The sequence below is a fragment of the Camelus ferus genome, chromosome 30 (genome assembly GCF_009834535.1).
Source record: "Camelus ferus isolate YT-003-E chromosome 30, BCGSAC_Cfer_1.0, whole genome shotgun sequence".
NCBI lineage: Eukaryota > Metazoa > Chordata > Mammalia > Artiodactyla > Camelidae > Camelus > Camelus ferus.
Genome location: NC_045725.1, coordinates 8,271,999 through 8,344,087, shown reverse-complemented (window position 1 = coordinate 8,344,087; position 72,089 = coordinate 8,271,999). Strand labels below are relative to the sequence as shown.

At 40.1% G+C, this 72,089-nt stretch overlaps 1 protein-coding gene across 3 annotated transcripts; it reads right to left on the bottom strand.

Annotated features, from left to right (window-relative positions):
* Positions 1-49,680: 49,680 nt before the first annotated feature.
* On the bottom strand, positions 49,681-66,052 carry DSEL (dermatan sulfate epimerase like). Of its 3 annotated transcripts, none has more exons than XM_032470724.1 (3): positions 65,654-66,052; positions 60,293-64,851; positions 49,681-52,606 (listed from the first exon to the last, which is right to left on the bottom strand). In XM_032470724.1, exon 2 carries the CDS (start codon positions 63,938-63,940, stop codon positions 60,302-60,304), a length of 3,639 nt encoding a protein of 1,212 aa, XP_032326615.1. In that variant the 5' UTR covers positions 63,941-64,851; positions 65,654-66,052; the 3' UTR covers positions 49,681-52,606; positions 60,293-60,301. The 3 variants fall into 3 exon arrangements, with proteins under 3 accessions (XP_032326615.1, XP_032326616.1, XP_032326614.1); XM_032470725.1 differs by lacking the exon at positions 49,681-52,606 and adding an exon at positions 53,446-56,558; XM_032470723.1 differs by lacking the exon at positions 49,681-52,606 and having other exon boundaries at positions 55,106-64,851.
* Between the last annotated feature and the right edge of the window lie 6,037 nt (positions 66,053-72,089).

The following is a 72,089-nucleotide window of genomic DNA, read 5'->3' as shown; positions in this document are numbered from 1 at the left end:
ACCCTTAATAACTGACTGCAAACTCTCACTAGAGTGTATCTTACTTCATTGTAAATTGCAGTATGGAAACATGCCATTTTTAAGGAAATATAGTATGAGATTTGCTTGTAAAAGATTGCCTAGATATAAATCTATAGTTAAATTATTTTTAAAATTCCGTACTTAGGTCCACAATATCTGTATAGGTACCTATAAAGTCATTCATGAGAATTTCAGGGATGTTGACTTCAAAAGTCCTTGTATTTCCACTTGGTAAATAAATGAAATTTCTGTGCATTATCCTCTACAAAGTTTATTATGGAGAACTACTCTTCTAGACACTAGTTATTAAAATACATGACACCAGCGGTTCATGAGACTATTCAGAGAAGCCTTGTGTGGTTCTAAGAACGTCTCCAGGGAGGTGGGAGTGAGCATCAGAGCTGATAGGTTCCTGGAGTGGCAAACCTCTCCCCTGGTGTTCAAGACAGACTGACTTCTGCCCCAATGTGATCTTTCAAGTTTATCTCGGTCAGAGTATGGCGTGGTATTTGGAGGATACAGGTTGCTCAGGTCTAGTCTAGCAGTGTGCTGCTCCTGGAAGGTGATTCTAACTTTAGAACTAGATCAGACACAATCCTTCATATTGTTTTGCTAGGACATTTCCCAGATAACATTTTTTGGAGTTCTTACTCTTGTATCTGATACTAAATATTTTAACTGCACTATTTTGATTAATACCGTCAAAGATTGCATAAGGGAAGTACTGTGATACCCTCATTTGCAGAGGCAAAACCCAAGGTTCAGGGAGGCTTTGTGACTTGATCTAGGACATGTAACATGTGAAGGCCGTGACCGTGAAAGCAGACTGCATTCTCGGAGGGAGCTGACTTTTTTTCCAAGAGATTTTATGTGCCTTATTCACTGTTATCATTCACCTGAATTAAATTATATATTCCATGGTAAGAGTTGTAATTTCAACATTCAGTGATTTTAATTTGTTTTAAATATAAAATGCTCAGAACTAGTGAACTCAGTCATCTGTATTTGGTATCATAAAAGCTTTAAAGATACAGAGTGTTCATCTTACCATGGTAGCAATTAGAGTGGGTTGAAATGGAAGCACAAAAAATGTGTTAAGTCCCTCATTAAAGGTGAGGAATATTATCCTTGCCGTACCCGTTTGTCTAAAATGCAGCTGATAAGCTGTTTAAATATGAAATGTGTTTTAGCTGATAAAATGTCAGTAAAACCAAAATGAGTGGATGCCATGTAAGAGCCAGGTTAATTAGGAAGTGATCCCTGGGGTACCATCTGGCATACAGTGGAATTAGTGATTTCAACACTTTACATTGATGCAAAGCCAAGGAGCCATGAAGAGAGAGTTTTATTCTGATAATTAGAGAATGAAGAGTTCCAAGGCATTGGGACGTTATGAGGTCAGGCTCTCTTTTATGTTTGAATCGTCTCCAGAACACCATTTACTAGTTTTGTGCAGCTCATTTTTGAAGCTCTTGGAGGTTTGGAAGATTTCGCTATCATTCAATACCTCAAGAATCCTGAATTTTAGCATTTGATGGGTATTTTTCTTTTTGTGCTAGGAAGATTATCCTTACATCAAGCTGAATCTGTATCCATAAAAGAACAGTTGGGAGAGTTGAGTATTTTTAAGTATTTGAAGGTACTTTTTAAATATTAATGTGCTTTATCATACTCACTTTTACTTGGCAGTTAAAATAGGGATGTAGATGTATGTGCATGTGTGTGTGTGTGTATATATATATATATAACATATATTCCAAATATTCTTAATATGTGGTTAAATATTGTAAACTACCCAATTTAAAAAGAAATGAGATACATATGTTCTACATAAATGCATCCCTGTGTAAATGTTATTTGTAACTAACATAAAAAGAGAGTGTCTGTGAACCCTTCTTCCCCTCCTCTTTTCATTACAGTGTTACTTATTCTTTTCCCTGTATCCCCCCTTCCTTGTTAATTTTACTAGTCTATGGTCAACTTACTTACATATCACTGATGCTGTTCCAGACCTCATTATTTTTCTGAAGGTCCCATCTTAATTCTCAGCACCTCACTTCCAGCAGAAAGTCTTGCTCCTGTGTCATTGGAAAATATGAAAGATGAAAGTTACAGATGATATGCCCTGGGCTCTATTCATATCCAGTGACTCAGAGTATTTCCAATGGATCAGTACAGTTTTTAATTCCCTGTATAATGTGATCCTTATGGTCAGACTGTCTCAGAGCCTTTTTTTTTAAAGTGCATTCTTTAAAAACTCAGGAAAAGACAAATTAGTCATAATCATAATCTGGATTGTTACACAGTTTATTAGAGAGTGAATGGAAACTGGACATTGCCGGCGGTCACTAGGAAGACAGTTCTTCCTGGAAAAAAAAAAAAGAATGAGTGAGTCACCACCTGAGGTTATTACCCAAGTCTGATCAAAGCTTCACCATATTCCCTAAGATGTAAGACCTCGAATAGTATCAGGCATGAGTGATAAAATAATATCCAAATTGTCAAAACCATGATAATTAAGATTTTAAAAAAACTTAAAAGTGTAAAAGTGACTGATTGTCATCTGGATGACTTTAAGTGAGGGAAAAAAATACGAAAAAAAAACCCAGGAAGGGTGAGTTTATCACTATGGGAGAAACACTTAAGGGTTTAATCTCACACTAAAAAAAGCTCAAAATAAATTAAAGACTTAAATATAAGAATTGAAACTGTATAACTTCTAGAAGAAAACATAAGGAAAAAGCTGCTTGATGTTGGTCTGAGCAAGGAATTTTTGGATATGACTCTGGAAGCACAGACAACAAAGCAAAAGTCGGCAAGTGGGATTACATCAAATTAAGTTTTTGCACAGCAAAGGCAATAACAGAGCGGTAGCCTTTGGAATGAGAAAATGCTGACAAGTCATATATCCGATAAGGGGTCAATATCCAAAATATATGAGAAACCCACACAACTCTAAAGCAAAAACTAGTAACACAATTTAAAAGTGGGCAAAGGATCTGAATAGAAATTTCTCAAAAGAACACATACTAACAATGTAGAAATCCTCGGTTAAGATGCTGCCCCCTTTTAAGTGAGTCTAATATCTGTCACATGGGCTCATCACATGGCCTGAAAGTGTGTTTCACTCACATTGCTTCAAATTTTAATGGCAATTGCAGCACGCTCAAATTAATGGCTTTTTTTTAAAAATACAGCAACCATTCTCCAAAATCTGATTTTAGTCAGTGTGCATGGACATATGTTTCTGTGTCTTTATTGATAAAGCAAATCTTCATCTTAAAACCAAGAATAACACCATGGAAGTCAAATTCCTTCTCCTGTCAAAATTGGTAGAAAATGTTCTGACAAAATGATAATTTTCACTGAATGCTGCAGCAGCTCTGCTGAACTTATCATTATAGATTTGGTGACAGTGATTCTGTTTGACTTTATATAAATTTGGGCATAATGAGTTAAATTACTGTCCCAGCAGAAGATGTAAGTCTGAAAGAACAAAAGCTGAGAATCTTGAGTATCAGATAATCAGAAGAGGTAAATTATTGGAGGTCAGTTAGTAAATTTTGTATTTATTTCCCTTATCAATGACATATATAAAATAGATATTTTGCATTCTAATTCAAGGATTTTAAAATATAAAGGCTAAATAAAATTGCAGTGAACTGACTCACCACTAGACTGACTATGATTAACTCTGGTTTCTTAACATATTTAGCTGACAAGAAAAATTCAGAAAAGGGGAACTTTGGGGTCCCTGTTTCCTTTGTAAAAAGGAGAAATATTTTATTTGCATTGTTGCTGATATTAAAAGAGTGGATATATTTTCTGACATGACTTACATACTGTTATATTTATTGGCACTTTTAAAATAAGCAAGAAGAGCTTAAGAAATTATATTTCAGTAATTGGAGAACATGTTTCCCCTGGAATTCTTGGAACCAAGTTTCTCAACTTGTTTTGCAGTTTGTCTTCTGGCCAGATCAAAATATTTTGTATCTGTGAAGGCCCCACTGAGGTCATATGAATGTAGTTGGACTAATTAGGTGTGTTGGACTGAATTGAACTGAGTACTCAGAGAGTGCTTAAGTGACATAGGCCATTTTCTTTAGTTTTTGCAATAGAACCTTTTAATCTCTTCTCTTATGTAAGTACATGCTTCCTTTGTACATTATGGGGCTTTGGAAACCTACTCTCGTGGTTGGCCTGGGGATTTAAGAGTGAACTTCCTGGCAGTAGAACACTGTCAGGACTCAGGAGTCCAAAGTTAATGAAGGGCTAACATACACCCAAAGGCAGACACCATCAGAATCTAGAAGCATCGCGCTAGGTACTTCCGCTCTGTGTAGTGACATATGCACGGGGTGTGTTTAGCAAAATGTTGTTAGCCTACTGAATGTCGAGTTATCATTTGGCTTGGATGTAGTTTGTCTCTGGATCACAGAGAGAGGCAGAGAATGTCAGCTCTGACTCTTACGACACTTCTTTCCCTGGAGGACTGGCACCATTTCATATTTTCACAGTCAGGCACACTGACAGAGATCTTCCTGGGGCTTTCTGAAGCTAGAAGGCAAAATATTTCATGTGAACTCAGTTGATATTTCTTGAAACAGCTGTTTTGGAAAATGACATGGAATCTAATAAAAGTATGTCAGCTTTTTTTTTTAATGTCAGGAAAATCCCTTTGAGACACAGAAAGATCTGTTTTTTCCATGGCTTATTGTAAAACCTGACGTGAATTGGAAAAGGACTATTCTGACTAAAGAATATGTCTTTAATTTTGAATTTGTAAATATGTCTACAGTTTGAAAGGATAAGTTAAATGTCAGTAAAACAAAAGACTTTGTCTCAGTGATGAAATTGCTCTAAAAGTAATTTCTAAAATGAATTGTTTTATTTTCAGTGTAAATGCCTACAATTTACAGAGTGATACTAAATTAATTCCTAGCTTAACATGATAACTGCTTGTTTTTCAACCTTTAAGGGTTCATTTTTAATATAACTCTTAATGGCAGTATTTGCAAAGAAGCTGTTATTAAATATATAGCACAGTTGGGAGTTGTGTCGTGTTTTTTCAGTACAGCTGATTTAATCTATTCTTTGAACACATAAAAGTGATCACAAATGACCTTTACATGCAATAGAAAAATGTGCTCATTACTGTGATAGACGGTTGTCTGAAATCTACAGTGCTTACAGTGCTACAGTTTTTCTTCTACACTTTTTTTTTTTTTCTTTCTGCTCTCTTCTGGTTTCTCTGCCTCTGATACTGCTGTCTGCAAGGACTCTGCCCAGTCTTCCATAAAGGTTAACCCTAGTGGAAATCTTCCACATCTGGCTTGAACACTGTCCCAGTAGGTGCTCTTTGTATCTTCACAGTATTTCTTCCCAAGGTTAAATTCATAGGCTTACTTCAGATCTCATGACCCCATGTCCATATGCATTATTTTTGAATGAATATAACTATTCAATATTTTCAAATCTATTGAGTTTTTTAATTGAACTATAATTGATTTACAACATTGTATTAGTTCCAGGTGTACAGCAAAGTGATTATATATGTATTTATATATATATTCTTGTTCAGATTATTTTCCATTGTATCTATTGAGAATCATAACCAAGAGACAGAATCAAGGTAGAGATTTATTTTTAAAAAATAAACAGGAACAAGTAGAAAATATAAATAATCAAGGTCCATCTCTATCACCTTTGCAAGATAAAAACATGATTTAAAACTATATATCAAGAGAGGAGTACCTGGCAGTTCCTCATCTGTCATAGCTTTCATTTATTTTTGACCAAATCAAGTTTTCACATAAGTTGTGAAGCTACCGAATTTGCCATTCTGTTTCATTCATGGTGGACTTTGCTCTCAAAAGCCTTGGGACAACTTCAGGACACTACAGCGAAGTCACTGAGTATTATGCGGTAATTTAAAGATATACTTCTGTGCCCATTGGGTCAGTTAACATGTCTACAGGTGCTCACTCAGTACTTTTTGGTGGAATGAAGTGTTGTTTTATATCTGATCAGTGAGAGACATCTTGTCAAGTGAGATTCTGGAGACTGCTGAAAAAATGTGAGAGGAAGAACGAGATGTATTTTATCAGACAAATGCTTTTTTAATATGTAAATACTTCTTGATATAATGGAAATAGAGAACCTTTTTTGGTGTACAGATCATGTAAAGAGATCTCATCTGTTCTTTATTTTCTGAAACTTTAATAACTCAATAATTGGAAAATGTTATGCTAAATATTTTAACTTTCCCCTAGATAAATTGTGCATGGAGAGAAGATGAAAAGCGCATTATCACTCCTTTCAAATAACGCAGCCTCCAAGTAGTTTCAGAATTCCCCTCGTCTTAAGCAGTGATGGCATCACCACACAGTTCTGATGGGTAGACTAAACCCTTAACCCGTGTCTACATGTTTGATTAGATTAATTTCAAATAATTAGACATCAGTTGAAGTAGATTAAAGATTCATGTCAGCTTTAATAATAAAGCTAAGCATGCATTTGTTTCTTCTGGTCTTTCTCAGTGAGTTACTCTGCGAGGTTGGTTATTACGTGAGGTTGGTTGTGTTTCGCCTTTGTTATATTCCTGATTCGCTTTTTAGGAATACTCTTACATCATGTGAGAGAGGCTGAGTTTTGGTGAGATTTTCGCTCATTTTTTTCTGAACTATCGTAACCTAAATCTCATTAGACACACTGTTACTGTGTGACTAGGTGAATATTCAGAATTTGTCCATAGACGTTTGCATGTCTTCCTTGATACGCTTATCAATTTGCTGGAGTACCTGTGGGTGGGGGCTCAGGGAATCCGCTGTAGGCCTGACCACGCAGTGAAAATATAATGCAGATACATGCGGCTGAGATGCCACGCGTAGCCGGGGACACCTGCCTCCTCTCTCACCTAGTGCTTTAAAGACAGCACATTGTGTGCTACAGACTCTTCTGAATAAGTAGGTGCTTCTCTTCGCAATGTTTCTTAGCCACAGAAATTAAAGCAGTTTTCCTTAAGGAACTTGGAGAGACTCAGGGACCCATTCACTTGCAGCTCAAGCTCATGCACGAGTTACTGTGGATTCACTGGTTCAGTAACAAAATAAAGTCAGAGCAACTCAGACAAGCTAACCATCCTTCCTTCCCATCCAGGACCCGTGGTTCGTGTTCCAACCTGACTCAGTTTAAGACTCCAGACCATAGGCTATGCTCAGGTCTTGTAACCTCCTTCAGTCTGAGATAATGAATACATGTTTGATAGCAATAGATGGATTGCATTTTTTTCAGAATGGTCAAAATAGTGCAACTCTCAGTCCATGTGTTTTCCCTCTTCTTCTGTCTCTGTAGACTGTTTCTGTGTTCCTGTCACTTGCTAGTTTCACTAGATTCTTTGGCCACTTGGTGAACTGTTGACAAAGCAATAGTCAGATTGGTATGAGAGTTTGTGGTGGATTTTGGAACATACCTACCTTGTCAAAGGACTCATTTGTTAAATCATTAATTTGGTGAACCCTGTAATGATTTGGACATGTCTTCCAAGAATTTGCATTTTATTCCTAAAACTTTTATAAAGTCAAGCTTTAAAAATTTTACTACAGAAGGGTTTTGATAAATGATGAGAAGCACTGCAGTCAAAATTTTTTTGTTTTGCCCACCAGTCATTTATCAAACTTTAACTTAAAAGCGGATTTTTGTTTTCTGCGTTACAATAAATTATAGTCAGCTCATAATTTATTTTAAAAGGTGATCTTTTTTCATGCTAAAGATTTGCATTAATTTATATTTTTAAAAGTTGCATTTAAATATCATTAACCATGGCTACTGAGATTTTTAGTGCCCCCTCAATTTTTGTACCAAGCTGACTACCCTTCTCCCCTCACCCTCTTCCTAGCCCTACAGTTGGTAGCCATTTCCAGTGTGGAAACAATTGATTTCTATTTTAAAAGAAGCTTGATTGCTGCCAGAAGAGTGCTTGATTTAGGCTGCAGGTGGTGTAAATCAGAATTTGATGGAATCTAAGTTTAAATGGGAATAAGCAGCGTAATTGGCACTTAATTAACATCAGCGAGAAGACGAAGTAGCATGTCTAACTTTGAGTACATAAAATCCCTGAATTTGTACAAAACTCTGGTGCTGTTTGTTTCTAATCCAAGTATCCTTGAATAAAAGTTTTATGATATATTCAATTTCTATTGACCTACTGGTTTTTTAGCCGGATTCTAACATTGTATTCCCTCAAATCTATGATACTGCTTAGATACAAATTATTGTTTTATATTCGACTGTTACCCTGTTTATCTGAAACGATGTTCACTGTGCATGTTATATTACCTATAATTCTGTTGTAACTACTATACCTCAAATTCTGTTGACAAAATATGGTCATTAAGAGTAAAAGTGATGGTGGATTTTTTCTGTTGATATTAACACTTTGCCAAACTTTCATAATTCAGTTTTTTTCTGAAATTTTCTCAAATACCAAACAGCATCTCTGAATCATAGATACTCCTTTTTAGTTAGTATCAGTTCTTTTATGAGTACCTAAAACTTCACTTCATGTGACCTCACATAGCTCCTCAATATATAAGACAAATAAAACTACTTTTAATCGTAAACAGCACAATTTATAATACAAAAGCCATACATGTTTACTTTAAGGGAAAATATTGGCAGATCAAGAAACAGAAATGATAGAAAACCCTGCACATATAATGTGTACCCAGAGAGAATGGTGTTTTCTATGTGAGCACATCTTGACCTTACAAAAAAAAGAGTAATTTACATACTGCTGGTAGCCTGTTTCTTTTCCTAACACCTCATAAATATATTTCACAATAAACATCATGATGAATCATCTTCCCCTTACCCTTGTATCACAGCTGCTGACTTCCTTCACCTGTTAACACGTACTGAAGATTCCTCAGTGTCTTTTCGTGGCTTGAGAGCTCATTTCTTTTTGCACTGCATGATAGTTCATCCTCTGGAATATTACACCAGTATTTATTTACCCGCTCACCTACTGAAAGACATCTTGGCTGCTTCCAGTTTTTGGCAACTGTGCATAAAGCTGCTGTAAACAGCCATGTACAAGCTTTTGTGTGGACATGAGTTTTCAGCTCCTTTGTGTGAATACCAAGGAGTGTGACTGCCTGATCTAATGGTAAGAGTATACTTGGTTTTGTTTACAAAATAACCCACAAGCCATCTTCCAAAGTCACTGTACCATTTTACATTCCTACCAAGGATGAATGACAGTTACAGTTGCTTTACATTCCTCTCCAGCACTTGGTGTTATCAGAGTTTTGGCTTTTGGCCATTCTAATAAGTGTGTAGTGGTCTCATTTTTAATTTAAAAATATTTTTGAGTTGTTTTTAATTACATTATGTCAATTCATTTATTCAAGCCTCGTGTTAAGTTTGCTTTAGGTATTTTTATATGTTTCTAGCATGAATGAAGTATTTTGTTCTGTTTTTTTTTTTTACTGACTTTTGAAAAATACGGCAAAAATGCTTGCTTATTTATTTACTTATTTTTTATTAATAAGTGACTACTAAACTCTCTCTAGTTCTAATAGTTTTTACATTATTGCTCATAGATCTTTCCGTAAACAATTCTATAATCTGATGATAGCAGATTTCTGTTTTATAGTGGGAGTCAAGGAGTCTGATTGTATTTTTTTGTCAACAGCAATTTTAATGACTTTGGGTTCCTCACTAAATTCCACTCTTTCTCAATTTCCTCACCTCGGTAGTGATAATTGACCCACGTGACAGGTAAGATTGCTTCTTGTCTGAAACCGTGGTCCAGGCATCCTTATTCTCACCCAGACATAGCACATCGAGTTCTGAGCTCCCCCTTCTGTGGCCAGCCCACAGCTCCTTAGTTGCCTGAAACACCGTCCCTGTCTGGAGTGCTTGTCTCGTCCCTGCCCAGTGCCTGAAACGGACATTTCCGCTCTGATTGAGGAGTGCTTAAAATGTGTTTAGCAGATGAGAGCTCATAACTTAGAATATGAAATTTTACTGCAGTAAGTGGATAATTTACTAAGATGTTCTGTTTTATTTGCTAAATTAGAGAACAGTCTGTGAAGTAGACATGTGTAAGTTGCCCTCTGTTGAGTCAGATGCCTGAAAACAAATCCGTGTCTCCAGGAGATAAACAGTCTTCAGGCTACGGCCTTTCTAGCACTCACCCCGTGACCAGTGGGGAAATATGTCTAGAAAAAGATTACTTCAGAACAGCATGAAGACATTCAAATTTCTGCTAAATGTCCAAATATTGTTTAACTGTGGTGGCATCCAATCTTTTATTATCATAAGCAGAAAATAGTAGAATGCCCCAAGATGTACTTGTAATAGTCATTCTTAGTAAGTTTTTAAAAACAATTTCCCATTTTAAAATGGCGAATCTGTAGCAAATAATGAGGACACTGATGTCTACTAACTGTAGGAGCAAGTCCATATTTCTGATTTAAGCCACAATTTTAAGGTAATTATTAATTGTTTTGAATTTTCTTTTAAGCAAATGGTCATTTTGCTCACATAAGGAGTTAACGATGACACTGAAGGAAGAGAAGCTGCTGTCACAGTAACCAATAATTGTGAATAAGTCATCAGCGTTAATATAGAAATTGACAGCTGTGAGATAGCTACCACTTTAGAATGTCCTGTGGATTGTCTGAACATTCCCAGGTGTGACCTTTAATCATTTAAACATAGGCAGTCCTTCACTTTCAGCGGTAGTTTGGCTTATGATTTTTTTTTTTTTGACTTTAAGATGATGGGAAAGTGACGCACATTCAGTACTTCGAATTTTGAATTTCGCTCCTTTCCTGGGCTGAGGTCCTCTCGTGATGCAGGGCGGCGGCAGTGACCGAGCCCCCCGTCAGCCAGGCCATCACGAGGGTCCACAGCCGGACACTGACAACCACTCTGTGCCGACAGCCGTTCTGTTTCTCACTTTCAGTGCGGTGTTCAGTAAACTATGAGCTGTTCAACACTTTATTATAAAACAGGTTTTGTGTTGGATGATTTTCCTCAACTCTAGGCTTATGTAGCTGTACTGAGCACATGTCAGGTAGGCGAGGCTAGGCTATGATGCTTGGGAGGTAAGCTTTATTAAATGTAGTTTTGACTTAATGATATTTTCAACTTACTATGGGTTTATCAAGACATTGCCCCGTCATAAGTTGAGGAAGATCTGTATGTTATTAAAGAAAATGTTCTGAGATAGTCTGTCTTCCATATTTTATTATCTTTGAGATAGTGAGTACGGGGGGTACTCTTACTATGGGGTTCTTACGTTCCGGAGTGCGGAGGTCTCTTCCGCCATCAAGCGCTTCGCCCCCTCTCCCCTCCTAAAATAAGAATCTTTGGCTTAGGAGGCGGTGAGCAGCGGGGGAACACGCGACCGCCTCTTCCCCTCACCGCACAGTCTCGTCCTAACTCTGCGTGTTTTGACTTTGCAGGGGAAGAACATCACCGCCCTCAGTCTTTCAGGAAGAACAACGGGAAAAGGTGAGAAGCTTTACTATCTTTTTTCATGACTTTGTATCATAATTCACTTAGATTAAAAACCTATGGATTTCTAAGGCTCCATCCAGGAAAGAGATTCTCTGTATCAGAGAACAGCTGAAACATGAATACGCTACAGGTGCACCATGTCAGTTTCAAGGCGGTTGCCAAGCAACCGAGAACCATCAAGGACACTTAGATTTTACAAATCTCCAACTGCCGGAGTGGACCACTGCTTTCCTCCCGGACGCACTGACAGGACTGTTGAATTTTGTTCTTATTATTTTGTGTGTGTTTTTCGTTTGAGGCAGCAGCAGCAGCAGTAATTCCTCACTGGGGAGTAGGATGTATGCTGTTTGGAATAGAGGAACAGGTCTTATGGTTGGACATGAAAATTTAATTAGTAAGATAATCATTTCAAGGTTGAAATGAACAATAAAAAGTGCTCTTACCTCTGCTTTTATGTGCATCTCAGAGCTGAAACTGTCTCAACTCTGAATAAGAGTTTGAATTAGCCATACTGTTGAACAAAATTTAGAGTGAAAATGATGAGTGTGATTAAAATTCTCAACTTAGAAGTCTCTGGTTGAGAATGATAGCATATTATATTACCAGTTGGGACAGAGGTCCTCTTAGGGGAAATAAAAGTGTTTGCTGAGGAGCATAATTTAATAATAGCTTTAGGTTGAATTTGAGCACCTGTCAGTCCTTGTGTGGTTTGTAGCATTGAGAGGAGACATTTTTCTACATAATTGAGGTAGGAGAGTGTAGAACCCCGACCTGGAGGGAGGTGATTAAAAGTTGGGAGGGAGGGGAAAGTTAGGGCAGGCAGGGGGTGTCCTGGAGACATTGCTATGAAAAAGTGAACTTTCTTCAGGACCATTAAAAATGCTCTGTGTAAAGTCTATAAAATCCCAAAATGCCTTATGTGAGTAATTTTTGTAGCTGATGTGGAAGTTGACTCAGGACTAAGATTCATATTGTTTTACTCTTGATGGAAGCAAGATAAAGAATCTACAGAGCTAGCTTTTTTTTTTTTTAATGTAACCTGTATTCTTCCATAGAATTAGGCAAGTAATAAAAAATTATACCCGAAAACAGCCAGGCTCTGTCCAAGAGGATATGCCTGCATAGGTGGTAAACTTGCTGTAGTAGATTGTAGGGAGGGGGACGAGAGATAAGACCATAATGCTGTTCCTTTCTTTTCCTTACTGTTCACACACCCAGATCAGAGGGACATTTTTCCTGTCTTTTTCATGTCTGGTATTCCGTTTTTTTAAGACAATTGAAACACATAAGTAGCCTAGGCAACATTTAAATAAATCATTTTCTTATTATTCAATTTTTCCCATGAACTGTTTTGTAATAGTGGTAGCAAACATTTCTCCTAGGGGAGATGTGCCACCAGATTGCAGTTTTCTCTCATAGTTTAGATGTATCATTCTAAGATAGACTCAGCATCAGTATATTTCCCAAGGTCTGCTATTCACTCTTACTCATTTTCATCTTGTTAGAAAGGTGTGAAACAGATGGGGGGATATTTTTCTCATTCTACTCAGTACATTGAGTTTACCTCTTTTGAAATACTCCCTGCAAATGTTCCGATTTTGTTTTTGCATTAAAACATAAACTATATCATATGCTCTCATTAAAAGTTCAAAACTGAATGTATATTTATGAATAACAGAATAGAGTACACTTTATATTTCAAAATTCCTATTTGAGAGAAAACTATGGTTTTGGAAGAAATACTGTGACAAAATGCTGTGGTTGTCTGTAATGCCACGAGACTGATATGATACTAATGGCCTCTCAGCTATCTTCTGAGAAGACTCTAGAAACACGTCTGGCTGATTAGAATTTTGCTAAATAAATATTGAGATTAGGAATTGAACAAGTACTGAATGGTCCTAAATATCAAAGAGAAATGCATGAAAGATTTAAGTGAACAATCTATGGCAGAGCTAAGAATGTCCAAGTGAGGTTACAAGTTGGAAAGAAAACAGGAAGAGAAAGAAAAAAACCTTCATGGCTATGGAAACACAAGGGACTTAGGAAAAAATAATGTTTAACTGGGAATTTTTTACACGTATGCTGTATCAAGTATGTGATGTTAATAAACAGATTCACCCAACTCCTCTTCAGTGCCCCCAGTAAAATCTTTAGTAAAACAATTTCAGTTACAGTGTCAGGCAAAGCAAGTTAATTCCATGGTATCCATCAATGTTAGGGTCTTTTTTAAAAAAAATAAGAAATATCAGCCCCATTATGGAATCAAATCCAAGTCAGATTAACTTAAAGTGTCTTGTTAACTAGATGGCTGGCCATTTTTGTTCCATAGCTAAATATATCTTTTTCAAAACAAAATAAAAGCCAACCCCTCAAATCTGTTGTACAATAGAGGTCTTCAGATTTCCTGCTAGTTTATAATATAGCCAATTAGGTTATAAAATATAGTTGATCAGTCAATAAGCAATCAGTAATTATAAAATAATGGAGAGGAGACACAGGTTCCTAGGGGGTAACTTATTTAGGTAGCTGCTGTGCTGGCAAAGCTCACGATCACTGTAAATGTAACATCGCTTACTGTGGGAAGCTTTCCTTTCCTCACCATGGAAGTCAGTACCCTTCCTCGGTACTCATGTTTGCTCCTGTTTAAGAATTTATTCCTCTGTCTGGTGATGGCCTTTCTTTTTAAACAAACAGTTGGCTTCTTAAAGGCAGGAACTTCATCATAATACTTTATATTTTGCCAGACATTCAGACAAAGCGTAGCACATGGCAAGCCGTTCTTTATTTTTTTTCTGGAGAATACGAAAATAAACACATATGTTAGGAAGAATATATTCTAAACCACCTTGAAAAAAAATCATTTGCCAAAGTAGTAGCACTACTGTTCCCTTACAGTCTATTAAATCAATATTAGGTGGGTTCCTGTATCTAGGCAAATATCTCATATATATGCTAATACCAAAAAACAGCTATATTCCAAAAGCATATTAACAGCAAGCTTGACTTTTTGAAAATAAATGTAATAAAAATGCAGTAGGTTTGTTTGGACTTGCCTCTGTGGAAAAAAAAATCTGTTTTGCTGTCAGTAAAAATGATGTTCTGCACGTCTTTGTGGACCACGTGGCTGAGCCTTTTCTTGTTACATTTTGAAGTAGGAAGCTTGCTCCTTGTCACCTTCAATTTGACATTTTACAGGAACTAGAAACATAAGTCAGGTAGAGAAACATGTTACATATTGTTTTTCCCCTCTAGCTGACTACCAGTAATCTTAAAAGGCAACAATGTCAGATTTCAGTTTTGTTCACTGAATTACATGCCGTGCATTGAAAGTTAAACAATCACCCTGCTTTTATGGTTCTAAATCCTTCCTACGTGATGATTAAAAAGAAAGGAAAAAATAACCCTTGATTTGCTTGACAGATGGTTTTATTTTACCTCTGTTTAAACATAATAACTTTAAACTTCTTATTGAATTGGCCAGATGGAGCAGTCGCCTGCCTAATGCAATCGTGTAAACTAAGAAGGAAATCAGGTCTGTCCACTGGCCTTGAGAATTTATTCAGCAATGTTTGTTGTTGTTGTTAGGTGTCTGCTTCTATGAGAGGTACTATATGAGCTGTGGATTGGTTACAGAAAGGAACGTCACAAATACCGGTTCAAAAGGATTTTAATGGTCTCCATGTTTGGGGAAATAGTTATTGTATTATTTATTGTTCATGGTAAAAAAAAATTCTTTTTCCCCAAAACATGTTGATTTTTACTATGGGAACACATTTCTATTTATAAACTCATAAGGCAAAATACAGGTGTCTTTTTCTATGCATTTAATTTGCATGCTTTACCTTAATCATATGCTGGATTAAATTATGAGTATCAACAGTGACTTAGTAAATTTCTATAAATGTTCACACATTATATCCGATTAACTCAGATGCGTAGATTTAGATGTGATATAATGCCTTGTTGATTCGCTGAAGCAGAAATGGTGAATTCTCTTGAGAGATTACTATGGCCCAAACCCCCCACCCAGGATGTTTGCCTGTAATTCACTGTATCACCACCAGGTAGCAGTAGAGTCCTGATAGAGAGCCCTCAACAGAAATGCCAAGCAAACAAGAAATGTATTATCATTTAGAAAAACCAAAGTCTTGTATTGAGTGCGGTGATTAGTTATAGCTAGATTAACGAATTTGAGAACCAAACTACCAAACTGCTTTGCAAGGTAATCGGTGTTAAAATTGAAAAATATTCTGAAGATACTGCACTCATTTAGTTTTTCAGATAGATTTTCAGGTAACTCCCTTGGGTATGGGAGAACAAAGGACAGACAGACAGAGATGGTCCTTGTTCTCCTGGGGCTTACATTTCAAGTGTGCAGGGTCATTCATTTATGGTTATTAACATAAATAGTTAAGAGGAACTAAGCAGAGTACTCGGGTAGCGCGTAGAACGAGGCACTGAGGGGCTTGGATCTCCCCGGGCGGTGTTTAATCTGAGACCCCAAAAGAAGAGGAAAAGACAGCCAGGAAAGGGCGACGAAAGAGCATCTCACCGAGAATATTTCATGAACAAAGAGCAACGGGCCTTGTACTCAGAAAATAATTTGATATTTATTAAGGGAGTTGCCTGCTTTGCCAAGAATCTGATTATTTTCCATTATGAGTTCACCCCTAACTTATCTCAGCCTTTAGACAGTTTCTTCACCACGGCAACAAAATGTCATTTCCAGATTGATAGCAGAGGGTATAAAAATGATTTATTCAGTATTAGATGTGATGTTTCTGGCTGTCCTGGCCTCTTGGGAGTACATAACTAACACATGCCCTTAGCAAGGGGCCGTCCTGTCCCCTGTCGTTTCCAAGCCCATGGATGTCATTGTGGGATCCCATCAAGTGTGACAAGCCACCCCATCACTTAGGATAGTCATGTCACCGCTGCCCTATTGCTCATCTGGACCCAGTAGATGAAAATGGTAGCAGTCACCATGTGCAGGCTCCTCTCTGTGTTAGATGTTTCCTTTTCCCACTTGGGGATTTATTGACTGTCACTCACAGCTGTGAGAAGGCATCTTTCCACGACTGCGCTAAGGCCTCTCAGTGTCCAGACTCTCCTGTTTGCCCTGCACTGCGGCACTCAGGCATTGCTTGATAACTTGGAATATGGACTCTGTTGTGTTTTTTCACTAAAGTATTAAAAAGCAGCAAGTGCTAAATGCTCCACTTTAGGTTAAAAAAATTTACACTCTATTTATCCTCCTACTAGATGGCAGTACCAAAATAAGAAAATTTAATCAGGAATAAAACTAAAGGGAAAAAAATAAAGGAAAAAAGTGTTATGTTAATTCATGAGATAAAAGTTTTGCAGTCAACAGAGTATAGAGCACCAGAAAAACTCTGTGATTTGTATCACTTGTTCATTGTCTTGTCACCTGTGTACAGATATGTTTCCGTGGTATTAGCACCCACATGAGTTAAAATATCAGCATTTTTGTGCCACCACACAGTCCCTTGAGGCCTTGGAGAGATCAGGGTGGGGCTAAGTTAGGTTTAAGAGCTGTTGACCCCTCAGGGCATCTGAGGATGGAGGCGTGTGTGCGCTAGGTGTGCCGTCTGTCCCTGAGTCCACTGGGGACATCATCGTGGAGGGGAAACTGTATGTATGACATACTTACGTAAGTGTGTGTGTGTTTTTCTCTAACCAATCTATGTGCTGATTGAATTGAACATTTTTATTCCCAAGATCATCTGAGCAAGAAAAAGGAGCCTAGTTGGAGAGAGAAAAAAAAAAAAGAACAAACTAGTGACGTCATCTGCCCAGACTTTTGTCTCCCCTTGGTTCCAGTGTCAGGTGTATGCTCTAAGTACTTGATAAGATGTTAGTATAATATCTCTAGGACCAAAGCTTTAATGGTTATTCAAAATGGAAAAGAGAAACAGTTTAGTTAGTTCTCAGTCTCATGCAAACAATCAGGGTGGTCATGGCAGCAAACGTCACTGTGTCATCAGAGTTCCACCCCCACCGCAGTCTCCTGTTTTCAGTAGCACCTGCTAAAACACACAGTTACATCTCCAAGCAGTTTTACAACAGAAACAGGTGTACAAGTTCTCATTGACTTGTTTGCTCCTAAAATCCTCATTTTAGAAACATGACACTAATTAGGCTCAACAGTGTTGTCTATCCGAGGGAGATGAAGTTGCGTGACATTGAGAACAAAGCAATTTGTGATTAGATCCCAAATAATTTGTACTGGACTGTAATGTCTCCTTTTCTATCATAACTGAAATTCAGATTCAGATTCTAATTTATTCTTTTATTGTTTATCAGAGTAGAGTAACACAAACAGAACTTTAAGAAATTCTCAATCTGTCACTTATGAATTTTTGGTTAAAAGCAATTTAAAATCAATGTGGTCAACTTAATTAAAAAAAAGAAATGGGGAAGGGAGACAGCTCATATTTATTGGACTAATAATAGGATTCTCTTACTGAACAGATAAAGCTGACCCGGCGGGTCCCAGAAGGGCCAGGAATGGAAGGATTATTCTAGATTTGTATTTTGGCATAAGGAGCAATTTCTCAGGAGCAATAGGTAGTGAGTTCCCTCAGCAGGGCACCATCCAGATGAATTAGCTTGGTTCTTGAATCATTAAGCTGATAACATAAATTTCAGAAAGACAATCCAGTGAACATTTCTACCAAAATTTAAAGTAACGTGGGAAAATTGTCCTGAGGAGAAACCCAGGGATTCGGCGGCTGCTCAGCCAAGTCGGTGCCTTGCCTCCTTGCTGCAACTGCAAAAGCAGCTGTATCCTGACGCTTAAAGATTAAACCTTAATGTTTAACCAGGCCCCAGATTTAAAGTGGGGAAAAGAAAGCAATTTATGCACACTCTATTTTTCAGTGTATAATACAATACTAGTAGTAGTAGATAGGGTTCAATTGGCATTTTTGACGTCCAGATTGAAGAATGTCGGGATTTGAGAGTCTGTGCCCCATTATGAAGGGTCTGAGTGTTTGCTAGTTTCAAGCTCATCAGTTAGATGCCACCGGTCCCTGGATGCTGACGGAAGTCACGAAACCCCGGTGTCAGAGATGAAGGGCAGTGTCGGATTCACAAGCAATACACGTAGGCAGGATATCAGCATTTGTGCTCTTCCCCTGAGTTTCACTTCTGACAAAGTGAAACGAACGTGGTCAGATTATGCTTCACACACACAGTGAGTTGTGTTACAGGGCAAGAACCCAGGGCCTAGAGAACCGGATCTTTTATAGTCAGCAGTAAGCCTGCCTGATCGTCACCGTAGAGAGAAACTGTGTCTTTGTGATACTGGACAGCAGACAAGCCTTCTTCCCTTTACTCCAGAGGGAGACGCTGACTCTCACTTCCAAGGCTGTTTGCTGCACAAATAATCCCTGAAAAGTTAGTCCAGAACCAAGGCAGTCATTGCTTCTGTTTGCAAGATGTACAGACACTTGCAATCCACAGAGAACAGGTTCCCGATGTACTTTTCCCCCAAACTTCCCCTGGTCTTCAGAGTCTGACCCCCTGCCATTTCCCGGTCGGGTAGACCTTCTACACTGGGTTGCAATTTCCTGTGTATTTGGCTTTGCTCCCTACGTGTACCACTCATCTCTGCCCCCCTTATCGTCAGCACAAACCCTTACAAATTGGCCTTAGTCAATATCGTTTAACAACTTAATTTAAAGATGAGTGATGGGTTAATACTTGGCAAAAAAAAAAAAAAAAAAAACCAGTGAATAAACTTTGCATTCTTCACCAGGGTGGGGGGATCCCGATTTTTTAAAAAGAAATCCAGGTTACTAATGAGAATTTTAAACTGTAAGCTATGTATAGTCTCAATAAAATTGAATTTCCAGTAGAAAGTTTTCGATGATGAAAAACAACCAACACTTTCAATTCTCTTTTGATTACAAATATATTAGCAAGGGCTAAGTTCAAAGATGCAAAAGTCTTCAAAGGCAAAATCCAACTTCAAAGAAGCATCCAATGAATGCATAGAGGATGTCTTCTTTAAGAGTTTTTCAATTCTTGGATGAATTTTGTAAAATAAAATCAGTCTTTTAAAGTTAGTGAATTAAAAAAAAGACAAAGTCTTCGAAAAGAATATGTGCTTTGAAATGCCCCGCAGGGGTATCATAATGCAATGCCAGGAAGGTGCAAAATAGGACATATCTGCAATTTTTAAGTAAAAAATTTCAAGCGATTTGATGAAGTTTAGAAACATCATTTTTCCTTCTTTGTCTTTTTTTAAATACCCCAGCAGGAAATAATAAGGCAACTAACACCAGACAGTTTCTGTAAGACTTTGTAAGTAGTAGCTACCGATTTGCCAAATTAGGCCTTTCAGCACATGCCCTGTGTTTGCTAAGACAAGCTGAGCCACGTGTTTATAGGTAAAAGTTACCATCGGTATATTAGTCCAGTTTTGAAGATTTATTAATTGACTTTTAAATGGTCAGACACATCCATCACCTACCATACTTTATTTCCTTATCAGTGGCACTTGTCAGAATGCCTCCCCCATTGGGGTTAAAGGTAGATCGGTAGCTTTGACCTGGGTGGGCGGAATTCTGTTCCAGTGTCAGTTGCTATTGGAATGTATAAAAGCTGAGCATGGTAGTTTAAAGAACGATACTCCTAAAACTCCATCCTCTAATGAATAGGACAGAAAACAAAGGGGAGGTCATTTTTAAACACGTCCAGGCTTCCGTGCAGCAGCGTTTAGAGAGGACGCCCGCCCGCTTGCTCACTGTGCGCTCTTCCTCTTCACGGACCCCTGAGCGGATGCAGACGTCTCTGAGTGGGGAGAACTCGAGAGGAGGTTTCACTTTTCACTTTGCCCTTAAGGAGAAAATACAGGCAACTCAAAAGCAACCCTCCATGCCAAAAAAAAAAAAATACACACACACACACACACACACACACACACATTGTTCACTGTGTATTCTGGCGCCTGGTTTGGTCAATTCACAGGACAAGCTAAGGAGAGGGAGATCTGAGCTCTATTAAAGGAATAATCACACTGTCCAAAACGTTCTTAACCAAATTTAAGTCATACTTTGTGATAAAGTTTCCTGAGAAATCAGAAGGATGTAACTGTAGGAGAAACCTCAACCCCTACAGACGTGAGCGTCCTTGGATGACGCTGTGAACTCCAGGACTGGACGTAGCCAATGACTGATGTCATGACTCCTCCAGACACTCCCACAGCTCGTCCTCGGGATCCGTCCCACGTGTCCTTACCGCTAACCTAGTATCCTCGGTTTTAGTAACTCCTACCGCTCTCCTCTCTGCTCTCCACAGGCTGTTCCTCCAAGCGTGCTCGGCTCACGTGCCCCACTGTTCTCCTGGGCTGCTCCCTCCTAGTGTTCGGAGAGGACCAGTAGTCAGGTGTTCCCTCTGCGTTAGGGTGTAAGGGGTCTTAACAATGTCAGCCAGATCTTTCGTGCTGATTTTTCAAGGTTGAAAAAGTCTAATCCTGAGTATTGGCGGTAAGTGTACAATAGAGGCTTGCTTTTTGTTCAGGTTTAAATATGTCATTTTTTCACAATTCAGTTGTCTATTTAGATGACCATTAGCTTAAAGATAAGGAATAAAATACAAACATGTGAGGATGACTGGTGATGGAAAATAGTTCCCATTACTTGAGTTGGGGAATTAAAGCTTCATCCTCGTCAATTTTTTTCTGTAAATTCTTCAATACAGTTGGAAGCTTTTGTTCCACCCAGAGTCATTATAACTATCATTACTGTCATACAGTCACCTGCACTAGCCACTTGGTTCCCCAAGGCATTTGATTCAGTAGGTAATTTATCAAAATTGACTGATGATTGTTAACCATGATTCCACACCATTCCACAAAGTACCGGTATCCCATTTCCAGTTTGCGAGCATCACTGTGTTCAAGTCCAAAGGCACAGCCTAATTCATCCCAGAATCACAGCCTTTAGGATTGAGTTTCTTGGACAAATTTGGCACTTGGTACCGTAGCAGTCACTGTCAAATCAGGAAAATAGAATCTGCATCAATTATTGAATTAGAGTGAATTTGATCCATGGAATTGTTTGGACAATATTGGAGGACTTGAAAGGCAAAAAGGAAATCCTGCAGATAAAAGAGACAATAGCCATAGGAAGGAGCTACGACGTTGGGAATGGGGACGCAGAAGGGCGAGGCTGGGACTGTTCCCATCTCCCAGTTGTGAGGATAAGGGACCCCAGAGTCTTAGAACTGAGACTCGAGGAGGAGACGCAGCCCAGATGGTTCTGACAGGTCACAAGCTCAGAGGTGATGCCCGGCAGAGCTGAGACTTACACCTCTCAGGAGGGGGAACTGCCCGCCTGGCGCTAGTGCCTCTGAGAGGGAAGCATGAGGACAGTTCTGGGAGTGTGAGCGAAAACCCGGACACTGGAACGACTTGCTACTCATCAGCCGGTGCTCCTAGGCATGGGGCTGGGGGAGAGCTGCTCGGAGAACTGCTCAGAGAAACAGCAAGTGCAACAGCAAGAACCAAGTCCCACCTCCACCCTCCTGCCTTCCTGTCCCCCGCCGCATCCCCGCTGACAGATTGTAACAGGGAGTCCAGCTGGCCCCCGTGGAGTCCCAGCACCAGTATGGTGATAAAGAAGTATAGAACCTAGAAGAGTCGGTGTCTTAAAGTGGGCGACTTTTTAATAGAAGATAATCTGAGGTCTTGATGAGAAGGAAAATGTCAATGGTGTTGCCAATAACCAAGGTTTTTTTGCTCCTCTTAACTTCCTATAATTTTATGTGCCAGGACTGATTCTAAGTATTTGTCTGAGCAACACACACAAAAAAAGATGCACTTAAATGAGACTGGGAAATGTGGAAGCAAAAACATTCTGCGCAAGCAGCATAGCCTGCAGTGGCCAGGACTGGCTCTCGGAAAAGCAGATTCCATGTGACCTGACGCCCAGCCTGTGCCCGGTGACGTCTGTAAGGCACCTCTGACTTCAGGGCTAGCCGAGTGTGTGGAGAGACACACTATCATTTACCACTTTGGTGTAAGTGGCGAGTTTTGCGTGGGGACTGTGCTCACCTAACTCAGTCATACATTCAGGTGCAGAGCTGCACTGCCTTTTTCCCAGGACCCTGAGTGTACACCATGGCCGACTAGACTTCTCCAGACTAATACACTGCAGTGTCACGCAGCTGGGAAAATTGCTTTAATAACCAGAAAATCAATCAGCAGTTACAATTGTTGCTACCTTTTACAATCAATGGGAGAATCTAAAACTTCATGCTTAAGTGTCAGCAGCTCGGCAAGTCATCTTCCCTCCCTAGGCTTCCCTCCTCGTCTCCAGCATCAGGTATGTGAAATTCAGAGAGTTGTTGGATTAATTAAATCAGTTAAAACATGAAATGTACACGTGTCTGGTGACCTAAGAAGTACTCAAGGTGTGTTATTTATACTAGATCTTAGCCAGAAGATCAAGAAGCAGCTTACGTCTTATTCATAAAAATTATGAAATGATTAGGAAATTGCAAGGATTGTACATTGCTTTCAGTGCATCAGAATGCCACTGTCATTAATGGTATTGAGCTTCTATGTCCACGTCATGTGCATCATGAGAGGAACACAGGACCACACAGAAGAGAACACGCCCCGTGTCATTCAGCAAATCCTCACAGAAAACAGAAGAGAGGCGCAGGCATTTTCTAGGTGTCTCCGACACTCCCAGTGTGAGCTAGAAGTTTCGTGTGGATTATGTCCTTTAAACGTAATGACATTCTCATAAGGATACAATCATCACTTTTTAAATATCAAGGTAAAATGAGTACAATTAAATAATTGGTTCGAGATCAATCTACTTTTCACTGTTGAGGATTATGTTGGCTGTGGGTTTTGTCATAAAATAGCTTTTATTATGTTGAGATATGTTCCCTCTGTACCCACTTTGGTAAGACTTTTTTATCGTGAATGGATGTTGAATTTTGTCAAATGCCTTTTCCGCATCTGTTGAGATGATCATGTGGTTTTTGTCCAGAGGAATAGATCCATAAACAAAAGTAGCGATGGAAGGCCAGAGTTGTGACTGGGACACACTTGTGAAAATGGAGGAGCAAAGTGACAGAAGCCAGATTTTTCAGAAAAGGTTTTATTATAAAACAAGAAACTGGTTGCCATGGAGAAAGGGTCAGCAGCAAAGCTAGTGAAGCGCAGGGCAGTCTGATGTGTTGACAGCCTGGCTGCTGCCGCTTGAGCCCTTTCCAGCACCGCCACCTCAGAAGTGCGTGCGCATCCGGGCCAGGGCGGATGAAAGCAGATGGAAGAGAGCCGTGGCTCTGAGCTGAATGCCACCTGCTCCTTTTCAATAGGGAGACACAGAAGAAGAATCATTCACCTCCTCAATTAGTGGAGCTCTGGTCCACCTCAGCACTGAACGTCTTGGTAGGCATAATGACCAGCAGGGATCTGACCCTATATTTTATATTTTTTGTGTGTCAGATCTGTGGACTCAAAGAATAGCCAGGTCTGGGGAGTTAAACAGCAGACTGGCAGCCATAAGGAGTAGCTACTCTGATTCTAAAGCTCATATTGGAACCGGAAGTGCTAGAATGAAAAACCTTGCAAATTGCAGTTACCCGGTACAATCGGCTTATTGATTCCGATTGGATTGCATGAGTTCCTGGAGACAAGGAAAGCCTGAGCGTCCAGGCACACGCATTTATAACAGTGCCGAAAACCACAAGTTAGTCCAAAGTTGAATCATTGCCCCTCAGAAATCACTGTCTTTGAGACGGAAATTGTGAAATGAAAAAGTATTGTAGCAGCATGGATGTAGAATGCTTCAAAGTTTTTTCAGTGTCACTTTTTTTGATGTAAATTTTAGTAATTTAGTAGTCTATTATTAAAAAAAGAAACGATGTTAGGAAGTTGTGTAGGAACCTAACTGGGAGCTTCTAAGAAGAGGTTTAGTACTGAAGCCTCACTGTTAGTGGGTTTGTGATCTAAAAACCCTTTATGTTTTGAGAAAAACACTGCCTAAAACCTAGATGAACAAATTATGAAAGTATAACTTGCCAAAAAACAATGTGATCGTAGGCTTTAGATGGGCATTAAAAAGATCTCTAATGAGGAAATCAGCCACTTGTAAACCATGTTTTTACTTTCTTCTTTCCTAAGGTCTCAAAAGTCAGGACTTACAGAAACTCCCTGACAAAAATGTTTATGTCTAAGGAGACTGGAAAAGTGTGTGTATGGAAACAATTTTTAAAAATTAAAAAATTAAAATTTTCCTAAGCCACAGGAAGAAATACAGAATTTTGCTGCAGAATTCAGGATTTTATTAGACATTTATTATTTTGTATTACAGATATGTAGCAACAAGTATAGTTCTGACACTCTTAGAGTTAAAGGTGTTACAAAGTAACACAGTAGAAATGCGATCTGAATGATCTAATTATGTAAAAAAGAATTTTTTGCCCTTTGTGGGCAAAAAAAAAATCACCACATAATGCAATCACCACAAATGCAATAAAGCTTTTATTTTTCACAAAGACCAACCAATGATTCAAAAATATAAACTAAATAAAGATGAGAAATAGACTTTAGGTAGACTCAAACTTCAAGTAGCCTTAACAGTTTAAATAAAAGGATTCATGGACTCTTTTCACAGATGGAAGTGTGAAAAATTTAGTCAGAAAAATATAAAATTGAAGTAAGAAATTTACAATTTGGAAAACAACCAGAATTTTAGAGATCCATGTAAAAAAAAATAAACAATTTGAACTCTGGAGAAAAACAACTAGCTCATGAAAGAAATATGCGAACAAATTTCCTCTGTTTTCTAAGAATTAAGAGCCAGTAGGTGAGGATGTATATAAACTTATTGTGAGTGAAAGGGCTTTTGGAAGATTCCATTTACTATATTGATAGGAAACAAGAACAACTATGAAAACCTGTTCAGTTATGTCCCTTTAAGGAAAAAAATAGTATTACAAAAACTTACTGTCATTTTCCTTAACTCCCAAGTGGCATTGTCTACAGTTATAGGTAAACGGTAACACCCTCGTATATTTACAGCTAGTCTACCCATAATTAATTTGAGCTTCATAGTACACTGTATTCTTTAGAGAAAATGCTAAGATTGTTTGGAAAAAAACAAAGAATGAAGACAAATTGTAATATGAATAAAAAAAAAAAAGTAATTTTGTTTTAAAGTAAAACATCTGGTTGTCCCATAAAATGAAATAAAACAGGACAGACTTGTGTGTGTAGTCAGTTGTAGAAAGCTTGAGAGGAAATTAACTTTATTTTCTCTGCTTTACTAGAACCACTCAAGCAGTGGAACTTTGTAACAATCCTAAATACTTTTCAAATTCTAACATGAACCTTCAATTTGGAGACTGTTACCATAGAATATTCCTTTCTTCCTTTTGATATACCCTGTAAAAATTTAATAAGCAGGATTTATTCTGCAAATAGAACTGTTAGATAAAATATATTAAAGTTTCCTTTAACTTACATGCACATAATCAGATTATAGCTGATCTAGAAATTAGATACTACATTATGCATGAGACAAGAAATGAACAAAGATTTACCAAAAGTCCCAGAATCCCTACGGAGAAAAGACTAATGGGGCACAGATAGAATAACTGGAGTAAAACCCATAAGAATCCAGATCGATTCTACGTAGATTAACGTAGATCTTTATTTCTGTATAGATACGAAGAGGTTTGGATTATGCTCTTAGGGCATTAACTCAGGGTCCATTGTCCATGAAAACTGATCCTCTGATCCAGTAGCCAAAATTTACCCTTCTTGCCTCAGCGCAGTCAGAGTGCTGACTAAATTAGTCAGAGCATCTTCACCTCTTGAACGAGGATCATCTGTAACTTCAGTGCTACTACACCAAATGAATTCCTGTGGCTAATGGAAAACACAACCTTTTTTTCTAGTTAATTATTTTTGAAGAACGTTTGCTTTTTTCTTCTCCTACTGCCATTCATTTTTGTGATGTTCTTAATCAAGCGACTCCATAAACCTTACACAGTGAAAAACTCTCACGATTGTGATTTTTGTAGTTGGAGAAGTATCTGAGCTCAGGGAAGATTTTTGTTCATTCTCATTCCAAAATGAGTCTTAATATTTTCCTTCAGGGCAGTTATTTTCAAAAGAGCTGGTACTAGCCTGGCTATGCACAGTCAGGCTCCTGCGGAATCCCACTCCTAACTAGGTGCAAGACAGGTTCAAAAGCTTAAAAGCTGGCCCTTTCTAGGGCATGTCAGTTTGCCATAAATAAAAGGAGAAGTGTATACACTGAAAGTAAACATATTTGGAGTAATAATTACGTGATGCCTTTTGTCATTAATGCAAAAGTCAATAATAAAAAAGATAATACAGTGTCTAGAGAAAATATGTTGGCAGATTATCACGCTAAATAGGCTGCACTGGCAAAATCTTTATGTAAGAATCTTTTATAAAACATAAACACGGATGCAGGAGGAAGATCAAAAATTCCATCATAGATGTGGAAGTGTGGCCCCTCAATTCAAAAAAAAAAATGAACACTGGAAAATACTGGGTTGTAAAATCCATGGGGGTGAGATTTGGAAATGTTAGAATAGCCATCAGATTGCTTCTATGGTGACATAAATAATAACCCATGGAACAGATTTCTCGGATTATCAGTTTCATCCATAGTAATGACCACGGGACATTAGCATTTAAAAGGAGAGGGGAGAACTTATTTTTCTAAAAATTGTTAGTATATGAAGACTCGTAGACAGACTTGGTGGATCCGCTCTGTGCGCACAGCTCAGGTTGTGCATCACGTATCAGCGACAGTGTCTGCGGTAAACGGTGATCCCTTGGCTTCTAATTACCTACCCGGTCTTAGCAGCCATCAGGACAGGAGGCTGTGTTCTGATGCCTGCTTGATTGACACAACTCTGCAAAGTAGTCAACTATTTGCCCTAAAATGAATTTCTAATTTTTTTCTGATAATAGTTATCCATGTTGGCTCCTGACTTAGCAAAGAAAATCTTGCCTCTGGCCTTAAACTAGACTTCTAAAATATGTTTTTGTGGGAAAGAAAAAAAAGAAATTGTCACAAGGAAGAGCCCACAAGTTTTGCTTTTATGAAGATTCAGAATGTCACTGGGAAAAGAAATTTGTTTAATTGCTTCCTATCAAATTTGGTAATTTAAATACTTACATAGCGGACGCTGTTTTAAGGTATGCCAAAGTTTTCTCCTGGTGTAGTTTGATGATCATTATTTTTATGTGTGGAAAAAAAGCAATTATAGTGGAAGAAAATTTAGTTATCCTTGTGGAAGGATTTCATTGTTACCAGTTTTGCTTGAAGTTTCCTCTAGACAGTGTTAAACTTTTAAAGTAGAAAATTATTGCTAATTAACTATAATAATATTCTTCGACCGTGTTTTATAACTGGAAAGAGCTTTGGAGGAATAGAATGGTTACCATTTCAGTGGTATCAATTACATATGCACGGCCATCAGTGCACGTTAAAAGTTGAATTGTGACATTCACTGTAGGGCTTCGTGGCAGTATTAGCAGCTTAGATATAAGGACTCTGAAACTATCCATGGCATCGTGATTACCTATGAAATAGAGGTTAGAGAGATGCAAAAGAAATTGTGCCTCACTTTCTTCTATGGAATATGCCTTTATCTTTAATATGGTTTGCAGTTTCTTTTGTTGTTTAATGAAACTCAGAAATATATTTAAAAATTTGGAGCATACTCTATGGTCAAAAATCCCTGTCTCTTCCAGAGTTCAGTAGCATGCCAGGAGCTAATTTTTCCAAAGGGTATATAATTCTGTCTTGCAGGTGGCATGTTCTAGATCAGAAAACCGTCATGGTCAACGCTGTGATGATTCCATTAGGTCTTACTACTTATGGGGTCTTTTCTCATCACTGGTAACATTACACATGGACTCAGCCGTGTGGTCCAGGCAGCTGTGTAGACCTGCCGTCTGGGTCTCCGCTCCACTGAAAGCTGGCAGTCTTTCCTGTCACCTGCCATGTAGGTCAGGACACGCTCCTAAGTGTGCAGCATGCTGTCTCCAGAAGTTTTGGTCTCACCCCCTGATTTCAGGGGAAGGGGAAGGAGCTGGAGGTTGACTCAATCACCAAAGGCAAGGAGTTAGTCAGTCATGTCTGTATAATGAAGCCTCCATAAAAGTCCAAAAAGAAGGGGTTCAGAGAGCTTCCAGGCCGGGGAGCAAGAACACTCGCACACACTACCACGCTGGGCCCAAAGTCCACGGGGGCGGAAGAGCCATCGTTCAGGGCCTCGGCCTGTGTTCCTCTTCGTCTGGCTGTTCATTCATATCCTTCAGTATCTTTTGTAGCAAACCTGTAATCTAGTGAGTAAACAGGTTTCTTGACTTCCGTGAACCACTGAGCAAATTAGTCAAACCCAAGAAGAGAGCCTCTGATTTATAGCCAATTGGTCAGAAGTGCAGGCAGTAAGCACCGGGACTTTGCACTGGCCTTCTGAGCTTCAGGGAGGTGTTTGAGCCTCCAATTTGTAGTATTTGGTCAGAAGCACAAGTAACAACATGAGCTTGTGATCGGCAGCTGAGTAGGTAGGGGAGGTCTGGTGGGACTGAGCCGTTTACCTGTGGAATCTGATGTTACCTCTGTGGGTAGCTGGTGTCAGAATTGAGTTGAGTTGAGTTTCTCAGTGGTGTGGGGAATCCCTTCCACACACGTTGGAAATTGGGTCCAGAACCTAAATAATACCAAAACATAATATTGACTAAAAAAAGAAGAAAAAATGAGTAATTCATAGCGGTAATTGCTTCTGGGAAGATGGTTGAGAGTTGGAGCATGAAGCTGGTGTCATGTTTAGGAAAGACATTAGTTCTTGACACTTTAAATCTTAAAAAAAATCAGAAAAGGATATAGGAAAAAGTTTAATTTTAAAATTTAGATGGGAAAAGGTGACTGTTCATTTAAATATATATGTTTAATTTCTTTTTCTTTCTATACTTTGTTTGAATATGGTCCCGTTCTATCATGGAAATATGAAAGATCCAAACTCTTATGTGGGCTGTAAATAAACTGAACAAATATTTACTTCTTTCTGTATTCCAGGTTCCAGGGATAAATGGAAGTCTCTGGCTGGGAGGCAGGCGTAGATCATAGAGGTAAGCAATAAGTGCCAAGAAGGCATGTTCAGGTTGTTTTAATAGCCCAATGGAGAGAGCAGACAGCACTGCTTAAGGAAAATCAGGAATCAGAAATGCTTCATGCAGAAGATGCAGCTACTCCGGGACTTGGAGGATAACTAAGAAATCTCCAGGGGGTGAAGGGGAGAAAGAGCACTTGTCCTTTTAACCAAATTCAAAAATAAAAAGGGAACAAGTAAGAAACCTGGAAAGCCTAGGTGTGACACCTTAGAGATAGTCGCTTTATTTAGCGAGTTGCCCCAGAACAATTCACTTTTATCAGGCTTGCCCCGCCCCCAGGGGAACTGGTTGCCATGGAAGAACTCAGCTTCTGTCCAGTCGGACTACCTCTGATGGTAGACTAATTTTTTTTTTATTTGATGAACAGTCTTTAAATAATATTTATTTCTTGATTATGTCAAGACTGTGTGGTTAAATCTATTTGCAATTACCTGACAGTCTGATATATTGTGTCTAGTAATTGTAAAAGAGATTTTTCCTTCCTTCTCTAATGAAAAAAACTGTCTAATCTTGACGGTTACCAAGTTATTTAAGAGATTTGCCCATCTACTTCAGTTGTTACCTCCTGAGGAGTCCTTATGAAGACATTAATTATACCACAAAGAGCTGTATTCAATTTCAATTACATCAGCCCGTATTTCTTCCCCTGTCATTTTGCTGATAGTAACCCCTGAACAGCAAGCAATCACCCAGTTATCTGGACATTCAGGAAAAACTAAACATGAGAAGACTGCCTTTTATATTAAAGGGCGTAAGGAGCACCGGCTGCTGCTGCAAACACCCCTCCCCCACGTTGCACAGAGACGAATGCAGGTCAGTGGCTCTCCCCCAGTGACAGGGATCCAGTGCCCTTTCATTCTCCAGCCCTGCCATCTTGAAGTCCTTCACCTTCAGTTACAAGGATGAGAGAGAGAGAGAGAGAGAGAGCATGAAGATTTGGCAAGACATTTGTTTTCTCTGTATTTCATGGTCCAAAACCCAGTCACATTGTTCACACCTTATTCTGTGAAAACTTGGGGATGTGGAGAGAGGTAGTCTGATCAGATAAAGGAAATAGACTTGGTGGACATCTATCCAGTCTCCACCATACCTGCCGAAAGGATAAAAGGAATAATCTCTCTGCTTCTCTGTCTCTCTCTCTCTCACACACACACACACATAGAGACAGAGATTTTGACAGTGGACAGAATGGAATAGGGGCATTAGTGGTTCCAGAATTTATATTAGAAGGGCTTAGAATATGCATGTTGCATGGAAACAGAATCCAGAGCTTTGGATCACATTATTTATTTAACAAAATTTAAAAAAATTGTTGATGTGTCTTGAGGATAGGGGGTGGGTGCTAGGGTAAACATTTTTGGCTGGCTAATCTAGCATCCTCTCTTAATCCTTCTTCTCCTTGCCTGCCTCCCTAAGGAGATAAAAATAAATTCTCATGACTCTCATAACTATGAATAGTCACATGTTATATTTCTGTCCAATGAGACATAATAAAATTTCTGCTAGAATTTTCTTGGGAAGACTTTGCTTTCCTGGTAAAGAGATTGAAGCATCTGTTGCCAGCATTTCCCCCATCCCTTCTGTCCTGAGAGTGGATGTAATGTCTTGATGCTGGCAGCCATTTTGTTACTGTGAGTATATCAGAGCTACCACCCTGATATCACGGAACCACTGAATCACTATTAGCATCTGCCTTCATCAAGACATTTTATTACCTTGAAAAAATAAATGCATACTTATTAAACCCATTGCTTGGAATGTCTGTTCCTTGAATCTGGAAACATTCCTAGCTCTGGAAAGCTCATTCCTAGCTGAGAAAGCAAAGCTCAAGTACTGTGAGCTATGCCTTTGGTTCTCCCATTCATTATGGAAAGAAATGATGGCATGACTTCAGGCCTGATCTTGGGAAGTTATGAAAGAGTAGGCATGGGGTTAAAGAAAAAAATATAAATAAAATAGAAATGTTCTTTTGGTTTTCCTATTTCTTTCTTCCTACACAAATGCATGCAGATAACATTGTGATGTTTGGATATTTGAATGGTCTAAATTCTGCAGTATTAAAATTTTGTTACAAATCATAAGTATATTAAAATTTAATTCACCTATGGTGAAAACGTTTCTGAGACATAGTGAGTATTTTGCAATTTCTGCTATCCAGTGTTGCTTTATATATAAAACATTTCCAAGTGCTCATCAATTTGGATCTTAGGTAACTAATTGTATGTTTATCTCTAAATTATCTTAATTGACTGACTCTCCAAAGCTGTTCTTCCCCTCTGAGATATCACTGAGAGTCCCTCAAAGAGGGAAATTAACACAGACACTTTGTACTGCAGCTAAGCCCCCCCTTCCTCCGGTCTGTGCTGCTCTCCCTGTGCCCTTCGGCAGCTCGGCTGCCCTTTTCCCCAGTGGTTTATAATCCTTCAGTGAGCCAAACCCACTCCGCTGTGGCCAGCCGTGCAATGTCACTTGGCCCTTTAATTTTTCTGCCCATTAGTGAATTTGCTTGTTTCATCATTGTTGTCTTTAATTGACATTAATTATTTCTCTCAAACCTTCCTCTGAAATTCAAGTGTTTACTTCCTTCAAAAGTTGATGGGAAACATTTTCCATTCCTATACCCAGCTCTTCTATGAAGAAAAACCCAGACCAGGAATGTTGGGCCTTACGGATGCAGTTGTTCAGAGCCCTCTTTTCCCCAGATAACTCAGGAAAAGTAAGCTTTATTCCAGGCCAAATTATACCCACAATGACTGTTCCCCACTCCCTGCTGTAGTTGGCACGGGGTGGCCACGCTGATTCGTCTCGTGGGGCCCTGTTGTCTTTTCCTGGAATATGACTTCTGTCAGCAACCTTGTCATTTATCCATCCCGACCCCACACCTCGGGCCTTCAGGCATGTTGGCCATGTAGCTACCCTAACTGAAGAGGGATTGATGCATTTCTCATGACCTCCCTTAGGTCCACATTGCTGAAGGATTTGGGTTGGATGTTACAGGAGATGTCACGAAACTCTGCCTGGTGGTGTATCCAGTTCTTAGTGCTGATGGAGTGTGGAGGACCACTTTCCTACTTAGGTTTTTAGAATCTCAGAAGTGCAAAACGAGCTTCATTATCTCTGTTTTTAGGTAATGAAACTTAAATTCATAGAAGTTAGGTGACTAGATCAAGATGACATGATAAATGAGTAGAAGGCCCCATACCTGGCTTTCTGCCTCAAATCCCTGCTTCATTAAGTCACATTCTATCTCTCTCTCTCTCACTCTTTGTCTGTCTCTCTGTCTCCCTGTCTCTCTCCCTCTCCTCTTTTCCGTTCCTTCTCTCTGTTTTTCTGTCTCACTTCCTCTCCTCTCTCCACCTCTTCCTCTTTCCTTCATTCCCTCTTCATATGTGTAAAACTGGCCCCAAACTATTACTAATAAACTCAAAATCTCTAGATTAGATTCAGATGCACAGATATGCATCCTTTCAACTCTTTAATTGTCTTAGAGTCTCAAGAATATACCTTTACTGAAAATCTAATCTCTCATCCTTAATAGATTGTTGCTACTATAATTTATTTGCTTAACAACAAACGTAGAAAAATTGAGAATTAACCTAGACAAAAAATAGTTGAAATTTCAAGAGAAATAAGATTATTTCAGAAGTTACTTTATTATAAGTTAAATAAAGAGCATTGCAGTATATTTATTTCATTGTACAAAGAACGTCACATTAATTTGTGATTATACCCTGGGTACTTGATTATGTATGGGATTACACTTGCCAGAGAGTATTCTTAATTATAAACAAACAAATAAATCCTATCAGCTCAGACCTAACTTCTTCAGAATATGTAATACAATATAAACCTGAACAAGCCAAAATTTAACTTACAGCCACTGGTAAATAAGAGGCCCTTTCTGAGCTAGTGGAAAATATTTTTTAAAAAATGATTCTCTAGAACTACAGTAAATTCAGTGCCTAAGACGTAGAATTTTAACATAAGCAAACGCTGATTATACTGGTGATTTAAAATTCTCATTACAGATGTCTTCATAGAACATCAAAATTGCTTAACCTAGTTCAAATTACTACCATGGTTCCCAGTTTTCCCTTCAAAATGTCACCCCAAACAGCAGGAGGCAGATGTTGGATGGGAGGGTGGAGGTCGGAGGGCCTCTTACTGGCATGTGCTCTGTGTATTGTAATTGTACTGTTGTGTGGTACCAGATGGTGTTCCTTCATTGATAAAAGGAAACTTGAAGGAACAAAGGAAATCACTACTAACGAGTGAATTAAGGTGGAAAAAGTGAACTGTAGGCGCCTCTAAGGCACTTTTACATTAATACAATTGGCATGAAAGAAGCTGTTTTCTGTGTGTCATTTAAAACTGTCCTGCTGTAAGACCATCGTTATCCTAGAAGAAAATTACCATGCTTTTAAAGACTTGCCTTGAAGAGGAAAAAAAAAATGAGCACATATTTACAAAGAAAATACAAATATATTATGGAACTTAAATTTGTATTTGATTGAGAACTCAAATACTCCCTCACTAAATTTTTAGAAGTTCAGAAAAGGGGAGTTTCAATAAGACAAATGTTTATGGAAGAGAGAAGGGCAATATGTGTGTTGAACATGAGAAAGTGACTTGGTTTTTGAACAAAGACTAAGTATTGAAAAGATGTAAGTACCCTGCACTTGGAATTGATAATACTAAGGTTAGTTCAACAAACTTTATACTTTCACTTTCTAAATGATTTAGACTGGCCTTGCTTCATAATTGCCCCAAATGTGTGTAGAGGGAACCTGTCCTTTTTTTAAGTGGACTAGTTGGCAAAATTATGTTTTGAAAAATAAATAAAATAACAATTGCTTCATTGAACTGTGTGGGGGAAAAAAAGTAAGTTCATATATGGAAAGGATCAATAATTTGTGAACTTCATTAAAATAAATTGTTAGAAAGTATACATTTCCTAACACATGGGACCACATACACACACACAATTTAACGTGTCCTTTGTATCAGTCATCCTTAGAAGAAAACTTCATAGTAGATATTCGTATTCCCATTTTACAGATGAGGAAACTGTGGCTCATAATGGTTAAGTAACTTGCCCCAAGTCATACTACAAATAAACCAAGTGTTCAGATTTAGGAATGCCTGACTCCTGAGACCCAGCCCCCTCCTCTGCACAGTGACGCCCAAGTGTCACCCACACCGACTTGGGCTACATTGCACCTCCGTGTTAGTCACAGCCTTTCTTTCTGCACCAAGACCCATTGTTGTATTACAGCTTCTTTTCCTCGTTGCCTCTCACCAGACTATGAGCTCTTTGTGTCTTCTTGAAGATCTTTGCCTAGTGTATAGCATCTCAATAAATATTTCCATGATGGTTGTTAAAAAAAGGCAAAGGTCCCGGTTGTAGGGGTGGGATCTTGATTTTGAGCCTGAGCTGCGTGGGCTTTGCCCCCGCCAGCCCCTCACTGGCTTTATGAGATGGCATAAGTTGTTCAGATTTTCCGAGGCACTCTCCTAATTTTTGAAAACAGATTAACAATACTTACCTCACTGAATTTATGAAGCTTAAATCATCTAATGTATGTAAAACACCATACCCGCAAATGTGCCAATAAGCCTGATTTTGGTGCTAAAAGAGAAGGACCCGAGGTCTGCAGAGCCGTTTAGGTTACACGAAAATATCTATGAGAATTTTTGTCTGGTTAGATCCAAGTAGTATTAATACACAATTCAATGTGATTGTAATTAAGAGTTTAGGGAAGCAGTTTAGCTTTAACAGGTATGTGTGTACATGTGTGTGGTGTCGTTACAGGAAGGCGTAGAATTTCTCCTACCCACATAGAAAAAAAAAGATATATAAGATATATAATGTTTTTTTATATTTAAAAATATATAGCTATAACTTATTCACACATACTTACTAGATAGTTCAGTTTGTCTATTTGTAAATCAAATCACCACGGACATACGTTGTTCTCAGGTTCAAAATTCTGGCCTCAAGTTTCAGGCAGATAACTGTCTTCAATTTGCTAGAGAAGATAAAACAATCTTCTGGACATATCTTTCAATCTGAGAAAGATTAATAATTAAATATAAAAAGAATGTAAAATTAAATAAACTCATATTTAAATTTTAATGGTAAGATTAGGAATACAGTTTTAATCATTGGAACAATATACATACCTGTGGCATTGAAATGCCTATAATGTTTTAAAAAAGTCATCATCATAGAGATTCTGAAAAATTGGCCTTGAGACCTCAGTGTTAAAATGTCCAGTTAAGTAACTGATCCAGAGTTGTTACAGCAAGTTGAACAGTATCACAGCATCTGACAGTGTTTTAAAGACTATTGCCCTGGTTAAAAGAACTGTGGATTCACTATGCTTAAATTACTTTATTTATTAGATTATAAGATTTGTTTAAATTTAGGAAAAGTTTTGCTTTTGTGTCAGTCTTTGAAATGTTTAAAAGTAAAATTAAACATACTGTATTTGAAAATTCAACTTTAATTATCTGAGGGAATATAATTACTAAGTTTAAATGAAATGAATAGAATAATGATATTTTGACTTGAATTTAAAGCTCAGCTGAAGCATTTTTATGATGTGTCACTTTAATAAAACAATGGTAATTTATCTCTCAAATAATTGCAGATCATCTTTTTCTGTACATAAAAGCTTGTCTTGGAGAAAAATCACACTACTGGAAAACTCGTTTGATAAATATTAGTTTCTTTCCATTTCTTTTCTATCATACAATCAAGATTTGACTATTTCATATTTTTTAAAATTTCGTATTATTCTATAACTAGATAGATAAATGGTCAGTATCTTACAAAAAAAAACCCCATGAACAGTAGAAATAATATAAATTTCAAAATTTGTTTCCATGGAGGCAGAGAGACTGTCTCTAACATGATATGGTCCCAAATCTAGTTTAATTAATTAATATAAAATGGCATTAACAATTGTTTTCTCTACTGACCCATGATGTGAAGTGTCGGTCCTGAAGTTAGCTGATTCTGCCTTCTGTTTGGCATGCAAAACAGAATTTGGAGCTTTTTAGCACACCAGGGAGAGAGGAGATAGGAAATTTTCTGTAAGGAGACAGCAGACTGGGGCCAGCAAAAGAATCCCATATTCAATTTTAGCTTCTTACAGGCACCATGCTGAACTTCCCCCTGAAATACACCCTCCAAAGAGTCTATCCCATATTGATCTTTTGTTAATGGTGCATTAGAGGATTGAGATCAGATTCTGTCCAAGTTTAGGACAAATGAAGCAGAGAGAAAATACCAGGCTGCAGACAAGCAGGTCAGATTACCAGCTGATATCAAGGGAAGCCAGGGGAGGTGACAAATCACAGCCCAAACAACAGATAAGAACCCCAGTGGAATCCTGTGAAATCCTGAGAAAATTGTCAGATGTTTTCGGAGGTCACTGAGATCATAACGTATGTCATCAGAAGTCAGAGCAATGTACTTGTGCTTAAAAAATTGGCAAACCCAAGAATGGTGGATAAGAACATTTCATTTCATTATAGAAACCCTCATGCAAGCTCAAACATGTAGCTTTAAACGTGAAATGCTTCAATCCTAGGAATATTTTATCTTGAAGATAGTTCTGACATAGACTGGGGTTTAAGAATCAGAATGCTGAGCTCAAGTCCTGGAGTTTTCTAATTACATGACATGAAAAAAACTCTCTGAGCCTTTATTTATTTTCCTAGGAAGGTGTAATAGCTTAAAACATCCTGCCTGTGTTCTGAGAGCTTTACGTGTTCAACTCAACTGACCTGTGCAGTGACCTCCTGGTAGGTTTTACTGTTGTAATCCTTTTACCACTCGAGGAAACTGAGGCACAGAGATACTAAGTAACTGGTCTGAAGTCATGCACTGTAGAGGCAGGATTTGAACTCAGGAAGTTTGGTCCAACCAAATGGAAATCACTTATCTTGGTGTGAAGGTTCATTTATTCGTTAAACCTCCACAAACCTTTGCTTAGGTCCTGAGATGTGCATGGTGATACATTTTACAAAAATCAGTGTGGCCCCATCCCTGGTCTCAAAGGGCATGTTGTTCCAGAGAAGAAAGGTCTTCTGACTCATACCTTCTACAGAGATGCTTCTTTGTACTGGGAACATGCTTTGCCACGTGTAGATTCTGGTGGAAAGGAAAACAGGTATTATTTATAATTATCTCTATTATAAATCCTGAGATAATTATTTTTAATTGCTCCTCTCAGCATTATTCATAGTTTAGACCAACATTGTATTTATTTATTCCCCCCCAAAAAAGTAAGGAAGCTGTTACCAAAATAAATAGCTTGAAACTGAAAATTATTTGAACAAGTGATAGAACAGATTATTTAGAAAATTACTTCTTACAGTTCACTTCGTACTGGTGTATGCCCTGCCTAGTTCCTCCCATATTTCAAGAGAGTTAAAATATTATACAATGTTACTAACTTTTATAACTAATAGGTTTCTAAAAATTTGTATTTATAGTCAAATATAACTGCTAGTTTGTCTTTATCCACAACTGGTTTTGACCTTTCGAGTGAACAGACTGATCAGTATTTCTAATGAAATGACTAGTCTTTGGGCAGCAGAGGGGATGCTTCCAACGTCCTGCGCGGTCCCCCCACGAGGGGTTTCTCTGTGCACCGGTCACTAGTTCTATTCTTCCTTCTCCCCGCGGGGTGAGGTCACGTGATCGTGAATCTGAGAGGGGGACTGACACATGGCCACACTCTGTTGCCCCCAGAGTAAACGCTCTCATCTGTTCCTCTGTGCCAGGCATGCTTCCATGAGAGGCTTCCAGCACCTCTTGGGACTGGACGGGAAACTTTGCCTACATCTGGTCATGAGGATTAGGGAGCCTGTTTTTTTTCTTTTTTTCCTGTACTCATCCAGTGTAGTCATTCTCACTAATAAAGTTTCCATTTCAATCTCTAGCCCCCCGTTCCTCTATTGCCTCCTTCTTTCCCTTTCTCTCTCTCTCTCTCTGTTTCTCTGTCTCTGTGTCTTTTCCTCTCTTCTCAGTAAATCCAAACTTCAGCAGGGAAGTAGAAATGCAAACTATTTCCCTCCTCAAAACTTGCCAGTCTCGTCAGTAAAGTTGCCTCCATGTAGACTAAACCTCTGAGTTTTCACTAGACTGTTACCAAACCACACTTGGGTCCTCTCGCCCGCACGCAGCAAAGCCAGTCCGCTGACACCGGGTTGTGGGAAGGAAAGTACGGCGTTTATTGCAGGGCACCAGGCAAGGAGTCCGGGGCAGCTGGTACTTAAAAGACCCGAATTCCTCCATTGCTTTCAGGGAAAAGTGTTTAAAAACAGAGTGAGGGAGAGGGTTGTGGGGTGCACGATCAGCTCCCGGACATGCTTCTGATTGGTTGGTGATGAGGTAACTGGGAGTCAGCAACCTGCTAGTTCTGCCTGGTCTGGGTGTCCGTGCTTGTGCGCAGCACACCGTGAACTTCTCCCACCTGGTGAGGGTTTCCGTATCTGCAAAACAGCTCAAAGACATGGCTCAGAATATTAACTACAGCCCTGGAGGAGGGATTAAAGTTCCTTGACTTTGTTTAATGGCTAAACTATGAATATTTTGTCTTATTTGACTCTTCCTCTGCTTCTGCATTTTCTTACTTCTCTGATAAATTTAAATTCTTTGAAACTTGAGGAAGGCCTAGGAAGCTAAAGTTTTTCTACAGAAAAGAGACAGTGAAAGGGGGTATCTGTCCCAGGAAGGCCCCACTGGGTCCTGTTCAGTTACAAGACTTTATAAACGCATTTATATATGTATACATGTAACATACATATATGCATGTATGTAAGACACAAACTGTGATGTGGAACATCGACAGACTTTTGAAAACATTTGCTAAGCTACAAACAGTGCTGCGTATTAGAACAAAGTGGCAGGAGAGTCCCGACTATCAAGAATCTAATCATTCGTCAGCAATGACAGTGCTTGTGAAATGGTATCACATACAGAATAAAATGCATGGTAGTAGACAGGGTAATGCCAACCCCAAACGTCCACGTACTAACTCCATAACCTGTGAATGTGTTAGGCATACAACAAAAGGAAACCAAGGTTTCATGTAGGATGAATGTTGCTGATCAGCTGATTTTGAGATGAGGGGATTGTTCTGCATCATCTGGGTGGGCTCAGTGTAATCCCAGCGATCATCAAAAGGAGAAGAGGCTGACAGAGGAGGGAGAATTAGAGTGACTGTAGTGTGACATGATGGCCCAATGTTGGTATCTTTGAAGATGAAGAAATGGGGATAAGAACCAAAGAAAATGAGTGGCCTCTAGGAGCTTGAAAAGGCACAGAAACAGATTTCTTCCTTTGAAACACGAGGAGAAAACACAGATCTACCTATACCTTTAATTTTAGCCCAGGGAGAGCCATGTCGGACTTCTGCCTTTATTTGAAAGATAATAAATTTGTGTTGTTTTAAGCCACCAAATTGATGGTAATTTGTTACAGCAGCAACGATAACCTTCTACATACACATATGGTCAAAATTCTGTGGAAGTACAGAAAAGGGGGTACCTAGTTCTGCTTGGATGCTTAATGAATGCTGGCTATAATCAAAATCAACCATGAGCAGAAATTTTCTATCATTTTAGATATGATTTTTATTAAGATATTCATAATTATAAGCCTCATTGCTCATTATAGATTAGAAGATTTCAATTCAAGTGGCAACAATTTATAGACGGATAATTTGTATAACTCATGTATCCTCTGGTTTCCTACATGAGATGATTTTAGGTATAAACCACCTGAAAATAAAAGCAATTTTGGCACATTTTTAAAAAGTGTTTAAATAAGCATTATGATTTAACAAACTCTGCTTAGAACTGTCGAAAGAAGCCGGAAGCATGAACACTTGTTAGCATCAGGTGTGAAGTACTTCACCCAGCGTGGCGTCCGAGCGTGTCAGTGACTCAGCGCTGTGACAGCTGGCGCCCTGGAGATGAGCTCTTTAATGCGCAGAGACAGCCTGAGGGAATTAATGCTATGTTTGCCTGAGATTCAGCCTAAAAGTCTGCATATAAAACGCTGGAATAATATTTCCAAGCAGATAGTCACATTTTCAAATTTGCTATGATAATATGGTAAAGAATGCTAATTTTACTTTTGGGTCTCCTATCTAGCATTGCCAACTGAGGAAGGCACCAAATACAGTTTTGCCCTGTGCCAGAGTGTTTGAATTTTTCAAATCATCCTAATACTTCGATGCCTGAAAGCAAACACACTCACACTTACTTGAGTGCATCTTGATTTTACACATTTGTGAAAGATTACCACCAAACCCAAATTTAACAGACGATTTTGAATTTTATTTTTCCCTCAAAGATCCACAGAGGAAAGATGGGTTCCGTTTCTTTTATCAAAGTGTAACTTTAATTAAATTTAAAAGATTAATGGCTGGAACACATGACTGATGAAGGACTGAAGATAAATTTTAAAAATACAAAGTCCCTTACTTTATATAAAGTACAAATGGATTCAGTAAGCTTAGCGAATTTACTTCAGATTCTTGTCTTCCAGTCCAGTCAGCTTACCTATCTCTGAGACTGGCTTCTCTGCTGTGCTATGAAATCAAAACACTGAGGGCAAGATACGTGTTAACATCTCTGAATAGTGATGTCATTTATCCGTCTAACTGGGGTAAATCAACAAGCAAAATTCAGGTTCATCTGTCATATTAAAAACATTATTGGGAAACACAGAATTGATTTGAAAAGTGCATACAGGGGTTTAGTATGGGGATGGTTACTTTAATAATGGCCTTTGTGTGGTTAAAGCTGGGGAACAACAAAAATTTACAACTGTACAATATTCCTATATTAATTATATGCATGCACAATTTCAGTGAATAATGTGTATAGTTTTTGCAACAATTCTTTTTTCCTATCATATATTTGATCTGATTATTGAATTGTGATTTAAGGTCTGTTCCTTAAATCTGATTTATGGTCCTGGTTCCATTTCCCTTTTATATATCATTTTCCTAGTGATTTTATTTTTTATATTTCATTTTTTATTGTATTTTACAAAAGCATAGATCACCGACAACTGGAAATTAAAAAACAAAACTGTCCCTTGCCACAGATAATTTGAGAAACACTGGTATAAAATCCACCCCGTATTAAAGATAAGGAAAAGAAGCCAAAAGAAGATTAACAGTTTTTCAGAGAAAAAGAAATCAAGTTGTATTGTAGCTAGATGCACAAGGAATGTTAATAAATATCAAACTACACGGTGAAATAGTCTTTATCAAAGTCATACGATATGTGTTGGCTCTTAGCCCTGTCTTGTTAAAATTTTAATTAATAACCAGGAGGAAGACAGACAAAGGGCAGGGCTCTAAGATGTGTAGGTGGCAGCAAGCTGAAAATGATAACTAAAGCAATAGAAACAAAATCAAGAGAGAAAAAAAGATTTTGACCATCTGGTATGCTGTGTAGAAACTCAGACAAAATTTTGTAGAAATTGAGCAGAAGTCTGGTACTTTTCAAAACTCAGTGGTATAATTTCAGAGAAGAGGAAACCTCTTTTGCAGTAATTCCTTTAAAAACATCTGGAGATTTGAATTGGATGTATATGTATATTTTAATTAGCGGGATAGGGTTCCTAAAAACTAACAGAGAGATGCTTGGTTTGCGAAACAGAAGGCTAGTTGACATCGGATGTTATATTCCGCCGCCCTCCTGGGTTAAAGGGCAATTTCAAACTATATTTTCATTCCTGCCTTTGTCGGATGAAAAGGATATTTCTTCCCATCACTATCAGCTCTCAGTTTGTCCAAGTCCTAAACCTAATGGCCGAGGGGGCAGCATTTAAAGCCACACAACAAGGATGCTCTATTTTTTGGCTTCTCAATTTTAAGTGAAAATGTTTGCAGAGAAATTATCTCTTGATTATATTAATATTAATAATAATTCAGTAATTTCACTATGAAGACGTAACAGCCTATGACATTTTTCCTTCCTGTTTGAATGGGGTTTTAAAGAAATCCGGTGTGCAGGAGGCGACTCCAGGCAATCCCCTCGCCCAAGCCTCCACGTCGCATCTCACAAGTGAGGGCCATCACAGTACCACACGCCCTTTTTATGTCTGCGTGATTGGCTTTGTTTTCATTCCTTCTTGAATACACACGTTTCTGGGGGGCTCTCTTAATGCTGCTTTGTGCCAGCCTTGGGGACAGGCAGCCTGGTCGGAGAGCAGCCTCCCCGCTTACCCTTTTGATGCTGTCCTTCTCAGTCCTGGAGTCCAGAGCGATGCTTCAGCCTCACCCGCGAGGGTCTGGGATTTTCACGATGGTATCTTGTCTATGAATCATCGCTAGTTGCTGATCTTGTGAGAGGGACTGAAGTTGGGAACGACCTGTGTCGCCATCTGCTTTGAGGACTGGCTTGTGTTGTGCTGTGGCTGAGTCTCTGGGCAGACATCGAGGAGACGGTCTTCCCGTGCTGTGCGGCCTGCTGCCGGGTGGGCTGAAGCAGCTCAGCACGAGGAGGGGCTGAACTCCTGCAGCAGAGGCTGGTGGCAGCTCCGCTGGCCGAGCCAAAGCTGGAGCCGGGGCCAGAAGGCGTGGCTCTGGTGTGGCAGCTGCTACCAGAGGCCACCGTAATCTCTCATTAACTTTTAGTACAAAACCAATTTCATTCAATTAAGGGGACAAAAAAACACATGAATGCTTTCGCTGCTAGTTGCAGAAGTTCAACCTTGTTTTAACAGCCCTATGTTAATACCTGAAAAGTTACTTACTGCAAGTGCCTTATAAAGTAACACTTCAGTGACTCTAGAAGACGTCCTAACCACCACTAGCAAGTAACTTAGGCTCGTCTTTATGGAAAAAATAGTATTTGGTCAATAATCATCCATTCTCAGGAGGGTATGCACACATCATGAAGCCTTTAAATTATTCAGTTTGGGAGTTACTTTTTCATTTATATGAAAGATGAAAAAAGAACCTTAGGAAACAACAGTGGCAGTTAACGATGAGGCTTGGGATTCACGGCGCCAGTTCTTCAGTGAAAGGGAGACAGGACTTTCAAGGCCGCTTGTTTGACTGGAGTCTGTTTGAACAGGTGTGAGTCTCCACGCGGAGCGGTCCCCCAATGCTGTGACTGGTTATCGCTGGAGAATCAGCAGCCTCCCAAAGGGTTGGGCAGATTTTTTTTTTTTCCTTTTATCTGCAGGTTTCCTCTGGAAGAGGCTGGGAAGGAGTGTATCCTGGGATATGAGTTTCATTTCATGGTTGCTGAAGTATCACAGGAGAGCAGTCAAATGAAAAACTTCTGAATAATATCCAGAGGGCACTGTTAGCAAGGGAACTCTGTAGTTTCGGGGAACTTGAGCAACAATGATAAACATACACTTCACATCTAGTTTGTTGTTAGTGAGAGTAAAACTATATTTTGACAGACAACCAACACTTTTGTCCAAGTTTAACTGTAAGGTGTAGACTTGTAACCGTCCAATTCACAATGAATACCTATCATTTTGCAGTAATAAGGTCTCATGCCGAACAGATATTTAGTCTTTAAGACAAAGATTTGTTGTCTAAAATAAAGTACTATAAAATGCAATGCAGTCAAGACCCTTTAGGATATCCATGTGATTTTCTTTAATAGGTAGTGCTGGGTGCCTTTGAGGGCACTTTCATTTACGAGTCTTGTCATTAACAGTGCACCGGCTAGAAAGCTCCCGCGTGTTACCTAGGCATCATTTTCTGCACAGCCAGACTAGGTGATCGTAAAGATTCCTTCCAATTCTACAATTCTTTCTTTTTACTTGAAGACTGTCCACTATTTACTGTTTTCTAGTAAATTGAAAACTCCTCACCAGATAGAACAGCCTTAAGATATCCTAATTAATTACATAATCACAAAAGAAGATGAGTGGAAAAGTGAACACATGCTGTCATCACCCAGCTTAAGAAAATAAATATTATTTTATCTTTAGAAACCGTTGTGTGGCTTTAAGCAAGTTAGCCTTATATGCAGTGGCTAAAACTGAGCCAGAAGCCTACACCCTTACTCTCTTGAGAATGAGAAGACTGATGTCGTGGGTACACTGAAGACAACAAAAGGCAGGGGGAACACAGAAACGGAAACCATCAAAGGGCAAGACCAAATTTTGCACATAAACTCTGGCCAAATTTCTGGCAGATCCAGAAACTAGGATGGCACGTAACTGACTCCATGCCTTCCAAATACGGCTGAAAGAACTGAAGACGTGCTTCAGCTTCTGTCAACAGCAGGGAGGCAGAATTTTCGGTTTGAGTTTGGCCAAGTTAACCTTTTAAGAAAAGGTCATGTACTCCCTGTAAATTTAATCCTAGAAGAAATAGGAGGGAAAATATATTTGAAGAAATAATGGACAGAATTTTCCTCAATTTGATGAAAGACAAAAATTTACAGATTTAAGAAGTTTGTTAATCTGAAGCAGAACAAACGCAGAGGAAAGAACCTGTAGGGACATTATCAGCAAACTGTTGACAGTCAAGTGTAAGGAGAAAGATCTTCAAAGCTGAGATTAAAAAGGAACACTTTAAAGTACATATGAACAGACTTTTCATCGAAAACAGTGTAATAACATTTCAAAAGTCTAGAATATTTTTAACCTAGATTTTTATGTCCAGTGAAAATAACTTTCAAAAAGCAAAGCAAAATGAAAATATTATCCAATGAGAAAGTGATAGAGAGAATGCTTTGTTAGTGTATCTGTACTGCAAGAAACTCTAAAGAAGTCCCTCAAGCTGAAGGGAAATTAGTAATAATATACATATTATGATATACATATTATGAACTAACTTGACCCAAACAACTATAAAATATTTCACCCAATAGTATCAATGTATTCATTTTCTCCAAGGGCACAGAGTACATTTACCAAGATAGACCATATTCTAGGCATAAAATAATTCTCAGTAAATATAAAATGACTGGAATCGTACAAAGCATCTTCCCTAATCACAATGAAATTAAATTATGAAATAAAAGAAGGATAGAAATGAAAACTCTTCTTAAGAACTTGAAAACTAAACACACTTCTAAATATCCTATGGCCTAATAGTGAATAATAAGGAAAGAATCAAAAGAACTCTTAAGTGCTTAAGAGCGCTGAGTCCTAGCCTTGTACTGGTCCACTACAGTGCACCCCTCTTAGAAGCATCCCACAGGGAGCACCCAGAATAAAAAGCTCTTCTGAAGAGAATTCACCGCCGTCACATTGATTGTCACCACCATCCGTTCTAAATGGGAAGCTGGGACAGTCAGAGAATCCTGCCCTAAGAGCAGAATACAAGATACAGAATCAGGACTGACAGTGTTTGTCAACTGCATTCTTGATGTACTACTTCCTTTTTCATTCATAATACCTCAGAAAAAGAAAAAGAAAAAACAATATCAACACAACAGCAACAACAATGAACATGCAGCTTGTTTTCCGAGTTTGGTGCTGAGGGCTTACTTTGCTTGTTTGTGACCACTGGGTGGGCTAGGAGTTGGGTTGGCTGGTTTTCTGGCCATTTTATTTTCCTAGTTATTTCCTGGAATAATGTGGCTCAGTGGATCCTTATCAGGCTTTCCTTTTATGCAGGCATCGTTATTGTTTCATAAATGTTTATTGAAGGAGGGCAAAAAGGAAAAAGAAAGGAAAAAAAGGAGGTAAAGAAGAAATTAAACACCTCTTTCTATAATTCATGAAAAGAAAACTTTACAAAATAAATCTAATTATCTAAGCTCTGCATGACTTCCTCTGAAATATATGTTTTATATTAATGAAGTAGATTTATTTGGGATTTAGTTTGAATTGGAAGTGCTGAATAAAAGGGCATTCACATCTTTAAGCTCTTAACATTTATTGCTATTTGTTATTCATGAAAGTTCTGTGAAGAGCAGCAGTATTTCAAAGCACCTATTTTTAAAATAGAGAATTTCCTAGTTTTGGGCAAAAAAAAAATCTCGTTTCAAGTTATTTTTATACTTTTTGAGATTGAATAGTTGCTTATTTGTTTAAGAGCAGTTTTAACTGTTTCTAAATTTTGTATTTAATCTCTAGAGTACTTTACTGATACGTTGTTTCTTTACATTTTCAATTTGTTCCTTTTATTATTTTTAAACAATTATTTAAACTAATGGATAGCACAGCTAAGCATAAGGAAGAATAAAAGGACTCACCTGAAATTTTGATACCCCAAGATAACCACTATTAACATTTGACCCATAATAATCCAGAAGTGTGCATATATGTATGTGTATAAAATGTTACTGTGTAAGTAGATATTAGTGTATGTCTAGATAGAAATACTAGATTGAATAATTTGAAATTACTGATAGTTGATCACCATTGACTTATTAAAAAGACCATTGACAATAGTTTAGCATAAAAGGTGGATATAAATTTTATTTAATATAAAATAAGATTATTTTGTAATTGTTTTGTAATCAATTAATTTTTAAAAATTGTCACAAGGACTTTTCTAATAAGCTACTACACATCTTTACTGATTTTTTTTTCTGCACCTTTAGGAAGCTTTCTTGTCCTGATACTGTAAATGATGCTTTAATGCACATCCTTTTATATACATCTTTCCAACATTTTTTTTCTCTTTTGTTCTCCTGTGTGTTAAGATGCCTAAAATGGAAGTGCTGGGCCAAAAGGCAGGCTTTGCTGGGGGAAGAGCGGATCTTTAAAATATCTGGCAAACAGCCAACTTGCTTTTAATGAAAAGAGACACTTACATTACCAAAGCAATAGCCAATAATTTACTTATTGGTATATTCACCAAAATTGGCTTTCTTTTTATTGGTTTACAAACTAAGATGCAGTCCTGATCTCTTTTTAATTTGAATTTATATAACCAGTCATAAGATCAGTGGTGTTCCTATTTCTTGGTCAGTTGGACTTCTCTGACTTTCCCAGCTGTGTTTTATCCAGGCAGGTGCTGCTTTCTAAGTCCCATCCTGTGTGAGCTAAGAAATAAACAAAAGAAACACCATTTTGACATAACCTTAGTGTTAAGCCAAGTCGTGCCTACTGGACTGAGAGAAGGAAGCTTTTGTGGGTTGAAAAAAGCCCCGCCACTTGGTCTCACTGTGGTGACTGCTTATTTCCTGATGGAAGGAGCCCTGGACATTTGTGAAAGTGAAGGGACCTGTAACCAGTCCCTCTTTTTCAAAATTTAAAAGTAGAGAACCTGAAAGCTGTTTCAACATGATCCCAAAAACAATTATGTGTGCAAGAAAGGACAAGAAAATTCCTGAAATAGCATTCCCCTGAGAGGACTTTAGGCTGATAATTCAGGCTCAACGGTAGTGTCTAACGGTTTTTGCAGGGGAGGGGTGTGGGAGGCGTGAGTTCTGCATAATATATACATAATGTAGGCAGCTTTTCTAGACCCAGTAACAGTGGTCCAGTAGGTTGTGCTTTTGAGAATAAAATTAAGCAAAAACTAAGGGGCAGGGGAGGTGAACTAAAATGAACTGGCCTTTCATGCACAGGTTCACCGATGTGAACTGTGCAGAAACAGTATAAGCGTGTGATTCTAGCCCCTGTTGGAAATGTCATTGTTGAGTTGGGCAGCACGGGTCACCCACAGTGACACTTTATACCGGTGAGAAGCAGCAAACGTTTCGATCACATGGGATTATGTTTCTTCATTTATGTTTGGAAGTAGTCCTAAACCTTTTGATTAAATCCCAAGGAGTTCTAGACTTTTTTTTTCCCCTCTGTATTTCTTTTTCCACCCATTTATTTAGTAGTGGGAGGACAGGCCTTAAGCAGAAATAATTTGGAGGCTAAGATATGAATTGTAAAATTAAAGGAAAGTGACAGTATTTGGACTTGGAATTGGGGAAGCAGATTACCTACATTATGCTTGTGTTACTGCTTTCAACTGCTCTCTCTTTTAAATTGTAATTTCTTTTTTTGCTTACAGTACAAAATTTTTTCTACATTAAAGATATTAAATCTTTACTCATTTATAGTAAAATCATATTTTCTAATTGGTGCTCTTTTTAATGCTGTTATTGTTATTCATTTTTTGATATAAAGCAGAGCAAAGCTGTACTGTTACAAACAGTAAATTCAGTTTGTTCTTGGTGGTTTTTGGCTGGTGGATGTTGAAAAAGTATAATGGGCCATATAATTAAAGATAAAAGAGAAAAAACATCAACAGAAATTAGAGAAAATAAAATAAAATGAAGGAAATATGTAAGATCAGGAGCCAGTTATGCAATACAAATAAACATAAAATAGTAGGTAGGAACAACAACAAAAAAACCCTATAAATTAGTCTTTGAAAAGGCAATTTTATTTATATAATGTATAAAAGGTAATTTAACTATATGGCCTATTATGGTCAATATCCAGCAGCCAAAAACCACCAGGAACAGAAAGAAATAAGGTGCACATACTCAAAGTTAGGGATGGAAAAAATGCATGTAGGGGATGGATAATTAGAGAGGCAGCAAAAATGTATTTTGAGCAAATTTAGGTCGATAAATCTTATTAAAAATTAAAAGAATAGGACAAATGCTTTAAAAACATAACTTGCCAAAATAGGCTTCAAAATAAATACATAAGTTAAATAAAATAAGCCTATAACCACCAAATAAAATTTTATATTTAGTTAAAATGTTCCCACAAAGGAAACAGGGTAGTCAGAAGATTTCACAAATGAGTCCTAACATTCTAGTATTAGATCATTTAGATCCTGTGCATCCTCTTCTAGAGAATATGAAAACAGAACATCCTCAGCTTATTTTGTACGACAAGTATGTTAACTTCAAAATTAGACAAGTATGTTTTGAGAAAACCACAATCAGAAATGTTGATATAAATATCTTAATTATTAACAAACTCAATCCAGCAACAAATACAAGTATAATGAATCATTCCCAGGCTGGTTTTATTATGGCAAGCCAAGTTTGGTTTAATCTCAAAGGAAAAAAATATATTTTCACATAATACACTACGTTAACAGATAAAGGCAAAGAAACATATGGTTATCACAATAAATGCAGCAAAAGCATTGAATAAATCTAATCATGCATTGATGATAAAAAGTCACTTATCAACTGGGAGTAGAAAGGAACACCACATCCTGATAAAGTGAATCTATGAAATACACACAGCGTCCATTCATTTGCTCTGTGGTGAAATGCAGACGCACTCCGTTCACATTAGAAACAGTGCAAGAACATTCACATTAACAAACCCATTCAGTATTCTGCAGGGAGCCCTAACAAGTCCAGTAAGAACATTAAAAAGTTGTAAGATTAAAAGGAAGGAAATATATTCTCATTAATTACAAATTACAAAACTATCTGTGTAAGTATTTTGAAAGAATTTACAGGTAAATTACTAAACTAGTAAGAGGACTTTATAAGTTCCCTGATACAATATAAATACACAAAAATCAACTATATTTTCTATATACTAGTATCAGAACATATAATTAAAAATAAATATCCACTGTAATAGCAATATATAAAGTGCTCATACATAAATCTATCAAAGGATTAACAAAGGTTATATGAAAGGAGAGACATACCATGCTTATGAATGGGGTTTAATTAATGTAAGGAGGTGGATTCTCCCAAAACTGATGTAATGCATTTACAGTTAACACTTGTTGTTCTTTGTTTGTTTTGAGGAGCTATGCAAACTAATTCTAAAATGCATGAGGAAGAACAAAGGCTTAAGAAATGAGGAAAAAGAAAGTAAAAAGACTTGCCAGATTTCAAGGCTAACAAAAAGCTACAGTAATTAAGACTGGGATATTGTCACTGGGTAATGAAATTTGCCAGCGAAATACAGTAGAAAGCTCAGAAATCAGCTCACACCAAATGTAAGGACCTGATAGGTGGTAGAGATGGCAGTGACGGTTAATGGAAAAGAAAAGGTTACTGAATCTGTTCAATCTAGGACAACAGGTTATTCATACAGGAAAGAAAACTCAGAATACACACAATTAATGTAAGCAGATTAAATATTTAAATGTAAAAGACAAAAAATCTGTGGCAGGTAGACTCTAAAATAACCCCTAGTTAATCCATCTCCTGGTGTTCATGTCCTTGTCCTGGCCAGGACTTCCTTGCAGCCGCATACAAGACCCCGACCAGAGGTCAGGCCCAGGTCAGCTACACCTGGATTCCTGACCCTCAGAAATCGTGAGATAATAAACATGTGCTGTTCTGAGCTGTTACGTTTCTGGTAATATTGTTTTGCAGCAATAGATAATGATAAGAAAATTTAAATGCTTTGAAGAAAATGGAGAACATTTTCAGTGCCAAGAACTTAAGAACAATTCTTTAATAAGATGCAAAAAACCCAGCATAAACAATAAAGACAAACACATACTTGTTTACATTCAAATTGAGAACACCTATGTATCAAAATACATCACAAAAGTCACAGTACAAATATCATGAAAATATAAGCCAAGAAGTTATTTACAGTGAATATAATCAAAGTATTAGTAGTATTAATATATTGTAAACTTTAGTGAATCAGTGAGAAAAAATGAATGCAATGGAAAAATGGATAAAAGGCATGAAGATGGATTTCATTTCACAAAAGAAGAAACACAAATGGAAAAAATAAGGACTACTGTGTGTGTGTGCGTGCCCTCTGTGTCATTAATAATCAGAGGACTGCGGGGGGAAAAAAAAAAAAGAAGGAAAAACCTAACTGTCTTTCATCCCACCAGACAGGAAAATACTTCAAAGTATGGAAATGTCAAGTGCAGGGAAATTCTGGAGCAGCAAAAACTTTTCTGTAATGGCTAGAGTGTCAGTTTGTACAATCTGTAAAAATAATAATTTGGTATCACAAACAGTTGAGGATGTGCTTTGAGCCCTTAGTCTATATACTGGGCTAAAGTGAAGCTGGGTGGGGAGGTCCTGGGTACAATCAAAACACGGTGGCAGCATTCTTGTATGTGTGCATTATGCAACATACTTCAATAGTTTTATATATAATGTTTGAATTTGCAAAAATTAAACACATTCCCAAAATCCAACAAGATAAAAGATAAAGTATGGTATTTCAGATACTAGCATATTCCTATAATGGAACACTGCCACATTGAAAATAAGTGAGCTCCAGACATCAACATGCATTAGACATAATGTTCAGCTGAAGAAAAGCAAGCTGCACAAGAATATATGCAGTATGTTACTGTTTACATAAAGTATAAAAAAGCATGCAAAACTATACAATATGTTGGTAAGGATGGAGACATATGTGGTGGAGCGATAATGAAAAGCAAGGGAATGGTGAACACAAAGTCCAGAATAGACTTTACCTCTGGGATCGCTGGTGGGGGCAGGAGCATGTGGTAATGGAGTCATATGTATACCATGTTGTGGCGAGTTTGAGTCTAGGAATTCTGGCTCCCATGTCCCAGCTCTGGCCACAGAAACTTACACTGTCCTAGAGGAGGGCCTCTGATAGGGTCGGCACAGCCCTTCAGTGTCAGCAGGTCGGTGCAGCCTGTCCTGCGTATCCGTAATACCTACGGCTTGATACGGGCTGGGGGTGGGGGGGCAGCAGAGCTGGCATGTGCAAGGATCCACAAAATAGCGTCTTCTAATCTGCATACAGCGAACCTTAGCAAGGGTGTGGACAGCAACATCCAAAGCAAACTGTCACAGGAAGGGAGTTCCTCTCCTCAGCGGCATGAACCTTACTGTCGTAGGTCTGTGGCACTTGGTCCCAGCGCAGAGGTGCGTGCTCTCCTGCACTCCTCGCTGGAAGGCTGAGTTTCTGGCCGGAGGCTCTGGAATTTGCTCCTGGGTTGTAATCTACAGCCGTGGAGGAGAGAAAGCATCCAAACTTACAAAGCACTTACTAGCAGAGGATCAAGTACGCTGACCCAAAGAATATGTGTGCATGACACGTGAATTAACAGAAAACAATTATTTTATAAAGATGAGCTAGAATCATTTGTTATGTATGGTGTCAAGGTAAATAATCCTTATGTGAGTAAGGTGGATATGGTACCTCAGATTGGTTTCACTTACTCCATCGTAGATGGTGGAGCAAATGCCATGTTCACACACAGTCCTAGACACCCCCAGCTCCAGCTTTTATGCATATCTCATAATAAATAAGGGGAAAAACTAAAATAGGAAAAGTGCAGTGATTACAATGTAGACAATCCCAATTATGTATCAACTGAATGAAGGCATGAACATTAAGTTATGATTAATGTTACACAAATGGCATTTATAACATCAAATAAAATTTCAAGTAGTAGCATCATACTTAAATTTTTAAAAGTCTCTATTTCAGTAAAACTCAGAAAGAAAGATATTCTCTGGAAGAACTCAGAACATGACTCTAGAAATGAAGAAGACATTGAAGTAAAAATGAATACATTTTTTTCTTGACATTTGATGAAAAGCAGTATTTACAAATTAATACCTTAACTGCATAATTATAATTTTACATGTTTGTGCAACTCAGTTGGTATATGAAATACTAAAATAGGTGTCTGGTCTATACACCAACTATGTATGTTCAAATTCTCTGAAAACATTTTTGTTACGTTCTTACTCGAAAAATGGTGCATCACATTATATATGGGTTTGATATGTAATGAATTGGAGGTGATCACAAAGAAGAAACAAGTATTGTTCTGTGAATTTTCACACGTGATTTTATTTAATCCTTAACATCAACTCTGGGGGAGTTTTACAGATGGGGAAATGGAGATTTAAAATCAAGAAAGTTGTCCAAGACTTCACAGCTGGTCATTATTTGCTGACCTAGGGATTTGTATTCAGTTTTCTCTAATTTCAGAGTTCATATAATATATATAAGTGTTGTGAATATAACATTTTTAATAGGAATTCCCCCCTTCTAAGTAAGCAAGGAAGTGGGGGAATGGTACAAGGCTTGTGAAAACCCCCAGTGCGACCTGTTGGTTATACAGAAAACCTCGCACCTCCTGTGGTAATGGAAACCTGCCAAGGTTTCATGTATGTATACAAGCAAGGACCTTTCTGCTCATGTGTTCAGTAACAGGCTTTTTTTGAGACTTTTAGAATTAATGTTGGGTAAAAGATAAAGTATAACTGCATGTGTGTGTTTTTCACTTTGCTTTGGTAAATCTAGAGAAATAACACAAGTCCGTTGGTGCACGTAAGCCCACTGCTGTGTGGTGCACTTCTGGTTAGCACCGGATTAGCCAGAGCGCCCAGGCTGATGTCTGAAAATGAAGAGTAAGACCACCTCTTTTGTTCGTGTAGGGTTAACTTGTATTCACTGCGCTCTATACACATTTGTCCTCCTGGGTAGTTTGTGGGTACAGTTTCATCACTTCTCGGTTGTACTATGTTCTTATAAATCCTCCTTCAAAGTTTTATGAAATACTGCATTAAGGTGTCAAATTAAACTGGCTCAATATAGTTTTTAAAAACCTTATTTTAGAAGTTCAAGAACTGTAAACAAATCTACAACAAAATTAATCTTTTGGAAGGAATAAATGAATACATAATTAAAACAATGAATACATGCAAATAAAATAGGGCAGTAATTTTTCCTTGTAGAGTAACAAGGTTGAGAGCATTATTTGCACTGTACAGTGGATGAGGCAAGAAGTGCCTTATGCATTGTTTGTAGAAGGGTATCAGGTTTTAATGCAGGGATTAGAGATTTTACATTGTTCATCCACTAAATGAGAAAAGTGACAGTTATGGGAGCTGAACTGACTTCCAAAAAGTGGAATGGAGAGCATCACAGATGTCACATGGGCTTGAACATTTGCTTCCCTAAATCAAGAACAATGTAATATCCCACAGTCAGAAACAGAGAGGAAGACAGGATGTGGGAGAACACCCCATACTAGGACGTCTGAAAACCCGAGACACAGGTGAAATTGAACATCAGTGTTAATGCACTTGAAAGGAAAATTTCATTTCATCTCAAGAGAGTCAGAGCAATACAGAGATAGTTTAAAGGAATAAAACCGAGCAATTGCAATGTACTGTAGAAATGATCTGCTCAGATTACAATTTATCCTTTTTTTCTGAAGTTTTAACTACAGTAAGATCTCAGAGAGATTCTGAAATAGGTCATTCAGTAATTACAAAACACAGTTGTTACAGCTTACTCCTTGTGCAGCTTACTTGCTGTGTTCAGATTTAGGCTCAGCGGTAGTTCCTCCCTTCTATCCTTCCTTCATTCCTCCTTTCCTTCCCCCTCCCTTCCCCACCTTCCTTTCCTCCTCCTGGTATTATTTACATGGTAGAGAAAAGAACGGGCTGTTTTTTCTTCCTAAAATGAATTCTTTTTTTTAATATATTTGATTGACTGTCAGCTCTGTAAGTTCTGTTCACTACTGTGTTCCTGAAATTGGTAGCTGTGCCTGATAATGTGTGTGTGGAGGTCCTTGGGTGGGGGGAGGGGGGACAAGAAGATGCTGTTTGCCAGCTGGAGTCTGGATGAGACACAGTCATCCTTCCTACTATTACCACCAGCAGTGATCCACATGTACCCCAGTCGGGCCACACTCACATGTCCTCTTTTCTTCAGGGCATCTCTTGATACTCAGTTGTGGACCACGTTTCTCTGTGGTAAATGGGATAGTTGGTGACAGTTGGGATAGTCGTGAAGGAGAGAGAGCAAGTGGCAGTGGTTTAGTTTTGTCTGCACTTCGCCTCTGGAAAGGCTGCGCGCTGACGGGACGTGCTGTGCCTGCTGCAGACTCGAGCCTGATCGGGAAGAGCGCAGGCGGTGATACCAGTCTGTCCAGATGTACCAATAACTCGATAAACACCTCCCGTTCCTCATAACCACCATTTCAGAAGTAAACCATATCTGCTACAGACCAGAGAACTTTTCTGTGCTTTTCCCCGGGGGGTGATCGCTACCTGCACGCCCTCCTCTCCTTCTCCTCTGAGGAGTTCCTACCAGTTCTCAGGTCCCCACAGGCTGGCACCTCCACAGAGAAGGGTCACACAGCCAGCCAGCTTTTGTATTCTTCCCTCATGCTGATCAATAACTTGACAGTAAATACCCAAAAAGTACAGCGAATAAGTGAACTGAATGAATTGTAAATCTGCTCAAAATTCTTTCACAAAAACAGATTCCCTTCAGAGATCCCATGGGTTTCAGATTTACCTGTAAAGTAGGTCCCAGGCAGTTGCCGGGGGGGTTGAAACGGTACATGAAAACTGTATGGCTCAGTGTGTAGCACACAGAGAGCCAAATTCATGGCAGATGCTTACCTCTATTAAAAAAAAACCCTTCACTGCGCCCACCATGTGCACCACCCACGTAGAATGTCTCAAGTGATCCGCAGGGACCTTGCTTTTAAAGGTCTCATGCTTGAATGAAGACCCTACCAGGGGCAGGAGGGGCAGACGTGGAGACAGGTGCACAGCACCGGGGTGTTCCTGCTGCTTTGTGAGTTGGGATGATGTACATAGAAGAGTGAAATGGATTGAGGGCAAGTCCAAGACAGGACTTGGAATGGAGTTAAGGGAGCAGAGGCAGGCTTGCCCAGCACTGAAGGGTGCGGTGTTAGTGGCTGAAACTGTGAGACTGCATTTCCCAACTTCTGCCTTCTCAGCTCCAGACAAAATTGCCCTAACAGTTACCCCGAGACCTGAAGAAGAGGGCTCTTACAAATCACCCCAACCGTGGCCGATCTGCTTTTAGCTTTTTGTTTATTAGTAGAGGAGTCGTGGTATACATACAGTTCCGATAACTAGTCTGTGATCTTCAGCGTAGGTTTTCTTTGCTGCGTAACTGGGTAGGTGTGAAATAAAAATGAAAAACAAAAACAGAAAGATCCCATGGTTTAGAAGCCTCAGCCGAACCTATCTTTGGAAACAGAATCAATTAAACATGTCACTTGGACTAAGTACAGCACAAGCTCACAAACATTACAGGTCAAGCATGTAGACGTTAACCTCAGAATGTCAGCATCTCTGAAGTTCCTGTCATCCTTTGTGCAAAGGAAAAAAATCAGTCTAGTTCTTAAAATATTATTTGGAATTTTCTGCCAACTTGAAGGGAAATGATACTAGTCAAGTACTGGAAAAAAAACTTGCCTTGGCAGCTATTTTTAGGTATGTTAGACAGACTCTGGTCTACATGTAAATAAGCAGTAAAGTAGCCCACATATTAAACTCATTGACAAATCTTAGAATATTAGGCTCCCTGACCCCTGGAAGCGCTGTTATAACACACTGCCTGCCTTCTATTCACATTTTCCCCTAAACTAATTATGATCAGAGTTAAGCCAACCAAATAGCAATTTTTAAAACCAATGTTAATCTTTACTTATGCATAACTGAATGTGATACACTTTATCTCAAGAAGGTCTGGGATCCACGAAGATGCACCAAAAACTCTGATTAGTGACGCCAATCAAAAGTCAGAGGCAGACAGCAGGGGTGGCATTTACACAGAAGGGAAAAGAATGTTTTAAATACTAGCGTGTGAGGAGAGAGGTTCTTCTTGGAGCATTTTTGTGGCAGATCCTCTGCTGATCCTGGGCATTTGACATAATCATCCTGTTCTTTGCCAGGCATTTACTAATTCTTCTCTGCTTGTCTAAAAGCCAGCCAATCAGATGCTCAGTGTTTGGGGTCTAGGCCTAATATGTGTGTGATACTGTGTCATCTGCCTAAAACTTGTGCCTCTCTCTGTTTCTACAGATTCAACTGAAGCATCATCATAGATTTATCTTCTTTCTCCTAGACAGAGTCTCCGTTTCCTTCCTTTCTGGAACTTTCACTACAGTAAATTCAGCTTTGGAGATGGCCTGTTCCTTCCTAAGTGAGTAATTTGCATTACTTCAAACTTTTGAAACCAGATCAACATGACCATCACATTGGTTATCTTTGTCAGCAAAACAAACACATTCTTTCAAAACTTAAAATTTAAATGGTATTATTTTAATTAAAGCTTTCATCCCAATCGGGTCTAAGTTTGGGGAAATTAATGAAGAAAGGGATTGATTTTTATGGAAAAGACATTTTATAAGTGTTTCCATTGAGAGTGCCGCGTAGTGATAATCATTGTCTTATTTACTTTCAAGATGGTAAGAATAAAAGTAAGTGTAGAGTCTATTCACATTTTTCCTAGACCACCGCCTAGGCGTGCAGGACCCGGGTGTTCTGAGAGTCGGTCTGTCACCTTAGGTATTGAGACTATGAGGCGGGGGGTCCCAAGCATGAGCAACTGCACACACATCCAGTGGCTGGGCCACCCCTCACCCACGCACAGCATCCCTCAGAAACAGAATCTGCAGACGGAAGTCTCTTCCTCCGCACACTTCCCCGTGGGGTGGGAGTGGGTGGGCAGACAAGGAAGTTCATTGCTGTGTGGTGAAGGGCAGGACGCACTGGTGCCCATCCCTGTGTTAAGCCTGTCCCTTTCTTGCGCTATGAAGAACACATTCCCACATCGTCCCCACATTCCCTCCCAGCGCTGCTCTTTCGTTTCTCTTGTCTCCGTCTCCCCCCCCCACCCCGATTCCCCCACATACTCAGCCTGGCTCTCCTCTGCCTGGGGGTGTGTTTCTGTACAAAGCTAAAGGGAAGGCAGTGGTACAGCTTCTGCTTTCTTTGCTGTTACCTGCACACCTTTGCAATTCTTAACCTTCACCGGACCTAACATTACTGCCAACCTGAAGCCATTTGACTTGATCTGGTTCATGATCTCACATCCTGGGATCTGAAAGCAAACACCAAGACTTCGACCAGTCATGGAAATAGCGCCCTAACCCTCATCCATGCAGCGATGGCACGTGCTCGTCGGTAACCCTGAGGTGGGAAGAATAATCTTCCCCGAGAACAAGAGTGTGGGTTCAGGTGTTCCCTCGCCCTCTCGGCCTGCATTAGTGCCGTGTGCTCTTCATTCGTCCTGACACTAGCGAGAAGGCAGGGAGAGTTGCGCAAGGACTCGGACACGGGGGCTGGGGGTGGGGAGGGCGGTCTGCTTTCACGCTGTAATGGAAGAAACATGACAGCCAGGTTGGCTCTACCTGGAATGTAACATATCCACAGCTTTATCACTGTGGAGCCACATTCTGACATAATAACAAACTACTGAGAGAGAACCACTTCTATCCAGGTCAGAGTGGCAGACTCCCAAGTGTTAGAGCCTGGCGGGGGGGAGCGGGGGACAGTTTAAAACATCAGGAAGAAGACTGCAGGCTGCACAGAGATTTTCATCAAGTCTCCGCACTGCCTAATGGTTTTCATCCAGTACGTTGTAATTACTCCAGCATCTAATGGCATAGCATTTTGATTTCAGAGCCGACCAAAATAAAATGAACCACATTTCATGACGACTCCGTGTATAATAAGATGCAGATGGCAAAGGAAACAGATGCCTCTGACATCATCGCCCATCCGCCTTCAACTTTTGCAGACACTGGCAGTCTGTAGACTCATTCAGAGGGATGCGAGATAAGTCAGGCAGTTTTCCAATTCTGTTTCCAGGCTAAAAAAACACTGGCAGCAGGGGCACGGCTTTCTTCGAGTCACACAGTTGTAATTCCACAAGAAGAAATCTGACTCTAAGGCTGTGTCAGGCTCCCATGCGAAATCAATCATCAGGACAGAAAAAAAAAAATCCCCATGAATATTGGGGGGGGTTAGCTGTTAGTAACTAGTGACTGTTGTGCATGACAGCGACAGACAGGACAGGGAGTGTGTGAGCATGATGCGAGTATGGGGGTGCACAGTGCACCTTTCAGGAGACAAACAAAATAGACCAGCAGGTCTGAAACACTGTACCAGGACTCAGCACCCAGTCTTCCGAGACTGATTCCTTATTACTTCTAAGTAAAAACTTTAAGGAGGATTTTCAGGTCACTGTTTCTGACCTCAAAAAAAAACAAACAAACAAAAAAAAACCCATCCTGTACTTCCCTCCATATTTTCCAGAAGGGATCCTATCATTCTGATAGGAGCTTCCACCATTTCCCCAGTGGTATCACTGAACACTGTACAGGAAAAGGATTTTGTGTGTGTGTGTGTGTGTATGTGTGTGTGTGTGCAAGATAAATGTGTTAGGACATTTTTTAAAAAAGATAAGGAACTTCTGTAGTCCAAGAGATGCTTGGGTAAAGCAGCGGCTGCCAGGCCTTTAGCAGTATGCAAGGTTCCAGGACAGAACAGCACAGTTATAGATGAACGAGGGAGTTAGACAAAAACCTTTGAAATCTTCCCATCTCCCCTGACCACCATAACAGAACTTCACCGACACCCTCTGCAGCAGAAACATTTTAGCAGAAAAAAATTCAGAAACAAAGGCAAGGGAAGTGGTGACATAAAAATAAATCCTGCTAGGCCAAATATGGTGCCTATTTTTAAAATAATCTCTCTGTGCAAGTAACAAACTGATCACACACACGCGCACGCACACGCACACGCACACGCACAGGCACACAGTACAAGAATAAACAGACTCTTCTAATTCATATCCACAAAGTGGGTTGGAAAGTATTAGTGCAAACTTCTGCTGACCTGCAGCATTCAGTCCGTAAACTTTGGATATCCTAGACGAGCCATCAGTGTCCAGCAGATGTTTTCAATCAATTTAATTTCATCTCGAGGCAAGTTCTGTCTCCAGACATTAGTATTAGTTGGTGATATCTCCCCTTCATAGGGAAGATAGAAAAGGTTCGTGGAGGTGGCAAACAATATTTGGTTTAAACTAGCGGGAGACAAAGGGATTCCAAGAAAAGCAAAAATCCTTTCCGTGGTTTTCTGAGGAAAATGCACAATATCCTCAAACTTGATCAGCCGGTAGCCGGTGGGCAGCAGGTCTGTGTTTATCCTCAGGGCCGCCGCAGTGTTCGCGCGCCAAAGGTGAGCCAGCAGGGACACTGCGTGGGGCTTGGGTTTTGATAATTCTTTCCTCAACGATTCATACTCGAAAGCATAGCCTGAATTTAAGCTGCACTGGCCTTTACCTCCCTCTATTCTAAACAGTTTAGCTAAATGCTCTGGTACATTCTTCAAAGAGTAAAGACTTGGTTTACTGCTGTACAGCATCGAATAAATCCATGCGCGCGGGTCCCTCACTACATACAAGGCCCTCATCGAAGCTCCTAAAACCTCTTGAAAGAAATGCAGCTTTAAGGTCCAGCTTCCGCTGCTTAAGCTGAGCACGGGCCGCGCGCTGGGGTAAGAGACCAGATGTCTCCTCAGGGCCCTGATGTATTCAGCGTCTCTGTCAAAGGCGCCTTTCATTCTACTTCTTTGTTCTGGCAAAGACTCTCTCCTTTTCAGTTTCCTTTTCTTGTCCTTATTCGTGGCAAAATATTGGGCCAGTTTACCCCTACTGGGTTCATGCAGATGGATGTTTTGCAAATGGAGTTTTGTGTCTTGGACCAAAGACTGCAACCAGCCTCGGAGTAAACGGAAATGCACACTGTGGACATCTGACGCCTTCCATTCACAGGCGTCTACAAAGGAGTCGATTTCAAACTCCGTTTCGGGGATGTCAATGTAGGCCGTGGGAACCCGGATGTAGAGGAAGTCACTACTGTTGAAGAAAAGTTGTTTGAGAATTTCGGCTCCCGAACCAGGAAGTGAGGTAATGACGACGTCGGGAAGGCGGATGTGGTAGCCCTCGGGAGACAGAGGCTTGGCGCTGGCCTCGGCCCCCGTCCTTGCCCACGTTGCACAGATGGGCTGCGTGCAGGCGCTCCACACATCCAGCAGCTCAACAAACCACAAGGCAACAACCAGGAGCAGGATCCACCGCATTAGCTTTCTAAAAGAAAGGTAAAACCGCCACTGAAACGCTAAGATCACCAAGCTGATGCACAGAATCAACCCAACTGCTACATTAAATTTAAATCCAAAGGGGAAAATAACTCTGTCTCGTCTTACGGGCTTTACTGTTGCTTGAGTGCCCAAACCAAACCGGGTTACTTGGGTCTGATCTGCCACACTGGCAAAGCCGCCAAATCCCAGGTAATCGAACCTGGTCTTCAAGTTGTGGTAGTCAGTTACAATGGAAACAACGTGCTCGGTATTATTGACATTGAGAGAAATCTGAAGTCCCGAATTAGAATTATCAATAAATCTGCAACTGGAAACATTGACATACGGCCCATAAAAGACATAGGCAATTCTTGTGATCGTGGATTCCATCTGAAACGTAACATTAACAAATTGAGTCCACCGTTTCTTAAATTCAGCAGCTTGCTCTGCTTCCTGTATACTAGCAACGGGGCTGCCGCCACGGTGATCAAACCAAAACATCTTGTAGTGTGCGTCCCACACGTCCATCATGGCGCCATTATACCTGTTCATGAACCTATATGGGATGTACTTAAAGTCAATATCCAGATTATGAAAGAAGGCACTGACAGATTTTATCGGGGAATCGTCTTGCCTCGAGACGTGATCAACAACTAGCAGAGTTTGAGAATTTAAGAGAAGCAAAGCACGATACACGCTCTTCAGCTTCATTGCCGAGGAGTAAGCAGACGCGGCTTCCCCACTCACAAACACCATCTCCCCATGCTGGGAGGCAGTGATGATCTCCCCTGCCGCATCTCCAGCCTCCTCCCCGGTCCACCTGAGCCACTGCGCACACTCCCCCAGCTGGCCTTCCCAGGGCTGATTACACTGGCTCGTGGGTGATGGAGCAAACACCAGGACATTGTTAAGGTGGCTCAGCTTGGGTCCGTAGAGCGCTTCGGAGACAAATACCTGCCCGTTGGGGGCAAAGGTAAATGAGTTCTGATCTGGATGTTCATGTCCTGGGTTAAAGCTTCTCCACCCGTCAATCCAGGAGTATGGCTGGAAGTGAACTATGTCATACACAGCTCGCCCTCCGAGCTTCCCAGACTTAAAAGACACAAACGTATTGGTCTGTGTATTTGGCAGCCCAGCCCCGTAAGTGACAACACCCCAGTTAGGGAACGTGTGCATCTTTGCGGTGCCGTATTCCGCAGGAGGCTGTGGGGTGAGCTGGGGGTCGTACCAGATGTATTCAGTGTGCAGAGTACTCCACCTCTGGGCAGTAGAGGGGACCATTGGTCCATCTTTAGGTCGGTGCCTTCTGATTTGTTGAGCTAACCAATTTCCAGCCCCATTCTTTAAGATGAATTTATCCAAAAAAACTAACTGGCTCTCTGGACCATAAAACCAGTTATAATTGGAGTCTGCTATACCCACAGTTCTTTGGAAGCCTGGTAAAAGAGTGGCATAATAGAACCAAAAGTGCATCTTTAACCAGTTGTTATCCAAGTTATTGATGTTAAAATGGCGCTGGGCCAGATAAACATACTGTGTGACTGATTTAGCTGTGTAGCTGCCATAGGCCACACCTTCATCCAGAGAACCATCAACAATGTGATTCAACAGAAACATCGTCTTTTCCATCACATCTACTACAACCTGTTTCCATATATTTACTTTAGATCCTTTATCTACCCCAGTCACCAAGGCCCCGGTAAGTAATGCTATCATGTTAGTAGCCTGGTGGTTATGAAGAAGCTGTTTGCCCCAGGAGCGGACCTTGGAATACTCATACATTTCCTCCGTAATGACCCATATTTTTTCTAGGTATTTCTGTCTCCGGTGGTCATCTAGTAAGTTATATAAAAAGTCAAAGGCAGTGGCAAAACCTGTCAAGGAATGGCCCACCGGAACCTCATCGCCTGGTGCGTTCTCAACCAGCCAGTCTTTGTAGCCGACCATCCTGTCCATATACTCCAAGACAAACTCAAAGGCAACTTTGTCTTCCGGGCATAACAAACAGTACAGTGCTAAAGGAGGCAGATTGTTACCATAAATTTCATTCCACTTGGCAGCAAAGTCAGCGTGCTTGGGGGGAGGTAGGTAGTATGTCGGGTTGGACAGCATAACTGTCACCGCACTTCTAATAGCTCTGAAAAGATGCAGATGGCTTGTGCGAGACTTTTGTCTCATTGCCTGGATTTCTCCAGCATCAAAATACAAACGCGGATGAAGCATACTTTTCTTCAGCTTTTGGTTGGGTCTCGTATCTTGGACTTTCTGTGTCTTAAACTGATCGATGTCATCTGTGAAAACTGCCCAGTCGGAGTAATTGCTCACAGACTCCTCAAAAGTAGAGAAAGCAAACATCACTAATGCTAAAAGTAAGAAATGTCCTGTAAACACTAACGCCATGATCCATTGGGGAGTTCCTTTCCTCAGGCATACGTGTCAGACACAGTGCTCAATGTGTTTCCCATCTGCTGAGTATAAAACATACATTTAAGGCCTTGATAAAACAAAGACTGTAAGTCGTGTATGCTGTGAAATCCAGCTGACATTTGTCTCATTCAAAACAAGTCCAGTTGCCAAAAAGAGAAAACTTACACTGTAGTCTGTGTCCCTGACACAATCTTACTTCCAGTAAAACTTCAAGAAGTGTTAAAACCTCTAATTTTCCTGTATCATACAGCAAATGGGGGGAGATAGTCAAACATACTGCGAATTCATGATTCACTTCGTTGACATAAATCTACCTAACAGGAAGAGTCAAAAAACACACATGGTTAAAAAAAAAGAAAAGAAAAGAAAGAGAAAGAACTATCCGAAATCTAAATTAAGAAGTCATTTCTGGCATCAGCAACCATCACTGGTGATAAGGTCATCACACAGGTCTGATGCGTTGCCTCTGTGTGCAAAAGGAAGCCGAGGAAGTACTGAAATTCTTGGTGCGGACTGGTTTGTATTCCTCCTCTCAGCTTCTGACACTTCTTGCTTTGAGAATTTTTTCTTCCTCCATTTTTGGGAGAAAAACATCCTCAACAAGTGCTCAAAGTCCTACTTGGTTTTAAAACTTTCAAAATTCCTGTCCTCATTTCAGATCTGTCCCTTTCAGGCTTACTTACTCATCAGCCTATTATGACCCAGAGAAAGCATTTTCCCGTCTTCTTTTTATCAGCTTCATCTGTAACAACTATGAGAATCTAATCTCTTCAGCCACCTAGGTACTTCTCTTCCAATCATGAAGTACCACCAACTGGGAAAGAAAATTCCCCTTTCAGCAACAGGGACGTCTCTTTTCTGTTCCTTTTTCATGACACTCCTTTCTGGGGGAAAAACAAAACAAAGAAATTCTCTGAGGCTGCAGATATGCTGGGAGAGGACATAGAAGCTTTAAATGTTCTACCATCTCTCGACAGAAATTTTAAAATCACAGTAAGATCTGTTAACTAAGTGAGCTCAAATGCGTCTTTTTTCTTACACTTTTCAAAACACATATTAGGATAAAAATGAATGGTGTCAGAAGACAAGCAGCTACAAGATATAACTTTCCCAAGAGTATTTATTTCAACTGCGGCTTGCTTTAGTCATTTAAAATGTGTTTATTCAAACGCAGTTAACAGAGATGAGTCCTGCTCTTATTTTTGTTTTGATCACAAAGGACTCAAGAGACAAAAAGCAAAAGCTGAAAGGACCACGCTGACTCCGGATGAGGGTTTATTTAGCTTTTAAGGGATCAGAAGGTGTCTCTGCAAGGGGAACTATTCAGACCGCTTTTCTCGAAGGAGAAATCATGACAGTGTGTGGAAGCAGATCTGCTCCAGTCTCTCTCCTGCAGCCTCGTTTTCCATCTTTACAAGAAGCCAGCAGAGGGAGCTCAGACCCAGACGTAAGGAGCTGCTTCGCCGCTGCCCGTCTTGGGTTTGGAAGAACCTAACCAAGTTTCAGTCTTGGACAAGTCTCCTCTCCGTAGGAAACATTAACGCTAGGAGTTTCCTGATCCGCCCCGCCTGTTGCATTTTTTAATTAGCCTCCTACGAACATGCCAAGTCCACCTTCTGCTCCCCACCCCCGACCTCTGGCTGTGGTCTGGGGACAAGAGACCCCGAAGTGGCCAAGTCCGCTTACCTTGGCAGGTCCGGACGGGGGTCTCCCGGCGGCGGTGGGCCCCAGTGAGACGGAGGCGGAGAGTTCGCGAAAACTGCTCCGCACCGGGAGCCCGGCTGCGCGGTCCCCCGCGGGGCACCCCGAGCCCCCGGCCCGGCGCCCCGCGCGCTCCAATAGGCTGCGGCCCCGCGGTCGTCCCCCACCGGGCGCCGCGCGGACACGCCCGCCCTCGGGGAACGCCGGACGCCCCGGGGCAGCCCCGGACCCCGGGAAGCAGGTCCGCGCGTGGCGGGCGCTCTCGGGGACGCCGTGTCCAGCGGAGCGCGGGCGTCCCCAGGCCGCGATGCCGCTGCGGCCGCGGCTCCTCGGTGCCAGCTCCGGCCGTGCGGCCCGGGGAGGGCGAAGAGACGGCGACGCGGGCCGGGGGCGGGGCGGGAACGGAGCGGGGGCGGGGGCGGGGCGGGGCCTTGGAGCGGGCTGTGGGCGGGGCGGGAACAGGCGGGGGCGGAGGGCTGGGGCGGGGCTTCGGGGCTGGGGGAGAGAGAGAGTGGGCGACGCGAGCTGCGGTCGAGGGGCGGGGCTGGAAGGAGGCGGGGGCAGGCCGGGGGCGGGGCCCAGGACCCCCGGGATCTGAACCCGAAGGGGCTACGGCTTCCTGCTGCGGTGGCGACCGCGCTCTCTCCTCCAAGCGGAGCCCAAGGAGGGAGAAATTTGGGAGTGCGCCTGTCTGAGCACCTCGCCCGGCCGGCCGAGTCCTGCGGATAGTTCCCCTTTTTTGTGGGGAGAGGACCAATCTAACAGGGCTAGGAGTGGGAGGAAGATAGAGGAGGCTCTGGGCATGGTTACAAATGATGGGGGAAGCGGGGGCCGGGAGGATGACGCGGTGGGATGTCAGGGTTCACCCTTTAGGAAGAGCTAGGGCTGAGAAGGGAAGGACTGTGAGGCATCCTGGCTCAGGTTGCTGTCATTTAGAAATGCAAAATCAATATGCCAGATTAATATGAGACTAACTTCAGAAGCACAGATGCTAGAGATCAGGAGAAAACAAAAAAAGACTAATCGGCTTTATTGATGGAAATACTTTCTCCAGCAGTATGAATATGGGAAGGTATGGGACAAAACAGGTGGAAGGAACCTCTTTCTTATTAAAGAAATGAAACCTGGAATTCGGTAAAGACCCACAGGCAGCAAAGACTGGCTCCTTTACTATGACACGTGTGTGCAGTTCCAGACTTTGGAAATCCTAGAGCATTCCTGTGGTAGTGACATGTGGAACTTCTCATAGATATCTCAGATCACACTTCAGTGTGAGTCAGCCTAAGGTCTGACCTCTACTATCACAAATAACTTAGTAATAAGAGGAATATTGTGAAATATCAGTTGTTGCAAATGAACATGCCCATCCCCAGTTGGAGACTGATGATGCCTTCAGTTTCTTCCTACTCCACCCCATTTCAGTAAAATGGGCAGGTATGTCTATTAAAAAGTGAGTGTCTTGCTTAGATCACTTCCTGGTAAAATCAAACAGTAGACCGTTGCCAGCAGAATAAATTTCAAAGTAATTTACCTTGGGGGTGAAATGTGACCTCTACTTCCTCTACAGTCTTCTATTTTATCCCCTTGGGAACCCCACCCCATTCCAAATAGCCATGCTTGCTTTTGCTTTGGCACTTCCCTAACTGTGCTCATCCCATTCCTTCCTGCACAGCGTCCTCTGCCCAATGCCCCTATTTATTAGTTGGAATTTTTACTGACTGTTGAAGTTCTCTTATCATACTTGCCTCAGCTCACTTACATTCCTCTGTAAATACACATTAGATTTTCCCTAACCAGAATGAATTACTCCAGCACTGGATGATTTGTATCTATATTCAGCCCTTAGATCATTTGTTTTATGCTTAGTATTTTCCTTGGCTGACTCCTGAGCTCTATTCAAAGCTCCTTCAAGTCATGATCAGTCACTCAGTTCCTCTCGTAAAGGCTGTATCTGTGTTTGAAATGAGTTGAACCTTTACCTGTTGGGCCCCCACAGAACGTTGTCTCCTTCACCAAGGTTCATTCTGAACAAGGACCCTCCTCCAAACTCCAGAGACTGAACCTCCTGCCAACATTTGGATTGGCCCATGTTACGCACAATGGAGAAAAGTGACCCTTGGCTTCCAGCCTCGCTTACGGGAGAGAGTGGAGTTGGGGGAAAGAAGAGCCCAAATGCAGAGGGTCTTAGAATTTTCTGCAAAGACGTGCTTTGGAAACAGCCTAGGGATTCGTGTTGGTAAGCACAGAGAGTAAACAGGCAGACCGTTTCTGAGAACAGAATGTGTGGATGGGGTTCTTTCATTCTGCGGATCCAAAGTGCTCATGGTGCTAGGGCAAAGTGAATCATGGGGAATTATTATGAGCACTGATGTCTGCCAGGTGAATATTTTAACTTCCATCCAGTCTTTTTCTTTCCTTTTTTTTTTCATTTTTAACATCAACATGATCATTTTTACCTTGCAGACGGATGAATTCAGGTAGCGACAGTGTGGCTTCTCAGTTTTGCGCCATGTGTCTGCACTGAAGCTGTGGGCACAGCTGACCTTTCAGCACTTCCAGATGAGCTTTCAGGCTAATTCACTTTGAACAGGCGTTGTCTCCCAGTTGTGAATGCGTTGAAATAAAACAGGAGCTACAGCTGAACAATTCAGATCATTGGCAGAAAGGGTTTTAGGTAAATGGCACAATGGAAAAATGAAAAACGTCTCGTTTCCTGTGAACTAAAAATGGATAGCTCCAATTATTGCTCCTTCCACACATGAAGATGGTACAAAGTTAGTTAATTATAAATAATGCATCCAACCATAGAAAGGATGGGCTGTATGTTCTGTTATTATGCATTAAAAATCTTTATGAGTGTGGCAAGAGACACATATACCAACAGCTGCTAAATTCAGAATCCTGGAGCAGTATCTTATTTTAATATAAGTGAGGAACAGTACAGTCTATCGCTCTGGGGATTTCCTGCTGTATAAAAAGATCTTAAATCTACATAAGATTTTACTCATGATTTCAAAGCACTTATAAAGATTTTTTTTTTTTTAAATATCTTTTAACCCCACCCCCAGCCACCCTGCTTACAACAGAGCTAATGCTATCTGGATGAGGTTCCGCAAGGCAGGAGGCTTCCTTTCTTCCTCCTTTCTTCTTTCTTTCTTTGCTTTTTTTTCTCTTTACTTTTCTCTTTTTCTTTTCCTTTTTAAAATTCTTCAACACCTAGCTTGGAGCCCTGCACTTTGTGTTGAGTGTGTGTTGAATGTTGACTGTGAATTATCACCCTTGTTTTTTGGCAGAAGAGGAAGAAGTCATAAAGCTCTGAAGTGGGTTGCTGAGTTCCGAGCAGAATCAGAGGCTCTTATTCTCCCAGCCGTGCCGAGGAACTTGCTACCGCACAATCCGGGGGAGCAGGAGCTATGTCTTGGGGCGACTTAATTCACATGAAACCTTAGACTGGGAAGTTGGCCAGCATTTTAAGGAGAATTTCTGCAAGGGTTTTATGTCTTAAGATAAATAAATTCAAGTTTTGAGCCTTAGAACATAAGGTAAATACTACATCACCTTATAGAAGGATAAAGTGCAAGTAATAAAACAAGCCAAGACACTACATGAAGTCCCTTGACTGAAGCCCTGTTTGTCCATAAGCTGTTATTCTGATGGACTCTTAATAATGGGGGCAAAGGAATCTAAGAGCTAATTGCTGTGCCTCCAGCAGTTGACTGGGCTCGGCTCCTGTAGGCTTGTGTGGAGCCCAGGCATTTGCATCTAGGGGACACTGTGTTACTCTTAGTGTAGTCCTTCCTTGATGGGGTTTTCTCCGTGAGAGCCCGGATGCAGATTTCCAGAACCGCTTACCGAGGCCGGCTGTGTATTACATTGATCCACGAGCGCTGTTAGGACTAGTTTTGCCCCAGAGTTTGGGGAGATGGCCACTGTGATTGTACAGAAACAGACACCAGACTTAAGCTGCAGATTTTATTGCACAATTGGCCAGCAGTAATAGGCCATACCGATAATAAAGACAAAACCACAGATTTAAAGCAGGCTGTAGGATCTGGAAATGCTCTTTGTGCAATTGCTTTGAATATAAAACGTCTCAGAATGACAGGGATTTTGCCTGCAGAGTTGCTAATGAAGATGTGGCTGTGAGTGTTCCTTGAGTGTGTTTATCCAGCTGCACGAGAGTCTGTGTGACAGTAACTGGATTTATAAAAATTTAAAAATACCAAAGCCAGCTTCTGAGGAAAGAGGTTTCCCTGTAAGTCCACTAAAACCTTGTGTTTATAAATGGGAAGCTTTATTGCTGCCACATCTGCTTGTGTATAGTTGTGCTTTTACCATGAAAGAAAATTTTAGATAAGATGAAACTTACAAGGGGGGCACAACATGGGGTTCCCCCCACCGTCTTGCACTAGCGGTCCTCTACAGGGGGCAGTTTTGCCCCTCAGGGGACCTTTGGCAATGTCTGGAGAAATTTTTGATTATCGCAACCGGGGATGAGGAACTGCTGGCATCCAGAGAGGAGAGACCAGGAATGCTGTTCAGTATCCTACGGTGCACAGGACAGCCCTTCCCCTGACCCCAGACAAAGAATTATCCCGCCCAGAGTGTTAACCCTACTGAGTTTGAGAAACTCTGCCTTAGCCCACTGACTCTAAAAATTGATTACGTGCAAATTGTTGGTAGTTGATCAAATCAAGTTTTGAATTATCCTCTGGGTTTCAATTAGCTCTTTTTTTGTTCGTTCCAGAGCCAGCTGTTAATAGAGTTTGTTCACACATGGCTTTCTTTTCAGCAGGTACCAGGCGCATTTGTTTTCTCTTGACCAAAGACACCACCAAACCCAGCTGTTTCACCTCACATGAAGGCCCAGGCTAGGCTGCCAGGCACAACTGGCAGTAAATCAATGACTCCAAAACAGTGAGGGAAAGACGTGACTTCAGGGTTATCAGAAATCTTTGGAGGTTAAAAATTCATACCCCTTCACACACATACGGTGTGCGCACATGCGCACCCCAAACATCTTTGTAAGTATCTGAATTTTTTTTTTTCCTCTAGGATAGTGTTTTTCAGATTAAAATTCTTGAACTCCCAGAGTCAGGAAGAGCAAGATGTGATTAAAAATGCCAGTCTCTCAAGTCTGTCCCAGTCCTATGGGTTAAGAATCCTTGAGTGTATAATTCGGTAATCTGCACCTTTAAAATACTCCTGGGCTGCACACCAAATTTCAGGTTACTGTTCTGAGACTAGGATTCTCAGTCTTTTCCCCACACGGCTGTGGGTGTGTCTCTGGGGGTTTACCTGGATACGTAACCGAAAAAGTCCCAGGCTGACAGGAGCATGGGGGCCGACTAGGGCTAGAACCCAGAGGCACGTGGGTAACTATTTTGCAGCTGGTTTAATTATTTTACATGATAATTGATTATTTACACATGGGAAAGTGAGATAAACAGGATTTCTAAGAGAGGAGAGAAGAATTAAGATAATATGGGAACAGTGGAACTTGAATTGCACATTTTGGGGGCAAATTGATTAAGTGAAAGGTAGCAGAAAAGTTTGTCTCGGGTCCTTGAGTGGCCGACTTGCAATTCTGTGTGGATTCCCCAGAGAGCAGTGAGAGTTTAGCTGTCAGCAGGTGTGACCGGCTGTCCCTGTCTGATGTCAGCCAGTGGCCTCCTCCCAGTGCCGTCACTTTAGTGAGATCCAGCCTGCACACATCCTTACCCAGAAGCCATGAGGAAGCAAGGGTCCTCTCCCTATCCGTCCAAGGCTGGGAGATATCTCTCTGCTTCTGAGCATTTGCTTCATTTTTCTCTTTTTCTGAGGATCCGCTTTCCTAGACCCTTTATGGAGATATGGCAAAACATGGCTGCCCCTCAGCCCAAGTTTATATCATCTTGATTCTACCATCAGGCAGAAATAATTTCTCCTTTTTGGACTCCAAATTCAAAGGTCTCAAGAGAGAAAAGATGATTGCACAGCACGATCAGGGTCCCATCATGACCCCCGCGCTGATGGAAAGCAGTTCAGGGTCAGGTGGTTCCATCACTGCTACAGGGCTGACGCTTGTGGCTTCAGGGCCTCAGCCATAGTAAGAGAGTAGAGCTGGCTCATAGCTAAAAAGTCTCCACTAGAAAATGACCTACCGGGCGCCATGCTCCTGCTTCGGGGCATGTAGAAAGGAGTGGATTTCAAGTGGGTAGTTGAACTGGTAGGAGGTAGAGGTGGCGATGGGATGGTGGACGGGAGGGTAGGGGGTTGGCATTTGTTGTTCAAAAATGCCCACGGATTGCATAATACAAGCTGACTCTTCTTCCCTATCCCTCTTTGAAAATGACACTTTTGATAGAATTTATTAAATTTACCTGCTTATTAGAATCACCTAAAAGTGCTTGTTAAAAATACACAATATGAGATCTGAGGC

What these genes read in the sequence shown, in the direction of transcription:
- DSEL (XM_032470724.1), bottom strand. Translation starts at nt 63,940, where the DNA reads ATGGCGTTAGTGTTTACAGGACATTTCTTACTTTTAGCATTAGTGATG.